General features: G+C 53.8%; 1 protein-coding gene across 4 annotated transcripts; it reads right to left on the reverse strand.

Annotated features, from left to right (window-relative positions):
- Nucleotides 1-7,383: 7,383 nt before the first annotated feature.
- Nucleotides 7,384-41,729, reverse strand: IL1R2 (interleukin 1 receptor type 2). Of its 4 annotated transcripts, none has more exons than XM_059658870.1 (9): nucleotides 41,471-41,729; nucleotides 26,655-26,782; nucleotides 23,578-23,839; nucleotides 18,431-18,611; nucleotides 15,549-15,723; nucleotides 12,753-12,815; nucleotides 10,978-11,113; nucleotides 9,624-9,766; nucleotides 7,384-7,807 (listed from the first exon to the last, which is right to left on the reverse strand). In XM_059658870.1, the coding sequence occupies exons 2-9, from the start codon at nucleotides 26,722-26,724 to the stop codon at nucleotides 7,659-7,661; spliced, it is 1,179 nt and encodes a 392-aa protein (XP_059514853.1). In that variant the 5' UTR covers nucleotides 26,725-26,782; nucleotides 41,471-41,729; the 3' UTR covers nucleotides 7,384-7,658. The 4 variants fall into 4 exon arrangements, with proteins under 4 accessions (XP_059514853.1, XP_059514852.1, XP_059514850.1 ...); XM_059658869.1 differs by lacking the exon at nucleotides 41,471-41,729 and adding an exon at nucleotides 33,549-34,072 and having other exon boundaries at nucleotides 18,524-18,611; XM_059658867.1 differs by lacking the exon at nucleotides 41,471-41,729 and adding an exon at nucleotides 33,549-34,053.
- Nucleotides 41,730-70,554: the final 28,825 nt, after the last annotated feature.

The raw sequence follows: 70,554 nt of genomic DNA on the forward strand, positions 1-70,554 counted from the left end.
CCAGGCTTCCTGATGGCAGGTCCTACCTTACCCCCTGTAGGCAGTCAAGGAGCACCGGGGAGTTTCACCCATTGGCCAAGATGGTGCAAGGGGAGGTTTTTATACCAAGCACACCAAAAGCTAGAAAGACGAGTGCACCGAGCCTCTGTACACTGAGCACTAGCAAGGTAATTGGGTATAAAAAAACCTTTCCCTCCCTATCCCCATAAAAACCACAACTCGAGCAGAAAGATGAGATGACCTTCGAGATAGGAGTCTGCCATCCTCCCTTTCCTATTGCACCACCCCTGCCTCATGAGTTTGGCTTTCATCGTGGCAGGCAGCTGAGCCCACATGCTGGTTCCAGAAGAGGCATTTGAATAGAACCCTAAAGTATAAGTAGGGTTTGAAGAGGAAGGAAAGCATGAGGAACGTCAGTTGCAGGAAAGTCAATCCCATCTTTTCAGTGCATAAGTCATTCATCCATTCGCTTACTGGTCACTTACTATGTCCCAGGGTGTAAGGACCTCCTCTTTTTGCATGGCTTTGAACAGCTGCTGGACAATTTGGCTTTTGTACAAATATCCTTGGCAGACAGTGAGACCAGATCACACCAGAAGCGAAGGCTTGGGCGGAGGCCTGTCCTGCTTTCTGGGTTTGGCCTCCGTGGAGACAGCCCAGTGATACTCAGACTTTGACCGGAGCCCCCTACCCACCTGTTCTCTATCCCAGGAATAAATTCTTGATGAAGAATGGGACAGTTACAGAAGTTGCAGGACAACTGCTACAAATAACCAGAAAGTGCTCATTTTTAAAAGGTACTTGTTTCCCTCTCCTGGCGTTTCCTTCTATTCAGATGCGTCTGAACCCTCACCCAGGGCGCCCTGGGGGTGCTGGTGCTGCAGGGCTGGGTCTGCACTCTGACATCCAGCAGCCTCTGCGGCCCCACCTCCCTCCGCCCCTGAGACTCTGCTGTGGCACTGCCAACCTTTGTGCAGGTTTTCGGGGCAACACTGGCCTGGCCAGTCGCTCCAGAGCCAGGGAATGGCGTGTGGCCCGGTTCGGAGCAGCGCTGTGAGCACCTGTATTAACACCTGGGACTTTTTAAAGGGGCGTGTGAGGGGCAGACCAGCCCCTCTCCTGACAGAAAGCCTCTCTCCGGGACTGAGCAGGAAGGAATTGTGGAGGAGAAAATTCAGACTTAACTTTAACATTTTGAGGGGTTTTTTTTTTTAATACTTGAACTTACAAGGGCAGAAAATTTAATCTTTAAACTTGAATGTTTCCTTAGAAACATTTCTGGTAATGGGAAGGAGTTTAAACCACTGCGGACTACAGAGTGTTCTTTCACATGTTTTGGATATTGCAGGGCTCAGGGCGCGAGGTAACTGCTTTCGCATTGACATGCAGCGCTAACCTCACTGCGGACGGAAGGACGGACGGACGGACGGACAGGCAGCTGTGTGGTGGCTGCTTGGCCACAGGGCAGTGCTTGATAAAGAGCATTTGAGATTCTCCTGGAAAAGTCGAGTAAGGCACATCCCTCCTCTGCTGGCCTTACTTTGGGCCGTTTACTTGCAGAACGAGGATGAGCTTATCAGGCAGGCTGGGCATGACTGCGTTCGCCAGGTGTTCCTGGCATTTTGGCACCGGGCCTTGCTGACTCTGGAGGGTCAGTGCCTAGAACAGCCGTGGGCAAACTACGGCCCGCGGGCCGGATCTGGCCCGTTTAAAATGAATAAAACTAAAAAAAAAAAAGACCGTACCCTTTTATGTAGTGATGTTTACTTTGAATTTATATTAGTTCACACAAACACTCCATCCATGCTTTGGTTCCGGCCCTCCGGTCCAGTTTAAGAACCCATTGTGGCCCTCAAGTCAAAAAGTTTGCCCACCCCTGGCTTAGAACAAGCTTCTCAAAGGCAAAGCCGATCCGAGCCCACCCTCAGCCACCTCCACCTGGGACCCCACACTCCCCGCCGCCCTCCACCTGCCCCTGTGCCCCAGCCTGTGAAATCATCCACACTCGCCCACCTGAGCCTCTTCCCTACCTGTCCCTTCCTGCCTGGAAACCACAATCAAGGTCACGCTCCCCACCCCCCTGCTCCTCCTCCCCTCGCCCCCCCCCACTGCCTCCCAGCCACCGGGGCTTCCCCAGGGGCAGCTTCTCCTGGGAACTGTGAGTGACAAACCATCTCTTCAGTGACAGTGGCCTCCTGACCTGTTGGCCTCACGCACCTGAGTAATAATAAGATTTACATCTTCAAACAGTCACGTGGGACAGGAAGTAGGGTGAATTTTCAACCCTGAGGACAGCATGGCTTTGCATCTCATTTAATTCCCACACTGGGTCCTCTGGGGGCTAATCCACACTGCCTGCCGCCAGACACGCATGTGTGTGTGCATGTGTGTGCATGCACGTGCACGTGTGTGTGCATGTGTGTGCGTGCGCGCGCGCGTGTGTGTGTGTGTGTGTGTGCGCGTGTTGGGGGGCGGGGCTGCCCCTCTCCATCTCTCCGCTGCTGCAGGCCAAGAGAACAAACGTGGGGAGTCCTGCAGGGGAGAGGAACGCCTGGGCCCCGTTTCCGTGCTTAGTCCCCTGCAGAGGCCCCATTAGAGCCCCTCTTGTGCTCTCACAGATTCCAGACCCCCCGGAGCTGGGCCTCAGCAGCCAGGCTGCACCACCCCAACCCCCCCCACCCCACCCCACAGCAGCCGTTGCTCTGCTCCCTCCCCTCCCCCTTCCAGGCCTCCTCCCAGCAGGACCAGCTGCTCTGCAGCGGGGTTCTGGGCCTGGCACTGGAGGGCCTGTGCTGTGCACATCGAAGCCACACTCCCCATGACGTGACGTTCCCACTGAGCGAGCCTCCGTTTCCTCATCTCAGGCATGTGGGTCACAGTATTCACCTGATGCATTTTTTTGAGGATTAAATTGAGTAAAACATCCAATTTTCCCATTGTAGATGCTTAAATGTTGGTTTCCTCCTCTTCACTCTCGCTTTTCCCTCCCACATGGAAGGCTTCCTCCCCGCTGGCCCGGCTGACTGGGGGCTCCTGAGCCTGAGGCCGCCTGCGGACGGACTGTGCAGGGCTGTCCCTGGCGGAGCAGCCGCCCCCACCCCCACAGGCTCCTGGGCAGAGGCTGCGTTCGCTTCACTTGGCTTCTCCTGAGGAACACGGGGAGGCGGTTCCTGCCGCTGGGCTGCACCCGTGCGTGTCTGCCTGACCTGTGGGCCACGGAGGAGGAGAGGTGCGTGTACAGGGAGGCTCCTAGCTCCACGGGGGACCCAGGCTGTAGCCCAGGGCGGCAGCTGGACTGTTTGTCCTCTGGACCCCCCAGGACAGTGCCCTCTGTGGGGGACAGTGCTCATTTGGTCTGGCGGCACTGCGCCTCTGCGTGGTGGGGAGGTGCTGTCTGATTGCTGGGTTTCCTGCCAGCCCTGCTGCAGCGAGACTGCCACCCACTGCCCACACCCCCCAGTCTGTGCCGTGTGAGCTCAGAGAGCTGGCCCAATGGCACCCACACCGAGCTGGGCGCGGCGGCGGGAGAAGCCGCCTGCCGGGAGCCGGTCCATCCTTGCTGTTTCAAAGGACCTGGCATATATGGCATACTGTTCTTAATATGTTTGCTCACCTTCTTGGCACTATGTGTTTTAACCAAGGTCTCCTCTCTGAGAAAGGTTGTTTCGCCAGGTAGGGATTTTCCCCTGAAGTTAGGGAGGGAATAAAACCCCTTTAACTACGAACAATCATGCTTAAGCTACATAATCTTTACTCCCTGGAATGGAGATAAGAAACGCCCTAACCTTTGGAATAGAGATTGATAGGATTGAATCAACTGGTATAAATACAGATGTAACAAGACAACAAGAGACAGAACCTACACACAGAACCTACACACAGAACCTAGACACAGAACCTACACAGAACCTAGAGACAGAACTTCGCTGGAGAGAACATGGCAAAAGATCCTGGACAGAAACTGGCCACAGAACCTAGAGACAGAACCTAGTGAGAGAACCTGGCTGAAGAACCTAGAGACAGAACCTGGCTACAGAACCTGGATAGAGCATGGCAAGAGAACCTGACTAGAACCTGGTGACTGAACCTGGTTGGAGAACCTGGACAGAACCTGGTTGGAGAACCTAGAGAGGGAACATGGCTACAGAACCTGGCTGGAGAACCTGGACAGAACCTGGCTGGAGAACCTAGCGAGGGAACATGGCTGGAGAACCTAGCAAGAGAAAATGGACACAGAACCTGGCTGGAGATCCTAACCAGAACTTCGCTAGAGATCCAGACCAGAACTTGGCTGGAGATCCTGGCTAGGCTGCTGATCAACTGAACGCTGTCTCTGTGTCATTCCTTCTTCGCCAACTCCGTCCACACCTTTGGGGGCCCCTGGACCTGCTGGGGTTGGACCCCAGCATGTCTGTCTGTGTGTTTGAGAGGACTCCAGTGTGCAGAATTTGATTCGTCAGAATTCTTGGTTCGAGACACGCACTTTTCATTGGTCCTTGCGTGGCCTGTTTCTTAATCTGTTTGATGATCAGCAATAATAAGCCACAGGCCAACCTGAGATCTAGACCTTGATGAAACTTGTATCTTCTTAACCCACACCATCCTGCCCCACCTGCCACTGGCTGCGCTCACTGCCTGAACCTGTGCTTCTCACTCTCCTGCTTTGTTGAAACATAGACAGTTTACACACTTCAAGTCATACATGTGACCTTTAAATATACACACACATCTATATAGAGTTAAGTGTAGTTTTATCATTTGTGCTCTTCGATAGACATATATAGTCACGTGTATGTATACAGTACATGTAAATCTGTGTATGTGTATATGTTATACATGTAAATGTGTGTGCATACTAGTATATATGTTGTACATGCATATGTGTGTATAAATGTACCTGCACACGTGTGTAGATGTTTTACATGTGCACACATGTGTATAGATGTACATGTGTGCATGTGCGTGTATATGTGTTATGCATGTGTGTGTTAAACATGTGTACATGCATAAAGGGAGTGAGAGAGTTTAGAGTCAGTTGTTTGTCACTTGATATAAAAGAGTGTCATGCTGTAAATAAATGTTCCGGGGCTTCCTGCCTATGTAGGAATATACCTCTAAGATCTGCCTGGTATTGCATGTGGCTTAGTCTGTTCATTCTCACCACTGGACCAGACTCCGCTGTGCTATTCCACCTCAGTTCACGTACCCCTTCTCTTGTCTGGTGGGTATTTGGTTTCTTTCTATGTTCGCGTTCCCCTGTGTATTATGGAACATTTTAAACATGTTCAAAAATAAAGAGGATGGCCCAGGGAGGCCTGCACTCATCATCAGTGTTGACACCTGGCCACCTTATTTCATCGACACTCCCGCCAGCACTGGATGATTCTGAAGTGAATCTCAGCCATCAGCCATAAATATTTCCACGTGCCTCTTAGAAAGAGAGCTCTGCTTTCCAAATGTAGCCACCCGACATCTCATGTGCCCCCGATACGATCACAGTTCCAATGTCCAGATTCCCCGGCGTCTCCACGCCGCCAAGCAGCATGACCTGCCCTTGCGAGCGGGGCGGCAGGAAACGCTAGGGGTGCAGTCAGGCGTCTAGGAAGCCACTGGCTGTTCTCGTCCGGCTGCATCAGCTTGTTTTCTGGGTCGTCGCTGAAGCTGACAAAATCTGAAGTTGGGGAACTCCGAAGAGCACTGGAGGAGGAGTCCAGGAAGGGAGAGGGGTAAAGCCACGAGGCCCCGACCTGAGCCAGCAGATCCAGGAAGGGCGGAAGCACCAGACCTACTGCCTGAATGTCCTCACCTATGGTTCCTTCTGGAGGTGTTTCCCCCTCCCGCCCAGTTTTAACTCCTAGTTCAACGCCAAAGGCCTCTCCATCCCTTCTATTCTCTCCTCCCTCCTTACGTGAGGGAGAGCTGACCTGTGCATTGGCCAGTTTCTACGGTGCGAGTACTCCCACCTTGGCCGATTTTACGCCTCCCACATCCTATCCCTGAACAGATTTGGGAGAAATGCCAGCCACACCGGCTCTTGCAAGAGGTGCAAGCTGGGCCCCGCACCCCATGGCGTGGCACAGATTGCCTTTTCACTCCCCAGGACCGAATGAGACGTGACCACAGGGGGTGAGAGTGACTGCGTGCGTGCTTCGCACCAGGGCTGCTTTCACCCACGGTCTGGTTACTGCCGAACAGGTCACATCCATGGCTCTTCCATGTGTGTTTCTCCTGCATGTTTCTTACTCGTGTTCTTTCGTTATTAGGATTATGATGCTTTTCTTTAAAGTGTGAATAACTCTATATGCTATAGTCTTAATTCCTTGAATTTGGCTGACAATTTTCTTTGCCTTTTGTTTTTATTATTTTGTCAACAGAAATTGTAGCACCATCAAGCCTGCCAGCCTTCACTCTGGCGATTCTTTTACTGGGGGTGAGCCCAAGAGGAGGTGTCCTGTCTTCATCGTCCTACAGCACGTGACAGGCATGACTCCAGGTGCTGGGGACACAGCCATGGCCCAAGCAGCACCTCTGCCCCTCATGGAGCCCTCATTCCGCTGGGGAGAGCAGACAGGAATTAAGCAAGCAAGCATATAATAAAAGGTCTGGTGAGGATAAGAGCTACGACATAGAGCAGAGTGAGGGGGAAGGGGGTGTAAAGAGGTGCCATTTAGAAGGGCCTCTGGGAAGGTCACCTCGGAACAGACTTGAACGAGTGAAGGCGTGAGTCATGCTAATTTTCCTGCAATTTGATTTTTAAAAATAATCTCACTGGCCCGGGACCGGTGGCTCAGTTGGTTGGAGTGCCATCCTGTACACCAAAAAGTTTCAGGTTCAATCCCTGATCAGGGCACATATGGGAGGCAGCCATCAAAGTTTCTCTCTCACACATCGATGCCTCTCTCTCTCTCTCTCTCTCTCACACACACACACACACACACACACACCCCAATAGGAATCTTTTCTTGTGTGAGGATTTAAAAAAAAAAGAAGACAATCTAATCGGAAATATTTTGGCATATGATATAAGAGGCTCTGATTATTTTTTCTACAATGTATGCACTTACCTCAAATCCCTTCCTTTCTCTTTATTTTTAGAACTCGGTTTAAGGTTGGGTCTACTTCTCAGTTCACTAATGTGTTTTAACATGTATTTTTCTGACAGTCTACTCTATTTTAATTGCTCTTTTTTGGATCATCCTTTTGAAAAAAAAAATGACCAATTTGTGTTGTAGCATGTCTAAGCTATCCTTCCCAGTCTCGAAATGAAGTTCCATCTTCCCAAATAGGCAAACTTGCTTAACTGTCTTTGTATGTGCGACATCTCCCAGAGAGCAGAGCCAAAGAGACTTCTAATAGATTTTTGTTAAATGATGTCTAAATGAATTTCAAACTCATTTTGACATTTTTAATGCTTTTCAGGTCTAAGGGTACCTCACTCTTTTAAGTGGGTCCCGCGTGACAGAGGCCTCACCTGACCCACACAGCTCCTGCATTCAGTTTCATGTAATAGACTTTACATGAACGCGGTCCTTTCTACAGCCCCGGGAGGCGCACCTACGGAAAGGCGCAAGGCCCTGCACACAGACAGAGCCGCTGCGTCAGTCAGACTTCCATTTGTATGTGAGTCATTGTACTGCCTTTATTTTACTTGAATAGGATTAAACATCTTGATGACCAGTCTTCAACGTCGTCAGGCCGTATGCTTTTCCAGTTCTGTGTCTGTGCCGTCTGCGCATCCATATTCCCCCCAAAACCAAGAAGACCAGCGAAAGGGGGGCCAGCGCAATCCCCCAGGAGAACGTGGCGGCTGCGGGAAGAAAGGTCAGGTCAGGGTCAAACGTTCTCACCAGATAGGACAGTGCGTGCGGGTCTGGGGGCAGAGAGCCACTGGGGGTGGGTCCTCCCATAAATGCGCACTGAGCTTCAGAGTGTGTGTCGGGCAACAGGACCAGGGGCGTTGGAGGGCAGCCTCTGTGGCATCATGGAAACCAGCAAAGGGAGCAGCACTTCATCCGGGAGAAGCGGCAGAGCGAGGGTCTGCCTCGGGCCCCCCACTGGGCAGTGCGCAGCGAGCTGTCGCGCGGGTGGGCCTCAGCTCGCAACCGAGACGAGGCCGGGTTAGCTCTGCCCTTTCCCAGTGAGCATGGATGTCATGAGGATTCAATACAGTCGCAGAGGAAAGGAAACAAGCTGCGAAAAAAGAAGTCTAGGGGTGGAGATCATTGCTTGGATGCAGCTCCCTGGCTTCCGTGTGTTATGAAAACATAGGAAGAGACTGTGAAGAAAAGTCAACGAGGAAACACAAGAACGTGAGTGCTGTCAGACACAGTGACGAAGAGGCCAGAATTCCACGTGTGTCTGTCATGCTGTCTACCATAGTCTGTCTAGGCATCCAGCAGCCAACACAATTTCAGACTATTTTCTCCAGGCGATTCTTAGGCCCTAAAACCCAACAAAGCTTTAAGTGAGTGAGGCTTCCATCTGCTGAGCGGCCATTCGAAGGCACCTGTGTGTCCCTGCGGTCAGGCATGGCCAGCCCAGCAAGAGGACACGGCTCTCATTACAGAATGGTTAGAGGTCCCACCATCGGGCTGGACAAGCACAGTTCCTTTGGGTCACGAATCTGAGCCCCGGCAGTGGGCTCCGCTCTCTGTGGGACCTCCATTTCCAAGTCTAAACAGCCCCCAGCCCCTGTGGACATGAGCTGGGCTTCAGCTTTTGCATACACCTCAGTATGAAGGGGCTGCGCAGGTGCCCCTCTCGGCCCTCCCCGGGGTGCCTGGGGAGCCCAGGGACCTGTATGTCACCAAGCGGCTCCGTGAGCAAGGCTGGTGGCTTTCCTTTTGGAAAGGGTTGTGTGGGGATGTCTTCTCGGCCCTGAGACCTGGCCCAGCCCTCAGCTTTCCCAGGACAGTCTGTCTGCACTGCCCTGGGCGGGGCCGGGAGCGGCTGTGTCCCCGCACATGCCCAGAGGTGTGGTGATGACCTCACAGCTCAGGCCAACTCTGGCCGGTCCCTCGTCATCTTCCAGGGCTGCCGACAGAGCCCCGGGCCGTCTCCTTCCTGCTCAGCTAAACTAAGAAGGCAGGGTTTCCTCTCTTCTTTTAGAATGTCCTTAAGCGGGCACTGGGTTGATTTGCCTTTCACTCTATTTCCTATTCACTGATGACTTTAACCCTAACGCGGCCTCGAGCCCCGGGATCTACCAGTCCTGGCCCTTGGGGTAAGGTTTCTCAGCTTGGGGGTGAAGAACGTACCCCCTCCTCAAGGGGTCACAAGGGACAGCTGGTCCTGCTGCGCCACGCAGATCCACAAGAGGACACAGGTTTCCTAGGGTTCATCACAGAACCATTTTATCTCTTTTCCAAAAATCTGCTTGCTATTTACATTTTTATTTGACTATAATCTCCTAAAGCCAGCCTCCGCCCTACAGAAGAAATTGTAAAATATTAGAGATTTGTTCTAATTCCTGGAAACTTCCTACCCTTGTTCCAATATTAGAGATTTGCTCAACTAACAGGAAGCCCAAGGGACTTGCTGAGTGATTCTGGAGAACTGGCAGCCTTGCCCAGCACCCAGAGGACATTCCACACGCTTCCTGTCCGGGCGCCCGGAACACGTACCTTCTTTGACTGTGGTATGCAGCATCTGGAAACTCAGTGTGTTGTGCACAACACATTTAAAATCCGTGGTCAGATCCTCTCTGATGACTGGATCAAAAATCAGGGGCACTTCAATGTAGTTCGCGTTGTTTTCTGAGTATTCCCTGCGTGAGAAGGTGTTTGCTCAGGTGGGCGGTCAGGTCAGGCTGGCCTTACACACAGACACCCAAACATGCCCAAGAAGGGCCCACGGTGCCTGCACTGATTTCAAGGTTAAGACAGTTAGGAGCACTGGCCATTCTACTAGTATTTGTTACTAATTTGGGAGGGTTTCTAAGTGGCTTCTGAAGGTAGGAGTGACACTGACGATGTGGCGATGCTGGTCACTGTGACAGGACACTGGTTACAAGGAGAGATCACGGGAGCCAGCTTATTTTGAATAATGGGAATTTCATCTTTTGTGGCCCTCCATGAACAAGGAGCTAGGAGTGGAGCTAGACATGTCTCATTTTGGGAAACTTGACTGTATCACCAACAACTCATTTGCATATTGAAGGGCAGGGAGTTTCCAGAAATCCAGTTTTCAGCAGTGTCCCCTCCTCTCGTCTCCACTGCCAGCTCTCACTCTGGAAACTCAAGGTCAGAGCGGAGGAATGTTAGTTTCGCAATGAGGACTTGCAAACAATTGTGCTAACCACACATTGTTTTATCCGCTCAATTGCACCCAGAAAGACCTTTTTGATAGGTCTTTTAAAAATTGGGCAATGGGAAGTTCAGGCTGCTTTCAGGGACTGACCCTATTGCTTTATAACTGGAACACCACATGGTCTCCCTCCCTCACATAAAGGTTCCTATTTACAAGATCTGATTGTTCTACTTTCAAAGGGAGAAACCCCTTTCCGAGGTGACTGCTTCTGAGAACAGAACTCTTTCTCACTTTGAATATTAGCCTCCCTTAGCCCTGGGACACAGGGCTCTCGGGTGCTGTGGCTAAGTTTCAGAATTTGTTAAGGGCTCGTGAAAATGTTTGACACTCAGGTTGCAGAATGGGGAATAGACATATATTAACTCCAAGTATTTTTAATTGTAAAAATCAAGAAACAAGCATTTGATTAAACAGCTAGAAAATGCAACCTCAGTGACAAGCAGTTGGCTGCAACTCAGCTCTTATGTAGAAAGTTTGCTTCTCAAGAACAGATGGTCATTCTGAGCAAACTCAATTTCTAAAATTCTAAAAATCCAACGGTTCATACTAGCAAAATTCTCTTTAGTATAGCATGTGTGCCCTGTTGAGAGGTTGGATATAGCATTGTCTCTTTGAAAATGAGAGAAGCTGATGGAGGGCTCACGAAGCTCGCTCGCCTCTCCCACTCACAGGCGCGGCCCCTCGCGCACGCGGCCGGCCTGGTAGGCGGCGTCGATGCCAGTGGCGTTGGCCATCCACCACAGCAGGGTGGTCGAGTGCGCGCCGCCTCCCAGGAACACCTTGCACGGGACCGTCAGCCTCGAGCCTGTGGACAGCGGACACGCAGACACGTGAGAAGCCCCCGGACGCAGGGTGAGCCCCGCTCCTCTCGCACCGCAGATCCGAGCGGGACCCTCCCGTGCCAACACCAGCCAACTCCTTTCTTAGAAGGAAACGCTCCCTGGAAGAGTCCCTTCACGGCACAGCGCCGGTGGTTACCCAGTGTCTCCGGTCCCTCCCCGGCCTCGCCGAGACACCCGAGGCAGGTGCTGCCCAAGGCCTCCGGCTCCTGCGAGCCGCCTTCGCTCCCGCCCACGCGGCTGGGCCCCGATCCAGTGGACACGGCCCTTCCCTGCCTCGCCGTCCCTCTCCCGCTTCCCGGGACCCCGTGCAGGAGGAACAGCCCCCCAGCCGTTACAGGAGGTGCCTGTGCGCTGGCCCTGCGCTCACTGGCCTGCCGCTCGCTGCCAGTCACGTTTCAGTTGCCAAAGGAGAGAACTGGGGACACGTCCTTCCCGTTTGCTTTTCCCTCGTGGGCGCTAGGCCCCCTCAGGCCTCACGCAGCCTTTCTCCCCCCTCCTCCCCAGGGGACCCAAGACTCCTCAGCCCAGAGCCCTTGAGACGCCCTCAGCCCTCCCAGAAGGGCAGGAAGCTTGGGGGGGGGGACCACAGCTCTCCCAGGCCCCCAGTAACCGTGTTAAATATAAGCCCAACCTACACAAGAAGTTGAGAGGGAGGGAGGGAGGGAGGGAGAGATTGAAAGAGAGAGAGAAGAGAAGAGGAGGGGAGAGGAGGGGAGGGGAGGGGAGGGGAGGAGAGGGGGGAGGGGAGGAGAGGGGGGAGGGGAGGGGAGGGGAGGGGAGGGGAGGGGAGGGGAGGGGAGGGGAGGGGAGGGGAGGGGAAGAGAGGAGAGGAGAGGAGAGGAGAGGAGAGGAGAGGAGAGGCCAGAGTTTAAAGAACGAGCATAGCCTACAAATGCTGTACAGAAACCAACACAGAACGGCCGGCCTCGGACACAGGCGGCCGAGCCCCAGCCTGGCCTTTCTCAAGCCACCGTGACCCCCACAGCTTTTCCTGCCGGAAATGGGAGAAATAAGCAGTAAGACCTCGTGGGAGCCCCACTGGACACACTGTTCTTCAATAAGGAAGTGAGGGCTGGCCCAGACGCTCTGTGCCAAAGGGGGTGCAAAAGGGACCATCCTGCCCATCATTGCCATCACCCCACCAGCTGGCCAGCAATTCTGGCCACAAGAAACGGTCCACGAGGGGGCGCAGGGGCCGGTCAGCCTCCTTGTACAGATGGGGCCCTAGGGGATGTGAGCAGAGCTGTCAGTGGCGTGACTGGTTTCGAGGGCAGGTCCTGGTCTGGGAGGGTGTCACCCCCCCCCACTACAACTGCTGCCCAAATGCCCCACGTGTTCAGTTTAGATCCTCTTACGTGCGGTTTTCATGAAGCACAGTCCGCCTGTTTTAAACAAGCCGTTTCTAATCACACTGGCACGAGAGTTGCCCTCACATTTGTTATTTCAGCCTCTCATCCTGGGTGCCAGACGCTCCCAGCACACACACACACACACACACACACACACACACACACACACCCCCGTGTGCTGCACACCAGGGGCAGGCGCAGGTGCGGCCGGGCCCAGAGCGGGGGCCGCAGGCGGCCGGGCCCCAGGCCTTACCCAGGGAGGCCGAGATGGTCTGGTGCGGGGACAGCATCACGGGCACCGTCTCCACTTCTTTCCCTGCGACGGACGCAGAAAGGTCAGTTAGGGCTTCGTCCAGCGGGTCAGGCCGTGGCCTAGCCAGGGGCCCGCTCTCCCAGTGTGGCCGTGTCTTTCCGAGAGAGAGGCGACTGGAGGGAGCCCCGCGCACATCCCCTCACAGCCTTCCTTCTGGGCAAACACTGGCCATTCCCCTCTCCGGCTTCCTGGACGAATCCTTTCTCTGAATAAACCCTGACAGCAACGCGCACACTGTCCCCAGGATAGGTCTGCCCAGAGTCCATTCGCCTAAATGTCTCCGGCCTGCACCGGCCCACCCGCTCCCGCGGAGCCCTGAAGCCCTCTGGGGAGGAAGAGGCAGGGCCGTGTGACGCTGAGCCGCGTGGGGAGCTCACGCTGCCCACGGGGGCTTCCTGAGGAGATAATGCCTTTGGGGGCAAAGGTGGTCTCCGATGAGTCAGAGCCCAGCTCCCCAAGAGGCAGGACTCCCGGCAGCTTGAGGAAAACTGGTCACCTGAACGGGGCGAAAAGGTCAGCTTGGGGTGGGCAACCGGCCCATCCCGCCCCACTCGCTCCATCCCGGCTTCTTCCCTGGAGAGCACCGGAAGGCCCGACCGCACCGTCCCCCCTGCACACACACACACACACACACACACACACACACACACACACACACACCGCAGGGCGCGGGGAGGCGGGGCGGGCAGACAGCTGGGGCCCTGATGCACCCTGCGTCTAACTTGGGTCGCACAGCATCTCCGGGGCGGGGCTGTGAAACACACTGCTCAGATCCCAGCCCACCCCCCCACCTCCGGATCCAGAGGCCGGGATGGGCCAGGTGTGGCCTGTCTGCCCTGTGCCCAGGGGGTGGCTGTGCCCTCCTCCCAGAGGCAGAGACCTCCCATGGGCTGCAGGTGAACAGGGGGTTGGCGCCCCCTGGTGTCCCTGCGCAGCACAGGAGCAGGGCGGCCCTGAGCATCCGCTTCCTGTCCCCAGGGACTGAGTGGAGATGCAGGCACCCTCACAGGACAGTAAAGACATAATCTAGTGACCTGTTTTCATGGGAGACAATGAAACTGTATCTCTGGGTTCTGTGGAAAAAGGTTAATCTTTTCCCCTCATAGGCCAATCATCCAACCTTAATATACCCCCAAGCTCCCTGAAATGCCCTCAAAAGGCTCCAGTTGAGCAGCTATTCTGCATGTAAAACAAAGGACGCAGCCTGTTTTCCAGGACGTGAGTGCCATGTACCCCAGCGCCATCCTGGGTGTCCAGCCTGGGGGGTTGGCTCACTGTTGAACAAATAGTAAACACTGACCAATCCTGCTCACAGCACTTCCCCAGCAGAGTTCATGTAAACCCACAGGAACACTCACTGTCTGAAATCCTGCTTTCACAGGCAGCTAGACCTGCCTCGGGGAGCACGCCAGGGGCAGTTCCCACTGGGTGTGCCACTGCCTGGCCTTCCAGCAGAAACACCCAATAAATCCTAGTAGCAACACCTACAGACAGTCCTACAGACAGCCCTACACACAGCCCTACAGACAGTCCTACAGACAGCCCTACACACAGCAAACAGACAGCCCTACAGACAGTCCTACAGACAGCCCTACACACAGCAAACAGACAGCCCTACAGACAGCCCTACACACAGCCCTACAGACAGTCCTACACACAGCAAACAGACAGCCCTACAGACAGCCCTACACACAGCCCTACAGACAGTCCTACAGACAGCCCTACACACAGCAAACAGACAGCCCTACAGACAGCCCTACAGACAGCCCTACAGACAGTCCTACAGACAGTCCTACACACAGCAAACAGACAGCCCTACAGACAGCCCTACAGACAGTCCTACAGACAGCCCTACACACAGCAAACAGACAGCCCTACAGACAGCCCTACACACAGCCCTACAGACAGTCCTACACACAGCAAACAGACAGCCCTACAGACAGCCCTACAGACAGTCCTACAGACAGTCCTACACACAGCAAACAGACAGCCCTACAGACAGCCCTACACACAGCAGACAGCCCTACAGACAGTCCTACAGACAGCCCTACACACAGCAAACAGACAGCCCTACAGACAGCCCTACAGACAGTCCTACAGACAGCCCTACACACAGCAAACAGACAGCCCTACAGACAGTCCTACACACAGCAAACAGACAGTCCTACAGACAGCCCTACACACAGCCCTACACACAGCCCTACACACAGCAAACAGACAGCCCTACAGACAGCCCTACAGACAGTCCTACAGACAGCCCTACACACAGCAAACAGACAGCCCTACAGACAGTCCTACACACAGCAAACAGACAGTCCTACAGACAGCCCTACACACAGCCCTACACACAGCCCTACACACAGCCCTACACACAGCAAACAGACAGCCCTACAGACAGCCCTACAGACAGTCCTACATGGAGTGTAGCAGCCGTGTTGGTGGCCGCCCAGGAGGCGCAAGCTTTCCCTATCTTCCCGGGAACCACTGCTGGGCCCCCCTCGTGGTCTTTTTAGTCTCAGACTTGGAGCCCAGGGCCTCACCTTCCTCAAAATAATCCCTGCTTTCTACCTTTCACAGTGCCTCACACCTCTGCTTAGCCTGGTGTTTTAAGAGAGTTGACGTATGTGTTTTCCTTTCACACCAAAGACATTCAAGGAAACCCAGGTGCGCCCTAATTTGTTCTTTGCACGCTTGTGGTCGAACCAGGCAGAGAGGTGCTCGATGGCCGGCACTTACTGTGGACACGGAGGCTGATATTCCTCGTGACGTTGTACCGCGTGCCCCGGTGGGCAAAGGCCAGGACACAGCTGTAACGGCCCGCGTCCTCCACAGACACATCGCGGATGAGTAAGCGCGTCGTTCCTCTCACACTTAGAAACCTCTCACTGTCTCGATCCAAGAGGACAGAATCCTTAGGGAAAATGTTTTCAAAAGTTACACTCTGTCCTAACTTTCTCTCAACAGCTATGAATGGGATCAGTGTGACCCATCCAAGTGGAATTTGCAACCCAAGACTGGCCTTGTTATTTACTTTGCAAATATTGTACTTTGGACATAATTTTACCTCTGGTTTTGAGAGAGGGAATTTGTTAACATAGAAAACAAAGTTGCTGAATCTGTTTAAACACCATGCTTAAGGCACGTTTGCTACAGCACTGCGAGGGGGTGGGAAGAAGCTCTCTTCTTCAACAGACTAAACCATTGAAAATACAAATATCAGTCTGGCCTGACAGCTGTCCTGGGCCTTGGGGGTCCCCAGGAAAGAGTCCTGCTCTATGATCACTGCGACTGGGAAAGCAGTGTTCAGAAGAGATGATGTTGCTGTAATTACTTTACAAATTAATTCAATATTAGGAGTCGGTAGAGAAGTGGAAAAAATAGTAAGAAAAACTAAATGTGAGAAACGAGGCCACACCTTTCATAGGGACAAAAGATAGTGTGGCTCCTGCGGAAGAGCAAGGCCGCCAACAACACAGAAGCGGCTGAACAGGAGCTGGGAGCTCGCTGATGAGCACAAACTGTCCTCAAGGGCGCACGTGCCAAGCCCGGAGCTTGAAATCGTGCTCTGCTCAAATGCGTCATTTCAGCTCCTTACCGAATGGGAACACAGACATAGCTGGAAGAGTTTGTTCCTCTCGATCTATTTAATTAAAAGGCGAGATTATTGTTCCTAACGTGAGGACAAATATGAACAAGCCCAGCACAGTTCTCCCACGGCTCCGACCACGGGGCTGCCCGCCAGCAGTGGGCGTGGAGCTCCTGGCTGAGGGTTTGGCTTCACCATCGCTCTGCTGTGTGCCCTTGGGCAAGTCTGACATTTGTGTATCTCTGTTCTCTAATCTGTAAAGTAGAGGAATTCATCGTTTCCGCTTTGTTGTTGCATGGCAACGAGTTTAGAACAGAACTGTGCATGGCACGTGCCCAGGAGCAGTCAGCATTGAGGAAGGGCAGGAAGATCACTGAGCACCCCAGGACATCCCGTCTGACCGCTGCTGGGCTCCATGCGTCTGTCAGCCCCACGCGAGGGCCTCATGCACGGTGCTCCACCTCGGGCTCGCGGCCGCTTCGCAGAGGGAGCAGGCGTCAGGGGAAATCAGCAGGCCACGGCTGCACAACAGCCAAATGGAAACACACAGGGCTCTAACCCAGAGCGGGGGACGCCGGCCCGTGCTCTTTCCTCCGCAGGCACGGCCTCTTACCTGTCCTGTTGACTCTTCCTAAACAGAAAAGAATCCAGTCCCTAATTGGGCGCCGATTTCATAGGGGCTGCTACTTCCTTCTACTTCCAGAACATCGTTTACGTGTGCAGCGTTCACTGATATAATATACATATATCTTGAAGTTGTAATACCAGTCAACTGGCTAACCCATTTTTTTCTAAAAAGCCACATTTTAATAATTATGACAAAATTATAGATATTGTTGATTGAGATTATACTATAAAATCAGGTTTTTATAGATTGAGGAGTAACACGTGTATTTCAAAAATGAAAGTCCCTAACTTCTTTTTCTCTTGCCCTCTGGAAATACCTTTAATGCCTTTGCAATTAGCAAAGCAGTAAAACATAAAAACATAATGTAACACTGACTTATAAAAATAGAAAGTGAATCCTTTATCCTCAAAACATCATTGTTGTTTCAATGTATATTCCTCCATATTTTTAAATATATTAAACCATATTTTTACATAACTAGGAAATATAACCTGTCATTTAAAGCCTTTAAACTATAGCAGTATTGTATTTTTTCTTCTATGTTTTGTAAATACGTATGATAGTCCACTGTTCCTATGCGATGAAATTAGTTTAACCAGTCCCTCATGGCGAGCATTTTCTTGTTTCCAGTATCTTCTTAGAAGCAGTGCTTCAGTAAACATGTGAGTACATCGTGTAATATATACTTGTCTCATTGCCACATACGTTTTTAAATGGACCTAATTCTTGATTAAAGGGCCAATTTCTGTCCACGATTAAACAAGTAACTGTACTTTCCAGTATCCGTCTACAGTCTGTATCAGCGCTGTTTCTGTGAGGGCCAGATCGTGTGTGAGGCCCACAGTGTGCATGGCCTTGGACCATACCCAGCTCTCCCGCTGCAAGGGGAAAGGTGGCTGGTCCCAGCACAGCGTTACCGACGCACGAGAGCCGGAGCCCTGTTACTCACATGTCATAAGAGAGTGCGATTCTTTTACATTTTTTAGCCGTTTAAACACGTGAGGACTAGCTTCTCTTGCAGAAACAGGCGGCGCCTCCGTGTGGCCTGCGGCTGCGTTGCCCGTGCCTGGCCCGCCTACCAGGAGCTGACGGCAATGTTTACTCGGCCAGGCAAGAGAAGGAGGTGTGTTTGTACTTACTCCTTTCACCAAAAGTTGTGCATGAGTTGTTAAATTAACCAACAATTGTTTTCTGAATTTTAACAGACAAATAGAGTGGAGAGCTGTCTTTTTCAGCTGTTATTTACACGGGATTCATTTCATATCCTCAAATCATCACTCAAGAATGAGCCACATAAGGATCAATAGAGCATATTGACCATGGTCCTTTCTAATTAAGGCCTTTTATCTCTTTCCCGTGGCAGGAAAGTGCACAGTAATTCAACACCACTTGTTGGAAAGGTACCTTGTACCACTGAATCTTCAGGTCAGTTTTGTTCTGGGTGAATTCACTCAGTTCAGGGCAGACTAAGGAGCCCGAGGCCGCAACGGTGAGCACCTGCGGGTAGGAGACGGCCGGCAGCGAAGCGTCTGTGTTCTCCAGCACCCTGAGGTCCAGGGCCATCTGGTCACAGTACGAGGCATTTCTGATTTAAAAGGGGAAAAGGTAATGAATGGCAAGGCAAAATAAACGTAAATCTAAATGAAATTAGGAACAAGTTCCCTAATCCCGTTACATTCTGCATTTTTTATTAGCATGGTGATACTTTGATCCCTGATCCTTTTGAATCCTTGGGGGACAAAGCAAGCGCCACATCATAAATGTTATTCAAAATGACGATATATTCTGAATTTTTCCCAGAAGGCCCTTCACCAGCCTGATCGCCACACCACCACGGCCTACACCCGCCAGGTTCTGGGCTCCTTGAGCCAATGCGCCTGCCTCCTGGGTCAGGGGACATGTCCTCACACAGGAAGTGCTCCTGCGGGCCACCGTCTCCTGTACAGAAAAGCCCTTTACTTCTCGGGGAGTCACTGTTACCTGAAGTCCAATTTCAGAAAACTGCTGAGAACTGAGTATAAAATCTAGAGATGTTTGCACGCTGCCTGGGGGACACTAACTCAGTGAGTCTGTTTGTTTGGATTTTAACTTTTTGTTGTTGTTGGGATAACTGTAATCTCAATATCGTAATCCTATCAACACCCTAGAACTGGGAAATGGCACAGGCAACTCGTGTCTAGAAACATGGAGGAGATGGCAGGTGACAGAGGATATGAACTACAACTAAGCTTTGTCGTTATCTCACTAGCTTTCTAGCTACCTAAGAGATGAACAAACATTTTATGCACAAAGAAATACAAAAAGTTAACTATCGCCTTGAAAAATGCACGTCAAGGAGACATGAGCCAGGACCAACCTCCAGGGCAGCCCGTGCCTCCCAGCGGCTCCCCGATGGCGGCGAGGAGGGCTGCTGGCCTGGCTGGGGCTGCAGGCATCCACACTCATGCTCCAGCACCGGGAGCCAGAAATTATTAGTATCTCATGTTAAGGTGGGGAAATTACATATATGGAAAGTAAGCAATTTCCTAAGGCCATACAGCTGCTAAGAGGTCAAAGCCAGGCTGAAACCCAGCAGGGCCCTGAGAAAACCCTTGAATTAGGACTATATCTCTGGAAACACGCTTACTAGACATACTGAGAGTCACAAACCTGTTCACATTATTGATAAAGTGATTCCCCTTGAGCAAGATACCCCATGAAAGTGCCCCAACAGAAAGAGGGGGAGTCATGCCATCGCCACTCTTATTCCCCATGGAGTGTGGTTTCCCCACAACAAAAGGGTGGGTGTCATTAGTGCTGTTCTCTACACACATCCATCCTCCCATCCTGCGCACATTCTGGCCCCACTGCGAGAGGGGCGGCCACTTGACTGTAGTCACTTCTACACCAGGGAGCCCCTCAGAGCATGCTTTGTCTTAGTACAGGGACCAACGTTCAGTCTGGGTCCCCGAGCATGTGCCCAGCCCTCCCGGCTTGCTGCCTGGGTGACAACCTTGCCCTGTTGTTTGAAACCCTGAGACTAGAGGGTCACGATTTGGCAGCTCGGCTCCCCCCGCCACCCCCCGGTTGACAGAAAGGCCCCGTGGGTGCTACACCTCAAGACTTTAGGGCAGGGCAATCTCATGCCCTCTGGCTGTAAATGCCAAAGGGGATTGTGGCAACTGCTGGTGATTCTAGGTCCTTTGGATCCCAATCTTGGATGGGAAGAGAGTTTTAGCAATCAGCTAGCCAGTGGCCGGCAAACTCATTAGTCAACAGAGCCAAATATCAACAGTACAGTGGGGCCTTGACTTACGAGTTTAATTCGTTCCGTGACGGAGCTCGTAACTCAAATTACTCGTATGTCAAATCAACAGTGAACGTGATGCTGGGCTGATGTGGCGTTCCCTGTGACGTTCGCTGCGCCAACTAGCGGTGGGGTATCTGAAGCTGGCTTGTAACCCAAATTTTAGCTCGCAACTCAAAGCAAAAAATCAGCCGAGAGACGGCTTGTATCTCAAAAAACTCATGAGTCGGGACTCTTGTAAGTCAAGGCCCCACTGTACAATGATTGAAATTTCTTTTGAGAGCCAAATTTTTTAAACTTAAACTATGTAGATAGGTACATTGTTATTAACTTAATTCGGGTACTCCTAAGGCTTAGGAAGAGCCACACTCAAGGGGCCAAAGAGCCGCATGTGGCTCTCGAGCCGCAGTTTGCCGACCATGGCGCTAGGCAGTACGTGCTCAAAAGCTTGACCCACGTACGGGTTTCCACTGCCCCTCAATTCCAGATCTCTACTCTTCTAGAAGAATGGGAAACAAAACAAGAATACTAGCTAGGATTTTTTAGTGAAGTGCAACAACCTTCTTTAAGACAAACACGACCCAGCCGTGTCCCCCTGACGGCTGCAGATTACCACTTCGGGGGCAGTAAGCATCGCCGCTGGGGAGTGCCTTCTCTGTGTCTGCTCTCGCCGCTGTGGCGCTCCCCGGGCTAGGCACTCCACAGGCTGCGAGTCAGACCCGCCCCGCACCTCCTGGGCACAGAACTGAGGCTGGAATTGCCAAGGAATCAGACCCAGATGGAAAATGGGAGGGTTCAGGTTCACATCCCTGTCATCCTAGCTCCACATTTTATTCTTGTTTTTAAACACACTTCTAGGTTTTCCTAGCAGTGCTCCTTAGGGGGGAAATGGGATTTTTGCACAAAAAGAAACAAAACTATGTATTTATAACTACTGTGCAGTCACACATACATCTTCTTCCCTGGTACAGAAATGAGCAATGCTTGGCTTGCTTCCTAGGCAGGGTTCATTGACAGAAGGACACACACACACACACACACACACACACACACACGCCCCATCTGGGAATCTGGGACTGGGGCTGATGTTGTCTGAAACCCTCCTGTTCACTAGCAATCCCTTTGTGCTAAGAGTGTCACTTCCTTTGGTTCTCTGTCTAAACGTCAATACTCATGAATATGGCTTCTCCGGAAATAAATGAGTTTCTGAAGCCTGAACGAGTTTCTAAGCTGCCCGGAGGCGTGGGCTCCACTTCCCAGCCAGGCCAGCAGGCGGCCCTAGTCCTTCAGAAAAACTAGGCCAGGGAGTTGCCAACATCTCCAGCAGGACACCTACGATCTCTTTTTCACAAAGCAGCAAGGGCCAAGGCCACTCACCAGAGAAAGGACAGTCTTTCCAACAGGAAAACAGAACAGCCACATGCGACAGAATGAAGCTGGGCCAGCACCTTAGCCATATGTAAAAGTTAACTCAAAATGGGTCAGAGACCTAAACAGGAGAGCTAAAACAATAGAAATTCTTAGAAGAAAACACAGGGGAAAGCTTTATGACATTAGCTATGGCAATGGTATCGCGGATGTGACATCAAAAGCACAGGCAACCCAAGAAAATACAGATAAATTGAGCTTTATCAAAATTAAAAACTTCTGTGCATTAAAAGAACATTATCCACAGAGTAAAATGGCAATCATAGAATGGTAGAAAATATGGCTAGCATATCCCTGACCCCTAAAACACACACACACACACACACACACACACACACACACACACACACAGAAAATAGTAAGTGTTGGTGAGGATGTGGAGAAATTGGAACCTTGTACATTGCTGGTGGGAATGCAAAACAAGGCAGCCACTGTGGCAAACAGCATGATGGCTCTTCCAAAAGCTGACATAGATCCACCATATGAACCACCAGTTCCACAGATATATATATACCCATGCTCATTAAGTATTATTCACAATAGCCAAAAAGCAGAACAAATGTATTGATAGATAACAGATAACCAAAAGGTGGTCTATACTTACAATGGAATATTGTCTTAAAAAGAAATGAAACCTGGTGCATTGCACAACGTGAATGAACCTTGAAAACATTATACCGAGTGAAGGAAGCCAGGCACCAGAGGCCAAGTGCTGCATGACTCCACTCGCATGTGGTCCCCAGAGGAGTCAAACCCACAGCAACAGAGGTAGGGTGGCTGTGCAGGGGCTGGGGGAGGGGAATGAGAAGTGGTGGCTGTTTAATGGGAACAGAGTTCCAGTTTGGGTGGTGAGAAGCTCTGAGCTGATGGTGGCGATGGCTGCACAGCAGTGCGAATGTGCTTAACACCACTGGGTTGTACAGTTTAATCCTAGATAATAAGAGAGGAATATGCTAGTTAGCCATTATGCCCTGAGGCGTAACAGCCAAGAGCGTCACCACCAGATCACGGATCAGCAGGAGGGTGGGCCAGCGAGGTACAAGTGGGCTGCGGGGAGCTACAGGAGGGGGCAGGGCAGCAAGCTATGGGGGGGGGGAGGTGGGAGGGGGGAGCTACAGGAGGGCAGCAGCGACCTACTGGCGCACGGATTTGTGTGCAGGGCTAGTAGTGGATTACAATGGTAAATGTTATGTTATGCATGTGCTACCATAATTAAAGGGCGAAAAGCAACAGGACAAAGAGGGAGAGGGACTAGCCCTGTGGTCTCAGCTCCACACCAACTCCTGGGAGAACCTCATGTGTGAGCTTCATCCCTCACATGTAGATAAGCAGTTCTAATGTCTCCTCAGGTTTCAGGTTCTATCCCCGTGTTCATGTGGACGGAGCAGGAAGCAGGTGACCGTGTCCCCTCCTGGAGCATACATTCTGAAGGGCAGACCCAGGGGCAGGCTGCCCTCCATGGCATTCGGGGGAGCCAATTAATGTCTGACCCACAGAGCAGGCTAACTTTTACGTTGGTAATTTTGTATGGCCATGAACGCTGTTATAGATAGCCAAATGCCCTCGGCAAGAAAAGGTTCCCCACCCCTGGGGTAGGCAAACATGAAGGACACACACACGTGGCAGAGGGAGGAAATCCTGGCCAATAAGCAGAGTGTGACAGGGTGGCTGAGAGGTGATGTCTGCGCGAGGACCTAAGTGGGGGCCAGGGAGCCATGAGAACATCTGAGGTGGCTCTCGCATGGAGGCATCTCAGACCAATGGAGAGGACAGCAGACTGTATGCAGGCCCCACCGGAGCATGTGCACGGAGCCCCACCGCCGTGTCCCGGGCCTACCTGACAGTGCAGAGGTAGGTGCCTGAGTCGCCCTGCTGGGCGGGCAGGATCCAGAGGTCACCATCCTGGACCCACACTCGCCCGTCTTCCCCGGGGGCCGGCCCGGCAGAGCCGCTCTTGCGCCAGGTCACGGTGCCGCGGGGGCTGGCAGTGGCCCCCAGCCAGTACCGCGCCTGGGGGCACCTCAGGACCACAGGCTCCCCCTCCACCTTGAGACTGGTTTTAAAATGCTTGCCGCGGTCCTGGCAGCTCCCTGCAGCCACTGGAGGAAGAGAGACCCGTCAGTCTTGGTGGCTATCCCCCAGTGGCTCACCCAAGGGCACAGCGCCCCCCTGACAGTGAGGCGCCCTCCAGGCCCTCTCACCCTCTTGTTATAATGGTTTCAAAGCTCTCAAACGGCAACTTCAGGTTTACTATTCATTCCGATTTTATGGGGAAAGTTAAATCAGGTTCACAAAAAATAATGGTGACAAAAAATAAAGATGAAAATGTTTGCCAGGCTTTTCACTTGGCCACTCCTTATTTTTAAAGTGGCTCTTCGCTGAGTTCAGACACAAAACCGAGCTTAGTCCCCACAGGGGTGTGGTTACAGCCCAAAAGCCCCGGATCTAGCAGGAATAAGGCTGCTCAGAGGAGCACCAAGATTGTCTTTGCATTGCATTTGTTTGTTTTTTATTCTATTTATCGAGGTAACATCTGTCTATGCTAATAAAAGAGTAATATGCTAATTAGACCGGGAGACCTTCTGGAGACCTTCCGGACGTCCTTCTGGACAAAGCCAGGGGCTTGGCCGGCCTGCAAACCACCCCCAGGCCCTCTCCCAGGCCACCCAAACCCCCAGTCCAGGCTGCCCCACCCCCAGCAGGGACCTCTACCCCAGTGGGTATGCATGGCCAGCCTGCAAACGGCCCTCAGTCCCTCTCTAAGGCTGGCCCCTCCCCCAGCAGAGACTCCCCCCACTCCAATGGGGGCATGGCCAGCCTGAAAACCGCCCCAACCCCTTGCTCAGGCTGGCACTGCCCCCAGTGGGGACCCCCACACCAACTGGTGTGTGGCCAGCCTACAAACCCCCAGCAACCCCTCGTCCAGGCCGTTCCCATCCCTCAGCAGGGACCCCCCCATCCCAACTGGGGTGTGGCCGGCCTGCAAACTGACCCAGGCCCCTTGCCCAAGCTGGCCCCACCCTCTGAGGGGACCCCCACCCTGATCTGGGACCCCTTTCAGGGCAGACCAGCTGGCCCCCACCCATGCACCTGGCATCTATCTATACTAATAAAAGAGTAATGTGCTAATTAGACCGGACATCCTTCCAGACTAAGCTGTGGTGGCAGGGCCAAGGCACAAGCAGTTAGGGGCGATCAGGCCAGCAGGGGAGAGCAGTTAGGGGGATCAGGCCGGCAGGCAGGTGAGCGGTTAGGAGCCAGTGGTCCCGGATTGTGAGAGGGATGCCCGACTGCTGGTTTAGGCAGTCGGACATCCCCCAAGGGGTCCCAAATTACAAAGGGTACAGGCCGGGCTGAGGGACACCTCAAGTGCACAAGTTTCGTGCACCGGGCCTCTAGTATATATATAAAAGCCCAGTGACTGAAACAACTGGTGGCTATGATGAGCACTGTGGCAGCTAACAGCCTGATCCAGCCCCCGATCAGTCGGCCAACCCACCAGTGGTCCTCCCCCAACCCTCCACCGGCCCTGCCCCAGATCTTCCCCCATCAGAGCGGGCCAGCTGGACCTCACCCATGCACAAATTCATGCACCAAGTCTCTAGTTTTACTAGATTTACTGAGGCAACATTGGCTAACAACATTATATACATTCCAGGTATATGACATTATAACTTGACTAGTGGCCCAGTGCACAAAAATTTGTGCACTCGCGGGGGGGGGCGGGGTCGCTCAGCCAGGCCTGTGCCCTCTCACAGTCTGGGATCCCTCAGGGATGTCCACCTGCTGGCTTAGTCCTGCTCCCTGGGGGATCAGGCCTAAGCTGGCAGTCAGACATCCCTCTGGCAGCCTGGGAGCTCTCAGGGGATGTCCACTTGCCAGCGGGGAGCAGGCCTAAGCTGCAGTCGGACATCCTTAGCACTGCTGAGGAGGCAGAAGAGGCTCCCGCCACCACCGCTGTGCTGGCAGCCTTCAGCCTGACTTGTGGCTGAGCAGAGCTCCCCCTGTGGGAGTGCACTGACCACCAGAGGGCAGCTCCTGCATTAAGCGTCTGCCCCCTGGTGGTCAGTGTGTGTCATAGTGACCAGTCATTCCCAGTCATTCTGCTGTTAGGGTCAATTTGTATATTACCCTTTTATTATATAGGATAGAGGCCTGGTGCATGGGTGGAGGCCAGCTGGTTTTCCCTGAAGGGTGTCCCAAATCAGGGTGGGAGTCCCACTGGGGTGCCTGGCCAGCCTGGATGAGGGACTGAGGGCCATTTTCAGGCTAGCCACACCCCCTTCAGGGTAGGGGTCCCCACTGGGGTGCCTGGCCAGCCTGGGTGAGGGACTGGTGGCTGTTTGCAGGCTGGCCACGCCCCCAGGCCACCCAAGCTCCCAGCCTCTTCTTTTCATCTTTTTTCTTTTTTTTTTTCAGTGCCTCCTTGAGCAGAGGCCAGGGTGGGCTGGGAGCAGGTATCTGGGATTTATTTATCTTCTGTAATTGAAACTTTGTAGCTTTGAGTGGAGCCCAGGGCCGGCTAGGGCAGGTGGGAAGCTTGGCTTCCTCCATCACTGGGGGCAACCCAAGACTCCTGCTTGCTCCAGCTCCGTGGCTGCTGCCATCTTAGTTGGGTTAATTTGCATACTTGCTCCTGATTGGTTTGTGGGCATGGCTTGAGTGTAGTGGAGGGATGGTTAATTTGCATGCTTCTCTTTTATTATATAGGATATCTGTGTGCTCATTTGCATGCTCACCACCCAAAATCTAGTTTCCTTCCCTAACTATGTATTTGGCCCCTTTGACCCACTTTGCCCTCCCCACATCTGCCCCTCTGGCAACCACACCTTGTTTTTTGCTAACAGCAAAGTCTCCCTAGATAAACACCTGCTCCCCCAGACAAGCCCTTCCCAGCTGAGAGTCCCTTCTTACCTGTGCGTTCCTCAGGCTGAATGGTGAAGGCAGAGACACCCATCATCAACAGGTACAAGGTGAGCATCATTTCCAGCAACGTCCAGAGGTCCCAGGGGCTGCGGCTCTGAGGCCCTGTACTTTGTAGCCTAGACGAGGAGACAGAGGGTCACCAGGGACCACAACACCCAAAGGGAGAAGGTGTGCCCTGGGCAGATGCTGGGAGCTTCACCCAGTAAGAGAAACCTAGACTTTTTAACAAGAAGACTCAAAATTTGGAGATTTGCTCCTCTGGATCTGTCCTCACTGAGCACACCTAATGTCGAATCCCACAGTGCTCCGAATGACCTTGGGCTGAACCTTCCATACCCTAGTGTCTCTCCCGGAGTCCCCTGCCCTCCCTGCCCACCCAAGATGCTCAGGGGCCTCTCCTCTTCCAGTCTTTGCTCAGATCTTGCCCCTGGTGGGGTCTTCCTGACCTCCCGTATGAATGGACACCACCTCCTGCCCCAACGCTGCATGCTGTGCTTCCTGCTCTGTTACTCTCTAGGGCACTCATGGTCCATCTCCCCTCTCTCAAAGGTAAGCTGTATGTGCACAAGGATCCTACTTTATCTTATTCACAGTTATATCCCTCCCATTTGTTGAATGTCTAAATGAGTGAATAGTGGTGAAGACGCGGGGGGGCGGGGCAGAGGGGCTAGAATGAGTCAGTGGGGGGACAAGGGGACATGTGTAATACTTTCAACAATAAAGATTTTTATAATATATATTTTTTTGATTTCAGAGAGGAAGGGAGAGGGAGAGAGAGATAGAAATATCAATGATGAGAGAGAATCATTGATTGGCTGCCTCCTGCTCACCCCCTACTGGGGATCGAGCTCACAACCCAGGCATGTGCCCTTGGCTGGAATTGAATCTGGGACTCTTCAGTCCGCAGGCCAATGCTTTATTCACTGAGCCAAACCAGCTAGGGCTAATGATTTTTTTTTTTTAATGAGTGAATAAATCACTACAAGTCAAAAGGTCCTCCTTTTACTTGTCAGAGAACGTTTTCTGTAGTCCTTATAGGATTCCTCCATATGGTTTAACTCTTATATTACATACCATCTGACAAGCGCTGAGGTAGTCTATTCATTGCTAAGTCTCTGATGTAGGGCATCCAGGGGAAAAGCAAAATGAGGCCCCAAAACTGAATAATGTACCAAGTTTGTGAAACCCTCCTCCTCCCCATGAACGTCTCCAAGATGATCAAATGCCTCTGTCATTCCCTGTAGCCCCTCCCACTCTGTATCACAAAGCCTGTTATTTCGGAGAGCCATTGCCACAACTCTGCTAACAAACCACCCAAAACTGAATGGCCTAAAGCAGCATAATTTATTCTTGCTCACAAGTCTGGGGTCCGATGGAGCTTGGCTGACCTAGTTTAGGCTAGGTTAGGTGCTGGGAACCATTCATTGTCTTCACTAGCTGAGTTTAGACAGAGACCCCCAAAAGCTAGTAACCTTTGAAGTCCTAGCAAAGGTCAGGACTGTGCACCACCCAGTTAATTTAGGTAATGGTAGTTGAAGCATCATCCCCACCTTAGTTCACTTAATTCCTTAGATACTTGTGTAGATCCTTGTTGATTATTGTTGATCAGATACTCTGCCTATTCCTGGAAATTGTCTACTGATGACCTAATCAGGTACTCTGTCTATTCCTGGAAATTGTCTGCTGATCTGTGTGTCATTGAAACCTCCTTACCCTGAGGGCTACTCCAGATCAATAAAAGATTGGAGCGGCCTGAGCATCGGTGGAAGTCCTTCGGGACTTGCCCGCCTGGTCCCCCAATATTGCAAAATTATCTCATGTCATCTCTCTCTCATTTGTGTGCGGCCCCTCTTTCAGATACTGAACCCTACTCCACGCAGAACATGGAGGGAGTCTTACACAACAGTTAGGCTTGGCGCCAGTGTCTCCTGGGAGATGATCTCATGTGATAGCAAAGCACAAGCAAAGTGAGCAAAAGCACTCACAGCTTTGCTCAGGACTAGCTCACTCTTGTCTGCCCACATTCCATTGGTCAAAGCAAGTCACATGGCCAAACCTGCCATCACAGGGGCGGGGAAATGGCCCCACCTCCAGTGGGAGGAGTTGCAAAGTTACACCAGGAGGAGAAAGAAATGGGAGCAGCCATGCCAACGGCCATCCCTGCTTCTTGTCCGGCCCCCCGTGGGTAGGGACAGCCTTGAGGACCGAGGCCCGGTCTCCATCACAGCTTCATGGCCTACACAATGCCCAGGCCCAGAAAGTGCCAGGCAACAGTGATGACTAAGAGTCGAATAGGAAGTTGGGAGTGATGAGTAAATCCAGAGCCAACCCCTACCACCACCCATCCCCCATTTCCCGGAAGGAGTTTGACTTGTTCTCCACCCCTGGAACAGATGGGATTCTCAGTGGCTCACAGCACACCCAGATGGCTCCTGGTGTCCAGGGCAGGGCTGACCCCTGCGGAGTGGCCCTGTGCTCCAGAAGCGTCCCTCAGCAGGGAGGCCCAGCAGAGGCACGGCCTCAGAGCTGCGGCTTGAACCCCACTCCGTGATGAGGAGCAAAAGGTGGCAGAGAGTCTCCCCTTAGCTGGGTGTCTGCCCGGGCTGTCTCCCCTAAGCTCTTCCTACGCTGCATAGGCCCGTCCTCCGCATGTTTCTGAAAGTTAATATTCCTTAACTTTGCCTCTATCCCACCCTCTGGCTCATCAGGCCACCTGGTTACCAGAAAGGTCCTATCAGCACTGACCAAGCTGCCTGTGCCTCAGGACACTCAGCGTGCTGTGTCCCCAGCTGCGCAGGCCTCAGCCCGGCTCACTGGGTCCCTGGGAAGGATATGAAAGGCGCAGGACTTCCACGCACCAGATGTAACCAGCACTACGCACCCTGACACTAGTAAGTGAGTGAAGCCCAAATGTTGATACAGGGACTGGTGTAACAGTGACAGCTATTGTGCTAAACACAGCGTTCCTTCTCCTGTTTACCCCATGCTGGGAACAGCATGCCAGTTTCACAGATCGTATAGGAGAAGAGGTTAGAGGTTCCGTGTCTTGGCCAACACCTGACAGCTAGTAAATAGGGATGGAGTTTAAACCCACAGCCCTCACACTTCAAAAAGAAGCTTCTGTGGCAGGTGCCATAGTTTCCTCCTCCATCTGTCCTCCCTGCTTCCCCAATAACAGCCGCCAGACTCTTAGCCAAACAAATCACCATCCCACACAAAGACTGCATTTCCCATCCTCCCTTGCAACGAGGAGTGGCAACATGACAAAATCAGGGTCAATGAAATGCAAGTGGACATGGATGGTCCACCTGGAAGTCTACTTGAAAGTCTCCACCACGCTTCCCTCCCGCGGCCTCGGCCAGGGGAGAACTGGCTTGCGGCACCACCTTGGGCCACAGCTGCGGGGGCCTTGTTGAGAGTGATGGGGTGCAGCAGAGGAGGGTGGCTTCGTGGAGGGTGCCTGCCTGCCTTTACATGCTCAGGTTTTCTGTCCTGCACAGCAAACCTAGCCCCTGTATGTTAGCCTCTCAGAGTTCAGGAAAAGGACCGGGGTAAGAAGTCCTGCGGGCGCGGATGCTCAGTGGTGTCTGATGATGGACAGGCAGGAGGAGCTGTGCAGCCGCCTCTTGGAGGAAAGCACCCCTCCCCCAAGTGCAGGTTCAGGCTTGGCTGGGACTATGTGAGGATTTGTGACCATGTTTAAATGCATTTTTCCACCAGAAAGTCAGGCTGCATCCATTCAGGGCAGCTGCTAGCTCAGGCCCCACAAAGCGACAGAGCTGGGAACCTGGGAGGTCTAGTTCTAGCCCTTTCTCAGGTGCGGGAAGTGAGTTGGCTGTTAACCCTCTTCTCACAATCACACATCTGGCCAGGGTTAGAAGTAGAGGTGTTTCAACAAGGACCCTGTCCCAATCAAACAACACTCTCCAATGCCCGCGGTGGCAGCCACTCCCCCTCTCTCCACCCAGACCCCCTCCACCCAGGCCCCCCTCCGCCCAGGCCCCCCTCTGCCCAGAGAATTGCCTTGGTTTCTCTCTGTGGACTTTGGCAAAATAGCAGCTTTCCTGTGACCTTTCCAGGAAGTGGCCTCAGACAATAACCACAAACAGGTGGCAGCGATTGTTTTCAATAATCAAAGCCCCCGAAAGGCTGCAGCCCAACCCCGTGTGGGAAGCCGTCAGCCTTCGCAGAGCCCGAGGAAAAAGAATTTGTTTGCAGAGGTTTGCACCAAACACTGTGTGCCTGGCCCACTGTCCTTAAATGTCTTTGAGTTACAGGCAATGCTACATTCCTGCTTGGATCCGATGAACCTTCTTACTGCAAGAAAGAAATGTTAGGGCAGCTCGTCCCAAGTGTTTGAGTTACAGTTTTATCCTCGTTCATGGTTGTTTTGTTTTTGCCAGATAACTGTGTTTCTCCACACTCGGTGTAAAACCACAGAGGAATAGGATGACGCAAGCAGGGCTGGGAATTTTTTAAAAATGACCCACAATGTGTGGCGAGCTGAAAGAAGGAGAGAAAAATGCAATAAGCGGAGAGCGATGGCGCAGCCCGCACCGGCGGGGACGCCCCAGGACATGGCACTTTGCTTTCTGTCTCCGCCTGGTTCTGAAGAGGTTGAGATGCGGCATAGAAAACTCTGAGTCAGGTGGCACCGCCGCCCGAACCAGGGGGCGGGCCCCCAACATTCACGAGGGCCAACAGCCCGGGCCTCGGGCACCGCACGCCACCGCCAGCTGGTGAAGTCCATTCCTAAAAACCAAACATGTTTCCGGCACGTGGTGCCAACCTGAACCCGGGGGGAATAATGCTTACAGCCAAACGAAGCTTGGAAACATGTTTAAATGCTAAGGTAAAGCAAAATATAAAGTGTTTCGAGCTAAGTCTCCGGACAGCACAGAGGGTGGGAGGTTGGGGGTAGGGAAGAGCCCCCGTCATTCACTTAATACAATTCACTTAATATGCATTCCTGCTGCTTTGAAAAAAGCTCCTGCGTTTATTGAGTTTAGAGTCCCATCTGTGGTTGGCTTGGCAGGGCCAGACCAAATGACTGCTGGGCCCTATATGGCCCGCGGGGCGGACATTCCCCACCCCTGCTCTAGAGAAAGACATGACCACTTTAGGGCAGCTTTTGTTGACAATTGTCCTGGCTCAAAGAAGAACTCCTAATGAGTCATCTATGAACTATTTTTGTTCTTTAAAAAGGACAGGAGCCAGTTCCCGCCCACCCCGGGCGAAGGGAGTGCGGAGCAGCACTGTGGGCCCTCTGGTTTGCGTGGCCGGTGCCGAATGGCAGCGTCCCGGGCCCTGACTCTGGTGGAGCTGAGGACACAGTGACTCAAAGGGAAAACCTGGGCAGGTTGAGACTGGCTCCCCCAAGGGCTACACTCTGTATATTTTACTTTCTGCCAACAGGTACCTTACTCCCTACAGCCATCCCTGTCAAATCTTCTGAACTCGACCGACTTCTTCCCTAAAACCACTGAGTAAGAGCTTCAAGAAACAGCTCATCTTCCAACTCCTTCACATCCTCTGCTCACACACTGGGTTCCCATGGAAGCGGAGTTATTCAGAGCCTCTGAGCTGGACCATCAAACAAAGACACTTTTTTACAAACTTTCTTCTCCATCAGCCTGCCCACAGGCTAAGCCCGACAAGACCCCCTCCTCACCCCCACCCCCTGGGCCCCCCGAGTGCTGAGGTGGGCACTCTTGGCACCCGGGAGGCCCTCGGCACCCACCACACACAGCCAGCAAGCTTCAGGTCCCCGGCCTGTATGCGTAAGAGGGATTCGCCGCTGAGCTCAGTGTCCAGTGAGCGCGCGCCCCGGTACAAACAGGAAGGCATGGAAATAGACTCAGGTACCTCCATTAACCTAGCCGAGCCACAGGGCTGATGGAGTGACAGCCAGAGGCAAGCCTGAGCCCTCACGGTCCTGCCTGGATGCTCATCCTCTGTTCTGCCATGAAGCTCAGCAGCTCACCCAGACAGTCTTCCCGAGCCCAGCGTCCTCCACAGCGGCCAAGCCACCCTCTTAAGATGGACTCTTCCAAGTCTCCAGGAGTACCCGTGGTCAGAAACTTCTCTGTCCTTTGGAAATACAAAATTTCCTTCATGTGAGCTCTACTTCTTGGTCAGCGTCCACCCCAGGCCGGCTCAGAAGGCTACATGTTGCGGAGCCCTGAGGCCTAGGGAGCCACACAGGGAGCGTTCTGGGAGGCAGGTGGACCGGCAAGTCTGGCGGAGTGGTCAGGAGGGCCCGCTGTCTGCGTGGCGGCCGACGGGTCAGTGCCAGCAGGCAGACTGTGCGGCCTCTGCGAGGCCCTGGCTGCTGACCCCTGAAGCGGCTGTGGCCTGGCGTGCATCAGAGGGAAGGTGGCATGTGATGAATAAAGGGGTGACCACCGAGTCGGCAGGAGAAAGCACTTGACGAGTGTTTGCCCTCAGCAGCATGTTCCAGAAGGGGCCCCAGAATGCAGGCGGGGTGACTTACTCAGAAGCACAGCTAGCAGACCCCAAGGAGGCATCAGAGCACCCAGCCTGCGTCGGACTAACTCCTGCGAGGGGCCGTCACACACCCAGAGCCCCCTGCGACAGCCAACCACTCAGCAAACACCAGGCACTACACTAGAAAGCGGGCAACTCTACCCAATGGAACCACAGCCGGTGTGAACATCCATGTTATAGAAGGACTAGGGGCCCGAGGCACGAAATTCGTGCAAGGCCTTGGCCCCCGCCACCACAGCTTTGTCCAGAAGGAAGGACGGAAGGAAGTCCGGAAGGATGTCCAGTCTAATTAGCATATTACGCTTTTATTACTATAGATGTTCAGCATGTAAACACACACACACACACACACACACACACACACACACAGCCTACCACGGAATGCGGATGCTTTCATTCAGACGGCGCAGAACAGGAGACCGCGGCTGGTGCCCTGCTTGCTGCGAGCTGGCTCTGAGCCGGGCAAGCCACAGAGGCATTTACCGATCTGGGTCACAGTTTCTTCATCTCTAACAGGCAGGGGTTGGGCTGCTGGAGTCACTGCACCTCCAGGTGCACAGCCCTCTGCTCCAGCCTGGACGTGAGCTCCGTCTGAGCCCTGAGCACCGCTGTCACTTCCAAAGCCTCGAATGGGGGCTTCATCGGGTAACCGCCAATGGGCCCCCCACTCACTCACATCCCCAGACAGCAAAGGCAGAGCAGGACTCCAGGCCCTGATTCCCCTGAGCGCCCGCCTTGCAGCTGCTTGGGCTGCTCACTGGGTGACACTGATTAGTCACTGGGCTGGGCGCTGGCAGGGACAGGGGGTGGGAACAGGTGACACCCACAGCCGAGATGCCTCAGCCCCTGCAATCGGAGTGGCAAACACCTCAGACATCCGAATTATCCATGAGCCACAGAACTTGCCCAGTGAACTGCCACAGTCAGAAGAGACAAGGACCAAGCTCTAAACCGCCGGCAAGAGCTAACCAGCAGGTCCAGGAGTGTGTGCTCCCCTCACCGGGCGCCCGAGGCCTCTCAGAGGCTCTTCCCCGTCCACGTGGGCGTGGCTCACCGGCTTCTACAGATGCCAGTCCCGGCCCACGTGGCCGCCGCCTGTGCCCGCACCCATCACCCACGGTCCCGCTCACTCCCTGAACTCGGGCCAGCCTGGGACCCGAGTCCCCCAGAGGGAGGCCGGTGAAGCCAGAGTGACATCGGAGCAGCCACGCAGCTCCGCCTGCCTTCCCTGGGACCCTTGCCCCAGGGAACCAGCCACTCGTGAAGGGAACCGGGGCATGCTGCGAGGGACTCCCCGCTCGCACACAGCCCCCAGGGCGCCCCCCAGAGGCACCAGCAGTGCCACCAGCAGACTGCCCGCCCAGAACCACTGTTTGAACTCAGCGGACCCCGTGGCACAGAAGGGTCGCCCAGCTGAGCCCCCGCAAATTCATGACACACAGAAAATGTGAGTTAGAATAAAGGTGTGTTTAAGCGACTCACTTGAGCAGCCATTGTTATGCGCGATGGGCGACCAGAAATGCTCAATCCAGAGCAGATTCGAGGCAGCAAATGGGAGCCGGGACAGGACTGGCGAAGAAACACAGAGAAGAGGCCGCCAATGGGCAGTAACAGGGAGACAGGAAAACTGCAAGGGCAGGTGCAAGAGCCGAAGGCCACGGGAGTTCAGGCCTCAGAGCAGACACAGAGGGCCCCTCCTCACGGTGCCCTCCGGGGGTTGGGGGTTAGGGCGCCGGCACAGACAGCTGGTGCGTAAGGAGCCCGAGCCATGAAGAGCAGGGAACTTCTGTCCAGAGCCTGCGCCTAGGAGGGGACAGTGTCGGCACTGGCCACGAGGTAATAATGTGACAGCACCTTCACTGCCTCCGCTGCTTCTGCCACCGCGGCCCCAGGAAGGGGAGCGCAGCCAGAAGGAGGAGGAAGTGGATGGACGTGGGGTCCATTCCCAGCAGGAAGGGAAGTCGAGGAGAAGGCTCTGGGCTCCAGGGTGAAGGAGGGAAGACGCGAGAGGACGCGGGCAGATGCTTCTCCCTCTTCTGGGCTCAGAAACTGCAAAAGTAGAAGAGGAGGCGCTGGCGGCAGAGGCGCTTTCTCCTGCTCTCGGTCTGCTCTCTCGGGATCCCGCTGCAGCAAACAGGAGCCATGGGCCAAGGCCACGAGGGAGGAGGGAGGGCGAGGCGGCATGGCGAGGGAGGGAGCAGGTCTGAGTCAGCCCCCGGCTAGCCTCGGGTCTTCGCCAACAAGGAGAGGGTCCAGCTGCTCCCCTGGGCCTCCCGTGCAGGAGACCGGCCTGGCGATGAGGAGCGAGATGCCCTGGAGCTGAGGCTGAGGGCACGCAGTCGGCAAGGAGCCGTGCGGCCGACTGGAACCGTGCTTACCGGCTGGTGAATAGCTACATAGGCCCCGACTCTCCACCCTCCGCCACCCCGGCGCCCTGCTCCCCGTGGTCCGCGTGGCCCCTGTGCTGACGGGCGACATTTCGCCTGCAGCTGGTAAACATTTTGAGTATCACTAGCACCGGTGGCCAGTCCATGAGGGAGAAATGATGGCACAGCCAAGATGTGGAGCCAGGAGGCACCGTGGGACCATGTGGCGTGGGCCACGTCATCGGCTCTGACTGGGCTGAAAGGCAGACGATGGGTTTTCCCAGGAGCAGATTCCAACACCCACGATGGCCAGGTCCAGGCGCCTCTCCGTGGGAGCCAGGGAAGACCCACAGGCCAGCAGGGGACTAGCCACCGACCGCCCCTCACGCCTGGGGACACAGCCTCCCCTGTGCTCAGGTGCCTTCCTGGCTGGAAGAGGGTGCGAGGTGAGAAACTGAAAGACCGAGCTTCTCCCCAGAAGGGACAGCAGTTCTGAGAGAGGCCCACTGAGCCCATCGAGAGGGGGCAGCGTGTACTGGTAGGTTTACCTCTTTTTCCTGATGAAAAGGGGCCTCAGGGGACTCTTATTAGAAGAGTTAGTCAAGGTAACTCTTGTGGCTTTGATCCGCAGTGAGAATAAATTCTGACCATACTACATACATCTCACTAACATTTCCTTCCAAAAGTGTTACAGCGCCAAGCAGATGGCATTTCTTTCTACACCAGCAGGTCGTCTTTACCCTCCGGGTGACGTGCCCACCGGAATGGCCTGGCCTCCGAGGGCCATTGAGGCAGCAGCAGCCCCTGTCCTGTGTCCGGCGTGGCCATGAGAGAGAAGTCAAGCTCACGCACAAAAATAAAAGGTAGAAGCCCCCTGAGTTGGATCTGTACTGGGTGGGGAGCCCCGTGCTGCAGGGCGGCCGTCTTTGGCCTGAAAGCCGCCCAGGCTTCCCGGGTTTCCACCGCCCCAGAAGCCCCGCCAAGAAAGCGTGCGCTCTACCCGGCCTGGGCAAGGCCGCATTCCCTCACTGGCCCGCGGGCTTCTCTCAGCTCGCCCACGCCAGCCAGCCTGCTCCCTGGTGGCAAGAACAGCTCCCTGGCACTGGCCATCTGAGAGCCAGGCTGCTCCCCTGCCCCTCAACCGACCTCCCGAGCCACGCGAAGCGATAGAGAATCATGTTCACCAATATCTGGAACTCTCCTGTTTGGGGGCACACACAGGAGCCCATTTCTCTGCACACGCGGCATGGCCGCATGACGGTGATCAGGCCGAGCCACTTCTCTCCTGGCGCCCTCCCCCAGCCCGTTCTGCGGCCACCGTGAGCCCTGAGCCTTGTTTGTCACACAGGGTGGCAGGCCGTGCTGCCAGGAGGCTGAGGTCCTCTCTATCCACGGCCCACGCACTGCTTCCTGCTGTCCGGGACAGCACACATGTCACAGCCGCCGAGGCCGGCAGAGCCCTGCAGGCTGTCTTCTGGCACCAGCCTCATAAGGCCCCAGCGCCATCAGCCTGACACGCTGACGCTGGCAACACGGAGCATGAGCCAGCCGCTGTGCTCTATTGAGCTACTGAGGTTATCACTGCAGAATAACGGACTGGCATGCACAGAGGTCAAAGGGCAGAGCTGGGCCTCTGTGCAGTCAACTGCCACGCACTCAGTGGCTTCACGCCACACCCACCGCTGAGCTCACATTGCTCAGCTTGGATGGGGGTTGGACTCAGACTGACATCAGCCTCAGGGTCCTTTTCCAAGTGCGCACGCTGCTGACAGAGCTCTGTGCTGTTGTCTACCTGGAGGTCGCCACTTCCTGCCCCAGGGCCTCCCCACGCGGCCAGCTGTCGCCTCCAGCTCAACAGGACACCAGATGCTGCTTCACATCTCGGGTCTCTGGACTCTGACCTCTAGGCCTCCATCTGTGGAGCCCACTGGCTGCTCACACACACCCAGTGGTCTTCCTTTTATTAATGTCAAGTCAACCGCCGGGGACCTAAATTACACCTGCAGAATTCCTTCCCCTTCCCCAGCAGGTGGCCTGGTCAAGCACGGGACAGCCATCCTCGTCATACACCCACCCTCGCTCCGGGGAGGGGCTTAGACAAGCCATGGGGTCAGCTTCAAATTCTGCCTCTTCCAGACATTGAGGGACATGCTCGGGGGAAGAGAAGCGCTAGGAAGTGCGGGGTCATCCACAGCTTTGCACTGACCTCTTCTTTGCTCCTAAACAAGAACACCTCGCCTGCAGCCTTGCAGCACGGCCATCACCGTGAGAAGTGCCAAGTCTCAGGCTCCACCGACCTGGCGAGTCAGAGCCATCTGCACGTCAACAAGACCTGGGTTCGAGGAGCACTGCCGCTAGGATTGGCTTAGTTATTTATTTTTGTTAATCCTCATGCAAGGATACTTTTCCATTGATTTTTAGGGAGGAGGAGCAACGGAGAGAGGGAAACATTGATGTGAGAGAGGCACATCGACTGGTTGCCTCCCGCACGTGCCCTGACCAGAGCCGGGGATGTGCCTGCAACCAAGGTATGTACCCTTGACCGGAATCAAACCTGGGACCCTTCAGTCCGCAGGCCGACGCTCTATGCTCTATCCACTGAGCCACCCCGCTAGGGCAGGATTGGCTTACTCTTAAGTAAAGCGGGCACGTGGAGTGAGCTGCGAGCGGCTTCTGAAAGAGCCTCAGGGTCCGACGCTGATGACGACCATGGTGCTGATGCTGTGAGGATGTTGAAGATGGGGATGACAGCTAACACTGACCTTCCACCAGAGAGCGGGCCAAGTTTGAGAATGTATTATTTCTTTTCATTCCCCCAGCATTTTGTGAACTACGTGCTGTTATTTTTGTTTTAAGAGCTGAGGACGGTGAGGCTTACAAATGTTAGAGAACTCCAAGCGCCGTGGTCCATGTCATTGGCTCTGGGGCGGGGTCCCGAGGCCCAGGGAGCACGAAGAGCAGCGGGGGGCCGGTTCGGGCCTCGTCCTGCAGCTGAGGGTTGTGCGACCAGGTGTTAAGCTAACCAACTGGGATTCGGGCCAATCCCGCCTGTAAATGTGGATCATTCAGCCGCAGCGTCGTGCTCCTTTCCACAGACCATCCCGTCCGAGGGCGGGCGAGTCGGCCGGCCACGGGCCCGGACCGCAGGCCTCCGGTGGACGCGCGTCTGCAGTCCCAGTGAAGTGCACGTATTCTTAAATTTCCTCTTGGCATGGCAGGCACATTTGGGTGTGACTACCTTCCAGAGATTCTTAAAAGTAGCTAAGAACCCTGCTCTCTAGCCCACCCTTCTCTTCTGATGAGTGAAACTAGCGCCCAGAAGCATAAAGTCAAGTTCCTAAGCCAAATAGCAAGGCAACAGCCACGCCTTAAACTGGCTCTTTGCCCCAAAGTCAGTGCCACAGCCATTTGCCTCTTGCGTTTAGGAAAGTATCATGCTCATTGTGAAACGGGCTCTTCACTAGAGCATGCGTCAGAAGCGCTTGCAGGGGCCTGATTACAGCTCCTCAGACTTCTCTCTCGATTGTGCTACTGGTGAGTCTAATGCCCATTTATTCCCTGAGAGCCATCACACAGACGACAGGACAGAGCACAGGTTTGGAAGGAGAATAGGTCTCAGGGAGGAGGGTGAGCGGTGGAGCAGGCAGTGGCTCGGCCTCGATGCACGGACGCCTGACTCCGACCCCAGCCCCCGACGTCCAGGGCCCTGGCACAGGTTTGTGAAAGCTCCCGGGCAGTTCTAATGCTCACAGGCCGAGAGCCACTGGCACAGGGTCTCTGAGGGGTGAGAGAACCCACATCTACCCGCCACTGTTCTCCTCCCGGCCCCCCGGGGACCGGCCCATCAGCCTGCCAGACTCCCACCCTTCCCACCCTCTGCCGTCCTCCTCCCTTAACCAGCGCCCTGTGGGCCGAGGACAGAACCGATGACGCTGAGGCCGAGTTTCAGACGCGCATGGGCTCAGCTGTGCCTGCTGAGTCTGCTTCTCCATCCGACACACAGAATAACCTGCTTCAGCCCCCTCTCCAGCACTCACGTCGGGCCGTGGACGCGCTCTGTGAGTTCTGTTTCCAAACGGCCTCCCAGGCTTTGGTCCTGGACGGGAGACCTCGTCTTATTCCCAAGGACGTGGTTCTCAAAGTGGCTCCCAGACCAGCATCTGCATCGCCTTGGGAGTTAGAGATGCAAGTCCCGGCCGCACGTGTGTGCGCACGTGTGTGCATACACACACAGGCATGCACACATGGGCACGCACACACGTGCACGCACACAGAGTCAGTACGTCTGACAGGGCCCAGACTGTGCTGTAGCAAGTCCTTCAGGTGATGCTACAGGTCAGGTTTCAGAATCGCTGGCCTAAGTGTCCCCAGATGTCCCATCAAGAGAGCAGGTCATGACCAAGGGTCCCTATAGAGAGAGCGGGGAGTGGCCACATAGAAAGACACCCCACATCTGTGCCCCTTGCACCACTCAGTCCTTCATCACCAGAGGCTGACTGCAATCCTGGGGCCGGGGAGGGCCCGGAGGGGGGAGGGGCCTGTGAATCCTCTGTGCCCCTCATCGTTTGTGGCCTCGCAGTTGGCCTTTGGAGGTCGGGTGGGAGTGGGGCTGCGGAGGGGAAGGCCTGCTTCAGGCCTGGAAGGCGCTCCCAGGCCACCCGGGAGCAAGCGGACAGAGGCCTCCTTCTGGCTTGTAGGACAGTCACAGGGGCCGAAAGGCACCTGAAGCGGACAAGACCGACCGCGGGCGGTGAAGCTCAAGGCAAGGGCTCCCTTTTATCCCTCACGGACCTGGTGGCAAGGAACCCTCTGTTCTCTTGGGAAGGCAGAGCCCAGAGAAGCAGGCCAGGGAGAGGGCAAGCGCAGTGGGCGGGATGCCTGGGGGGGGGGGGGCGAAGGGGGCGTAGCAGGCAGACCCCCGCTGGGGGCAGAGAGCCAGCCGCTGCACTGCCTCAGGCTATAGAAGGGGCCCTGCAGAGACGATGAGATGATGGCAGGCTGGGCGCCCCCCCCCCCCGCCCCGCCTCCCCCCCAGGGGAGTGGGCTCGCGGGGGGGCGGGGGGGGCGCGAAGGGGGAGAGGGGGGTGTCTCATGGTGAGTGCAAGTGCGTCTGCAGCACCTGCCTCGGGCCAGGGCCGCCCTCCTGCTTCCCGCGCCCTGAGGCCCTCCTCCTCCAGACCACTCTGAACAGATGGGGAAACTAAGGCACAGGGAGGGTAAAAGTAAATTGTGTCATTAATTTCATGATAATTGGGGGGTAAAAGTACTTTTAAAGAATCGTGCCCAGTTTTATTATTATCTCATGAGCATGAAGCAAGGTAAGCTTAACCCTCCTGGCTGCTCATTACTGGCAAGCCGCTGGCCTGGGCGGGTGACTCCTGCAATGACGCCCTGCACTGAGGTACAGCCTATTTCAGACAGTCCCTTTATGAACACAGACAGGACACCTACTGCTCATCAGAGGCAAAACCTCTGGCCTCAGGGCTCACATTCTCCCAAGACAACCCGTGAGCTGGTTTCAGCCAGCGGGCGTGCGGGTCAGAAAAGCTGTACTTACTTTAAAAAGAAGACAGGCCCCGCAGAAAACCCCACGACCCCGCCGAAGAGGGAAGTCTGAGTCCCGCGTAAGCCCGGCGGCAGGGCCTCCGCCGTGGGACCTGTCCCCACAGCTCCTTCCCTCTGACCGAACCCCAAGCGCTGGCCGGCAGCTTCTGGCAGCTACTCTCGCAGGAGGTGTCAGATGCCCCTGCGCCGGCCTGCCGGGGCAGAGAGAGCTGCCGGCCCAGAGCCATGGTCACCTGCACACAGCGAGGCAGGTCACCCAGGAGCACCTGGGTCCAGCGGCAGCGGGAAGCCGCCCGAGGTCCCTCCGCAGGCGGCACCCCGTGTCCTGCGCCCAGCGCTCCAGCCCGCTCACTCTCTCCCACTTACCTGCAGCTGCGTTTCCACCTGTGGCTTCTCGTCCGTCTGTCCGGGAAGGCTGCCAGGCCTGGCTTTCCCCTGGGTGAAGCTCCGCGCCGGGTCAGGATATATATCCTCGTCCTCCCGGGTTTCCTAATCGCCTGTGTCGCCCTCTGCCCGTGGCGGTGGCGGTGGCGGGGACACACCTTTTCCCTCCTGGCAGGGAGCTGCTCGTGCTGATGCGCCTCGCTCAGATGGGGAAGTGGCCAAGGAAGGCGAGTGCGTGAGCTTCCCTATTTTCTGTGACTCGCTGAGACTGTGTCCCTCCAGCCTCGAGGCGAGGTGGTGTTCTGCGGCTGTGCTTCCCCGGCCGGCCCTGTGAGAGGGAGAGGATGTTCAGGGCTCGCAGTGGGTGGTCAGGGTTCCCCTGGGGCCCTCCCGGGGTGAAGGAAGGTGATGGATCCCGGCGCCCTGTTCGCAGGATTTTCATTGCTAACTGAAGGAAGGGGGTGATTTTTAAATCTTTATTTCCATCTGGATTTGCCTGACTGAGAGCTTGTACTCTGAAAATGAGAGTTTGGTTCTAGGTCATGTCTGTACAGCTCATGTGTCTCCAGGCTTCCCTCAGAGCGGCTCTGACAGCTCCTGCTCCCCTTCCCCCCCCCCCCGCCATACCACCCCCCTCCCATGGAATTCGAAGGGCGGAGGGGCTTGTCCGGGGCGCCCCTCACGCGCTGAGGGAGGCCCTGCGCCCACCCTGATGCACTCGGTGCTGAGGCTCTGCCGGTGAAAAGCCGACGCAGGCGCTCTTTCCGAGGAAACGGAACTCAGACCCGAACTGCGGGCTGAAGCCAAGGACCCAGAGCCTCAGTTCACCTTCGGCAAACGAGGAAACGCAGCCCGAGAGAAGCAGTGCGGAATCTAGATGGAAACCCAGAGGCGGCCAAAGCCAGCACCGAGTCCGGAGAGAGCACGGAGGGGCCACGGGTGCGGGAGCGGTATGAGGGGTCTGTCACGTCGTGGCGGGGTACGACTGATGGATCTGTGAGTACCCCGAGATGGAGCGTTGAGCAGGGGTAAACGTCACATTGGATCCACGTGCGCTCCCCTTCCAAGGACGGGGGAACATTTGTATTGGTTCCATAACTGCGTTATGGTAAGGCTGAAGAAGAAGCCATAGCCTGGGGTCAAGCCAAGTTGGTTCAAAGGTGTGAATTCACCCCAGCAGGAAGTCTCACTAAATACGTCGTCATCCCAGGATGCAGGGCATGAGAATGGCCGAGGCCTCGCTGCCCTCAGAGGCGTCGGACCCTCCGTCCGCCTGGCCCGCCTCGGCTGGGGCCCTGCTCACTGAACAGCACAGGCCGCCCACAGCTCGGCGCGGCCAGCAGAGGAAGTGAAATCACGCAATCTGCCTCCGGCCGCACTGAGGCGTCACTGCTGGTCTTGTGATCCTGAAAGAGGAATTTACATAACTTCACCTCAGAGGCACCTCCTTTACCAACTCTCCCCTCCGCCACCAGGGACTGTGTGAACAGGCCCCTCAGGCCCCACCCCCAGCAGCCCCAGCGCCTGCCTCCCCCGGGAGCAGCGGCCACCTTCCCTGCTTTCCCCACCCGGGCCCTCCCTCAGCACATTTCCCCACCAGCTCCTGAGAAGGAGACCGGGACGGAATGTTCCGAAATATCTCGACATCCTCTGAGGGTTGAGTTGAAAGTCACCCAGGACGCTTGCTGCAAGGATTGAGGCAATGAGGCTGCGGTGTTTAGACCCAGGTCTTTCCCAAACCTGCTGTTGCTCAGAAGTCAGCGGAACCCTCAGAAAACCCTGTGGCCAGATTCCAGCCCTCCCCTCCGTGATGTGAGGCCAGAGGCGGGGCGGAGCAGGAGAGGGGAGGGCTGCGCTGGCCTGTCATGTGCTGTCCCAGGGACTGCTCGCCTCTGGCTGTAAGAGCCGCCTCTCATCTTGTCCCCACAAACTCACTCACTTGTATCAGACCAGAGAGAGCAAGGGAGTGGGGGGAGGGGGCCCGGGGAGGGGGCACCTGTCATGCTTCCAACAAGAAAGAGAAATTCAAAAAGAAAAGAAGGTGCAGTGTGAGGAGGCTGCTCCGGGCAGGGCCGCTGTCTGAGCCCCGGCAGCCCCGGGCCAGAGCGGAGGCTGCTGACCGCAGACCCCCCGGCGGTGGAGCCTCCCTGCTGTTGGTTCTGACGGGAACCTGCGCCCTCCCGCCTCCCTCTGCATGCTGGTTCCTGGCTGTCCTGGCCGACCTGGCCAGCGAGCGAAGCAGTTTCCGGTGCCTTGCGACACGCCTACGGGCACCTCGGCCTTCTCCTTCCTGCCCTGGACAGGCCTTTGGCACCTGCCAGGCAGCATGGGGACCCGTTTCGTCCGCAGCCACCCCACACGCACCTCATTTACCAAGCTTCCTTACGCAAATCTCCCAACTGGCATCGGAGTGGCCGCCTCCTCCCCACCTTCCAGCCCTCCCTGGCCTGCGAGGCAGTGTGCGCCCGCTAAGGCCATAAGGTCAGCTTGGCAATCAGACCTGTAGAATGGGAAGGTCCGCGGCCTGCCATGGTCAGCCGGCCGCCGCGGAGGCAGGTCTGCGTCCCAGAGCAGGAGGGAGAGCGGCGTCCCCCCCCATTAGTGAGCCAAGTACCCACGCCAGAGGGAAACCTGGGCGGCGAGGGCTCGTCGGTGTGCAGAGAAGGCCGTGAGCCGTTCTGCAGGGGGTCCCTCGTGCTGCTGCCACAAACCACGGCCAGCGCGGCTCACACAGCACCAACCCGCGCTCCCGCCCGGTGCGTCCGCAGCCAGGCTGGCGGCTCGGCACTGACCGGGCGTGGGCAGTGCTGGTCCTCCCGGAGGCTCCGGGCAGAACGCCTCCTACCTTTCCCAGCCGCACAGCGTGTCCTCCCCGCGACCACCCCGACCACCCGCCTGCACGCGGCTTTCCTCTCGCTCCCATCGCGGGGGGGCCTTCCTCGCCTGGCCCCTCTCCCAGGGCCCCGTGATGAACCCTGAAAATCCCTCATTTCACCACATCTGAGCCCCGTCTGCCACAGGGGTAATCACCGTGGGTGCCAGGGACGGAGGGGCGTGTTTAGGCCGGTCCTCAGCTTCCAGGGCTCCCCAGTCCTGCGGCCGCGCTGTGCGCAGCAGGCGGGGTTGGCATGGCCGGTCCTGCGGCCGCGCTGTGTGCCTCATGGCCTGCGCAGCAGGAAGGGTCGGCATGGCCGGTCCTGCGGCCGCGCTGTGTGCCTCATGGCCTGCGCAGCAGGCGGGGTTGGCATGGCCGGGCTGGGGGCACAGCACCCAGGGCTCGGGGCGCCTCCACGGGGCAGGCCGAGGGCACGTGGCGCTTCCGAGGTCCGCGGGAGAGGGTGCGTTTTGTGTCCAGTGCAGAGGAAATCCTAGCTGTGGTGGAGGCTTTCTTCCAGCCTTCCTTCCGCTCCCTCCTCCTCGCCCTGGCTGTCAGCGGGACCCTGGGCAGGGATGGGGGTGCCGAGGGCCCAGGACACCGAGGGCCGCCCGCTCCCACCAACCTCCCACAGAACCCGGAGCGGGTGGGAGGGCAGCGGGAAGCGGGTCCCCTTGTGCCACTCTGCCCCGGGGCGCCCAGCCCAGCCCACCCGCTCCTCCAGCTGCAAGCCTTCCCTCCCTGGGCCCACTGTCTCCCCTGAGGGGATGGGTGTCCTCCTCCTTCAGCCTTGCCCTTGCCCTTCACCTGGGACAGCCAGTGCTGGGGCGTGGCTGCGCTACAGGGCGGCAGCGTGCACTGTGCGGGCGGGAGGGTGGAGAACCCAGTCCTCAGGCTCAGAGGGGAGCCCGGTGCTCCCTGGGGCACTGTCCACCCCAGCGCTCTGCGCCCAGCTCCCGCTCAGGGCCCCAGGGGAGCGGGGGGACGTGGCTCGCGTTCCAGCCTGGGCCCAGCTGAGAGAGAAGAACCCAGATCATGGCGACCTCCACGCACTCCCGCTGCCTCAGTGCCCGTCTTCCTCCTGGCCCAGAGCTGGGGTGCCGCCCCACCGCGAGCCTCCCCACCTCCCTCGCCGAGCCGCTCCATCTCTGTGACAGGAGGTGGCAGAGACCCCTGGGCCATCCGCGCCCAGAGCCAGCCCTCAGCACCGCCCCTCGCGGAGGCCGCCCGCCTCGCAGAGACACGGACTCCCCTGCAGCGAGGTGCCCGCCACCCCATGAGCTGCCCCAGCGCCCCTGCTAGAAACAGCCACAGTAGCTGAGTTGTTAAATGGCCTTTGGACTCCTGAGAAAGGGGGCTTATTGAAAAGTGGTCCCTCACCCCCAGCCAGCCCCAGGCTGCGCGGGAGGATCGCCCCTGGCGCTGAGCCCAGGCCCCAGCGCTGCCCTGGGGGCTGGCAGTCGCCGCCGCTCCCTGGGGCTGAGTCTGGCTCCTGCGGGGAGAAAAGCAAGTGCTGGACGGACTCCCGGGCTGACACACTGAAGGCGTCAGACAGAGACAGCGGCGGCCCCTGCGGCCCAGGCCACGCGGGGCTCAGGCTCGGTTTCCTGCGCGCTCAGCGCGGCTGCAGCCACTCGTCACTGCCGGCACCTGAGAGCTCACCTTCCCCAGAGGGACAGGACAGCAACAAAGATGTGAATGACAGTGTGGATTCCTAACAGCCAGACGCTGGCTAAGCCTACCCAGCACGCAGGCTCCCCGCACGGGACAGCCTCTCACCCCCAGAGCCGTCCAAATGCCAGCTCCCGGGTGTGGTCCCAGCAGCCAGCACTCCCCACGCTGCCCGGAGAGTCTGCAGGGCATCAGCCCACTGCCCTGGGCGTCCCAGCCGCCACCTGGCTGCCCCACTCCAGGAAAGGCCGGCATCGATCATGCTGACGCCTGGGAACAGGACTCGGTGAGACGTGCCCTGACCCCGTATCGAACGGGCTGCTAAGTGAGAAACCCTTTCCTGCAGGTACCGTGGCGCACTACGAAAGGCAGGCGCACCCGCACCGTGAGGGTGCACTGACAACGAATGGCGATGGCTGGTTCCGGCGTCTCGGGTCAGAGCCTCTGGCGGCCTGGGCCCACTTCCAGGGCCCGCTGCACACCGCCCCCTCCTTTCAGTGTCTACATCCCAGCAACTCAGGCATCTGCTTCTCAGAGCCTGCGAGTCTGGCAGGTGGCAGATGGGCTCTACCCGACCCCGGTCCACGCCTCTCCCGCTCACCCACCCTAGCTCTGCCTCGGAGATGAGGACCCCGACGCCATCCTGGACACTCGTCAGTGACAAAGTGACTAAAAGTCACTGCTGGGCTCCCACAGGCAGGCGTGCCCAGCCGCCGTCTCCTCGCCTGTCCCCGAGGGGTCAGGCCTGGGAAGGGCACCGAGGAGCCCCAGTCCCAGCCTGTCCGTAGCCCTGCTGCGCTGGGGGGGGCGGGGTGCTGGCTTCTCTAGGATCCAGCCAGCGGGGTTGGCCCTCTGTGGGTCTGAGCCCCGAGCTGGGCTCCGGCTCCGCTGGGCAGGGAAGCAGAGGAGCCCGCCAAGCCCCGCCCCCCTGCCCCCCCCCCCTCCCCAAGCTGCTGGTCAAGCTTTGGGGGCATCTTTGGCCAAAGGCGAGTGGAGCTAAGAGAACGGTCACTGGCGCTCATGAGACCATCGTGTGCTTTGTTCTCGTGGCGGGTCACAGCTCCGCAGACCGTGGGCAGGACGGCCGCGACTGGCACTGGTCCCCGTGAGGAGCTGCCTGGGGTGCAGCCCCTCCTCCCACAGCACCCGCGCCCGCTGTGTGACAACAGTCCCGAAGAAGCAGATGGAGGAAAGCACTTCCGAACTCAGCAGGTGCCCCTGGGGCTGCCCGGTGCCCGCAGCTGTGCGGCCGGTGGTGCGGAGGGCTCGCCTCTCCGCGGAGCTGTCCTGGGCCCAGGCCCACGTGGGCTCCTAGCAGCTTCAGAGCCGCAGCGTGGATTCTGCCGCTGAGAGACGAGGCCGCGGTGCCGGCTGCTCTCCTCGCAGCCACTCACCGCCAGTCAGTGCCCGGCTCCATCATGCATTGGGCCCCCCGGGACTAAGCCCTCATCCCGGCCGCCCTGCGCCTTCAGTGCTGTATGTGCTGGCTGCCCCTTCTCAGCGAGGGACGCGGAGGTGAGCAGACATCCAGGAACCTGTCGAAGGAGCACAGGGCTCTCCGCGTGTCTCCTTCCCCGCAACCAAGAGCAGACAAGCTGGGCCCCACTGCTGCCTCACCATGTGCCCTGAGCTGGGCCTCAGGCCTTTGCAGGGAAGATCAGTTATAGTGAGGCCACTAGGGTGGGCCTGGTGCGATGTCCAGAGGAGAAATCTGGACCACGACAGCAGGAGGGGAGGCGCTGTGAGAGGAGAGGCTGCTGCAGCCCCGGCTCCGAGGGTGCTGGACACCCAGAGGCGGGAAGGCCGCGGGGTCCTGCGCTGGGGCGGTCCGGGGGGGCTGACCCCGCCATCGGGGACATCAGCCTCCAGCGCTGAGACACAATAAGCCACACAGAGAGTTGGGGTCAGAGCTAAGTCTCTGGTGAGCAGCCCGGGCTCCTCACCCCACTGCACAGGGTGGTGGGGGGACAGTGCAGCTCAGCGCCAGCACCCGGGCAGCTCGCGGTCCTGGGGGTAGAGGTGGTTAGCTGGGAACTCCACAAAGATGGAATAGGCTCCATTTACCAGCTCCTATTAAATATTCCGAGAATCCTGGCCGGTGTGGTCCAGTGGGTAGAGCATCATCCTGTGCACCAGGAGGCTGCCCATTCGATTCCTTGTCAGGGCACACGCCCGTGTCACAGGCTGGATCACTGGTAGGGGGCGGGCAGGAGGCAGCCAATCAATGATTCTCTCTCATCTTTGATGTTTCTATCCCTCTCTGCCTCTTCCTTCCTCTCTCTTTAAAACTCAATAAAAAATCTTTTAAAAAAATATTCTGAGAAGGTTAAAAGACACAAACACAATGCGATATACAGATGAAACCCATATAATTTTAATAAAACCTATATAATTTTATTAACCCTGTCAATCCAATAAATTTAATTTTAAAAAACACTATTGTTTTCCTACATAAAATAAATAAATAAAATACAACATACCAAGAAAAATGGCAAACATCCCCCACAGAGCGAAGCCATGCCTGAGGCCCCAGCGAGTAGCGACAGAGCAGGATGCCACACGCACACCCTCAGCGAGGGGACCGTGCTGCTGTTTTCTTTTTCTAACAACCTTTCACTCGGGGGCGCTGAGCCTATCGCACGCATTCCATCAAGAAGTGAATCACTTCGCTCTTCTTGCCAAGCAGAGGAAGGCTAGGGGCGAAATACCTTCCCAGGTGGCAGGTGAGAGGCCCTCCTCAAACCTGCCCCCCCGACCTGGCCACACCCAGGGTGGGCTCTGGGTCCCAGACCAGGCACAGTGTGACCCCAAGCCCTGCCCCAGGAGTAGACCCTGCCCCACTGATCCTAAACAGTCCCCCGAAAAACAGGCACTGGTGAACTGGGGATGGGGGCACACAGCAATGTCAGCTGCTCCTCGTGGAGCCTAACAAACAGGCACTGAGCACCTGCGGAGTGCAAAGGCGAATACATGACTCCCTACTAGCCGGTGGCCTGGGCTCAGCGACCCCCTGGCACTCTGGTCTGCTCCTCTGTGCCCTGCGGGCTCCAGGCCTCCGATGGAAGCAGCACCGAGCACAGTCCTGTGCACAACGTAGAACACCAGTCGGGTCAGCCCCACACACGGCCATCAGCCGCTGTGCAGCTCGTGACACTGAGCGTGCGAACAGCCAGCATGAAGGCTGTGGGTGAGCAACGCCCGGACAAAGCTCTCCGTTCCTCCCAAAGCCAGGCGCTTGCTGCCCTGCGCCAGCCTCGCTGCAGGCCCTTTGCCCGCACCCCTGTGCACAGCCGCCCTGCGTGCTGGGACCAGCCTATCTCAGTCAGAGGGAGCTTAGGGCCCCAGGCTATTGGCTCAGCCACGCTCGGCCTCCCCGCCCCGTCAGGCTGGGGCCTGCAGGAGCAGCTCCTGGCAGGTTCCCAGGCCGAAGGGGGAGGGGGAGGTCAGAGGCCAGGTGCTGGAGGTGGTGGCATCCACAGAGGTGAGGGGTCGGTGCAGAGCAGGTGGGTGGGAACAGGAGGGAATCTGAGGTGGTGACATGGCCCATTCCACAGACATCCTGGCTTACCTGCCTGACCCGGCCTGTGGGCAGAGCCCTGAGGCAGCAGGCTGTCCCCACAGACCCCTGGTTCTGGTGACCAAGCCCTCGCCTTCTTCCTCTGCCCAGCTCCACCGGGCACCCCAGTTCCATAAAAGGAGACAGGGGACTGATGAACTCCTTTCTATGCTCTTGGCCCTGGGCTTAATATACAACACGGCCTTTCCATGTAAAGTCCCAAGCCACCAAGCGCCGAGCGCCACCGCACTGAGGGGCAGCGAGCCTGCGTCCCGCGGCGAGAGGAAGAGCCGGACTCCACCCGGAGGGCCTCAGCCCGAGCCCTGCTCCTGCTCTCGAAGCCTCCTGCCAGGCTCACCCCGGCCCCACGCCCGCGCCCCGCGCTCTGCACCCCGCGCCCCAGGCCCTGGCCTGGATGGAATGGACGCAAGTGGCCTGGCCTCTGTCGTCTGCTTCTAGAACCTCCCCCACTTGTCCAGGGACTTGAGGCCTGTCCCTGAGTGACACCTCTCCCCCCTGGTCAGTCTTCATCCCACGGAGCCCTGGTCCTCACGACGTCTTTCAGAACTAGGTGCTCAGCCCGGCCGGCGTGGCTCAGTGGTTGAGCCTCGACCTATGAACCAAGAGGTCGCGGTTCAATTCCCAGCCAGGGCGCATGCCCAGATTGTGGGCTTGGTCCCTAGTGGGGGGCATGTAGGAGGCAGGGGATCAATGACTCTCTCTTATCATTGATGTTTCTAGCTCTCTCTGTCTCCCTTCCTCTCTGAGATCAGTACATATATATATTTTAAATTTGTGGGTTTTTTAAGAAAAAAGAAGTGGATGCTCAGATTGGGCTGCAGAGCCGGGAGGCCTGAGTGAGGGCCCTGGGAACTCCCGGTTCAAAGTGCAGCGGGCGGGGCACCCAGCACGCGGAGTCTCCGCTCCGGACGTGGTCGGGGACTGAGTGGCCGCCTCCTGAGAGGACGATGCTTTTCATCTTCAGAGAAGGTCTTGGCCACAGAAAGCCACTTAAATGCTGTTACCAGCCAGCGCAGTGACCAGTCACACCACGGTCCGTGGCGGCCTCACTACTGGACAAAGCCTGGACATGGCCTTGCAGCTACGGGACCCGGGCCTGGCCCAGGCCTGTCACGCTCCACCCTCAGCTGCGGCTTCAGCCATCCTGTCCACGGGCCCCAGGCCCAGAGGCCCGTCCCAGACACCACCTTCCCAGCCAGCACAGGCCCTGCAGTGCCAGGCAGGACTGTCCCCAGGGTACCACGCTCAGCAGCCCCAGCCTCTGCGAGTCACAGTTGAGTTTTGTCCCTGCGACACCAAGGCCACACACAGTGGGCACAGGAGCCGGGGCTGACCCAGGCCGGCGGCTTCCTCCCAACAGCAGAGCCACTGCACTCCGTTCCCGCAGGTCCTCCGACCGCCCCGGGGAAGGAAGGTCTGAGCAGCCCTTCCTTGGAGCAGAGCTGCCCCCAGGGAGGGGCAGAGCATGGACAAGGCCTTGACCTCCCAGAGAGTGCGGAGACCCTTCGACACGGCCCCCCACGGGAGCGCCTCCCTCCCAGACAGGCAGCAAGCCATCTGCCCTGCAGGCAGGGAGCGAGGACTACATGTGACCAGCACTGGGGCCCATCCCACATCTCCAGCCAGGCCTTTGTCCAGCTATCTGTCCTCCATTGCTCACACCTGGCTCTCTCCATGAGGTTGAGAGGAGGGAAGGAGGCACCCAAAGTGATGGGCGGTGGGGTGGCATCCATGGCACCACCGGCTTCCTAGCCTGCCCTGCAGCCACCCAGACGGAGACATGCCATCTATCCACGGTGCCCTGTGGCCTGCTCTCCACGGCGGCAGAAGGTGTCCGAACTGTCTGGTCTCCTGTGGACCTCAGCCCAGGCCCCTCCTGACGCTGCCCTGGGCCCCGTCTGCAGACGCTGCCGTGGTGGGTCTGCGTGTGGCGCGGGCAGGGTTCTCAGGTGCCAGGGGACCACCAGCGTTTGCTGCGTGGAGGCGCCGCCGCCGTGTGCTCTGAGCGGGACCTGCCCTGGCACAGCTACGGGATGTGTTTGTAGGACACACCCAACTTTCCCGTCGCGTCGCAGTCACAGAGGGCTGCGGGCTTCCACGCGCGCAGTGACGTGGGAGGGAGGTGCCCTCGCTGCACACCCAGGTGGACAGCACCTGCTGGGGAAGAAGTCGCGGAGGGAGGCGGCGACCACAGCCTTCCGCCAGGCCGCAGGGAGAGCACGCCTGAGGCCGCCTCTGCCTCGTGCACATAGACATTTAAACTGAACTCACCTCCTGCCCAGCAAGGACACAAACGCCCTGCCCTGGGGTGGGCTCAGGCACACCTCGCCCTCCGTTCTCGGAGGCACTCCGGCGACCACCTGGCGGGACTATTCAGTGCAGACAGAAGCCAGGCCAGCGTTCGGCCACCAGAATCCCCGGGACCGGGCTGGACACAGGGTGGCCCCGGGCGGCTCTCAGGTCGTGTCTGTGCAGGAACGGGGTGCTCTGAGGTACTCGGGCCCCGCCTTTAGGGTGCCTTTAGCCTCAGCAGTAAGAGCCCGTACCTGAACCATCGCGCATGATTATAGTCACTGTTTTCACCAACAAAGAAACCGCTCTGACCTTCAGGTGGCTGTCGATTTGAGACAGACGAGGTGACAGGGCACCTGCTCCCGGCGGGGCTGACGTCTGCAGCAGCGGGCTAGTCTCCATCTCCCCAGTGGCAGGTGGAGCCACAGGGAGGCTTCCAGGACCCTGAGGCGCAGGGAAGGCTCACCTGCCCTCCCCAGGGGCCTGCAGGGGCACAGACAGGAGCGCGGAGCCTCCTGCTGCTGCTGTCACATGACAAAGGAAGGCCGCGTCATACGGTAAAGGAAGACATGCGGCAAAGGAAGACCACAGCCCGTTCAGAGCGCAGGAGAGATCACAGAAGCACGACAACCAACGCAGTAGGTCACCTGGGTTCTTTCCGCCTGACGGCATCACTGGGGCAGTGGGCACACCTGTGCAAGGTCTGCGCATCAGAGAAGGACACCGTGCGGCTGCCCTGGCTGCAGCCACCATGCTGCGGTTCCACAGAGGCCTGTCTTTGGGGATGCAGTAACCTACTCAGGAATGAGGGGCATGCCTACAACTTACGCTTCAGTGGTTCAGAAAAAAAAAAGTGAGCACACACCTGGGGAATCTAGGTGAATGATGTGAAAATTCTTTTTGCCATTCTTATAAGTTTCCTATAAATGTAAAATTATGTCAAAATAATGTTTAAGTTAAAAACGCAGCCCCTAATGCCACCCACAGCTGGCTGGCTTCCTCATCAGCTCACAGGCCTGGGTCCCTCCCCCAGCCCCAGGCCTTTCACACCCCTGGGCACCCACGGAGAGCAACCACACAGGCCCGCTGCCAGGTCCGGGGACCCCTGGACTCGGCAGCTGCTTTCAGGGGGACTCACTCTCTGAAATTCCCGGGCGCTTAAAGCAGCAGGCAGGGCCCTTCCTCTTGGCTCCCTGCCAGCAGCACCTGGGAAGGAGCCACTAAGCTCGCCCCCAGCCTTGCCCACCTCGTCTACTCCCAAGGATAGGGGGACAGGGGGGAGAACTGAGTCAGGAGCCCTGGGAGCTGCTGCCCCCTTCGTGTCGGGCTTCCTGGTGGGGGGAGCCGTGCTTTTGTGGAGGTGAGCCACGAGCACGCGGATGAGAGCCTGCACAGACGCCGCGCTCAGAGCTGGCTGCAGCGAGTCAGCCACCGTCACCCAGTCTTGGCAAAAACTCGGGGGCAGGAGGTGCGGGGAAGGTCTCATGGTAGAGAGAAGGAAGGCGCTGGGGTGCCTTGGATGGGGACATTTGTGCTTGGTTGGCTTTCTCTAGCTGGTCCTCACTTGGGAGCTGGAGCAAAAATTAGGGGAGATGCCAGTTACTTGTCAAACCCTGGGCCTCTGCGGCTGACAGTCACCGTCAGGGGTTGCTGCTCGGCTGTCCGGCCTGGCTGGCCCCTGCAGGGCAGGTGGGTCACTGCGGAGGTTGGCAGCGTCCTGCTCTCAGGGATGCTCTTGCCATTGCCCATCTGTATTCAGTCTCTCAGCTTCTAAGACCAAAGACCTGCCAGTACCCACCGATCTCAAGTCCCAAGCTTCACCCCATCCTGAAAGGCCTGTGCGGAGCGAGGAGGACCAGCTCTCGGCGGGTGCCCGCAGGTGTGTTCCGACCTGTTTTTGAGCCTTCTGTTCTCAGGCCATAGTCACGGGGGGTGTGCATGGGGCCCTGGGCATTTCCTCAGCAGCAGCCTTTCTCGGCCTCCGGAGCTGCCACTGCCCCAGCAGCTCGGCCCAGCCCAGGCTGCAGCCTCTGCCCAGGCCTCCCAATGGCATATGCTCTCTAAAACGCGCCCCGGTACTGGTGGCTCACTGTTTTCACCAGCCAGCGCTGCAGCCCTGCCCCCTGCCGACACACTGGCCCGTCCTCAGGGGGCAGGCCCCGGCTTGGCTGGGAAGGCACCGCCGCCTGCTGCAGCGAGGGGAGCGGAGATACGGAGTACAGAAGTGGAGTCACTGTAACCCAGCTCTTAAATTATTAACATTATGAAGACTGAGGCGTGAGCAAATGATTCTGTTCCTGTGCAAACTGGCCTGGAACTTAAGCTTTTGAACACTCTAATAGTGTGTCAATGCCTGGCCACACGCCAGGCTTCCCGATAGCCCTCGGGTTGCCCCAGAGGCCTCAGACCACCTGACATCCGCTATCCAGACCTGGGAGGTGACCAGAGCCCCTGGACCCATCGTCCAGACCACCAGACATCTAACTGATAACCATCCTGGACAACCTAGGACTCAGGATACAGGCCTGACCACTCTGAGGAATGGGCTTTTTCCTATAAGAGCGTGTAACTAACTTTTCTGGGCTTGGACCTAGCTGTATTCCCAGTTTGCAAACTCTAAGGGCCTTGAATGAATAATCTTTGTCATTATTTCTAGTACAGCTTGCAGGCCGTTTCTGCATTCTTGCAACACCAGGAAGGTTTTCTGGAGAGCAGAGTTTGGGGAAGTTTCTGTGCTGTGGTTGTTGTGGCTGCTGCTTTAGTCATTCAGAGTTTGAAATAGGATCCTCAGAATCACCTTCCATGCCCTCCCTTTCCCAGCAGTAAACTGCGCCCCACTTCTCCCAAGCCCGCCCACGCTCCGGCGGCAGGGGTAGGGAGTGCATCTGTGGAGCGGACGCACACGGCAACCCAGACCAACCTCCAGGGTTGAGCAGCCATGGCATTTGCTCCATCAATCCTACATGCGAGAAACTTCACATTTCCTAATGTTTCCACACCAAGTTGAATCTGTGCCTTCCTAGAGCTGATGACAAACTCCATCTCAGTCAAGTCTTTTCTTCACTCCGCCCAGAAGCCTCATGAAAAACCCTCTCCACAGATAAGCCCCAAAGACACTGGTTATTCCCAAGACCACCCTTCTCCTCTGAGCCGCCAGGAGGCCTCATCCCCAACACTTTGGCAGGTGGCTCTGAAAAAAGCCTTCCTCTGAAGCTTTCCTTACAAACTTGGGGAAGGGGAAGGAGCAGAGGCAGGCAGGGATGGAGACTAGAGAAAACAGGAAGGCAGGAGGTGAAATCCTTACCACCCCCCAGAGTAATCAGGAAAGTAAATTAATTATATTCTCACTAGAGGCTCAGTGCACAAAAATTTGTGCACTCGGGGGGGGGGGGGGTTCCCCTCAGCCTGGCCTGTGCCCTATCACATCCCTCAGGGGATGTCCACCTGCTGGCTTAGGCCTGCTCCCTGGGGAATCTGGCCTAAGCTGGCAGTCGGATATCCCTCTGGCAGCCAGGAGCCCTTAGGGGATGTCCAACTGACAGCTGCAGTCAGACATCCTTAGCGCTGCTGAGGAGGTGGGAGAGGCTCCTGCCACCACCACTGTACTCACAGCCGTCAGCCCAGCTTGTGACTAAGTGGAACTCCTCCCGTGGGAGCGCACTGACCACCAGGGGGCAGCTCCTGCATCGAGCATCATTCCTGGTCATTTAGCCGTTAGGGTCAATTTGCATATTACCCTTTTATTATATAGGATGTGTATAAGTTCCCATTTACTAATGACATAGATATTATGTTGTTGATCCATAAAACAAAATTTTATCAAAAGTATTGGTGAATTCATTGTAGTTCTTTATATTTGTGTATTTTACCAATTAATAAATGTGCTAAACACCATCACTGTCATCAAGTAGGAGACTAGAGCACTTCAACTGACTTGTCATTGCTACTAGTTTCTGAGCCCTTAACCCAAGACCTGAAGATGGCAGGTCCAACAGAGCCTGTCCCATAACCCCTGCAAGTGCCCCTCTGGGCTCTGGCATGTTTACTGAGACAGGAGTGAGCAGTCTTCTGTCCAGGCTCAACCCTGTCACTTCCTAGGCTATAGTACTTGAGCAAGTCACAGTTTACTCAAGAAAAACACAGCAATACCTCTTCTGACCAACTCAGTAGGCTGATGCGGGAATCTGGTCACATGGGTTTTGCAAATGTTCCTTGAAAATGATTTACAAAATAAACCCCAAATCCTATATAATAAAGAGGTAATATGCAAATTAACCCTCACGCCCTCAAAAGATGGCTGCCTATGACCAGGCCAGCAGGGGGGTTAGTGAGGGACAACCAAACAACTGAACAAGCAGGCTGTGTGGGGCGACCGGGCAAGCAGGGGTGGGGGGGCATGATGGGTGACCAGACTGGCAGAGGGGCAGTTGGGAGCAACCAGGCCAGGAGGGAGGCATTTAGGGGCAACCAGGCCAGCAGAGGGGGTCAGTTGGGGGCAACCTGGCTGGCAGTGGGGGGCAGTTAGGGGCAACCAAGCCAGCAGGGGGGGGCAGTGAGGGGCGATCAGGCTGGCAAGGGGGGCAGTTAGTGGTGACCAGACAGGCAGGCAGGTGAGCGATTAGGAGCCAGCAGTCCAGGATTGTGAGAGGGATGTCCGACTGCCAGTTTAGGCTCAATCCCAGGGATCAGGCCTAAACTGGCAGTCAGACACCCCCCGAGGGGTCCCAGATTGAAGAGGGTGCAGGCTGGGCTGAGGGGGCCCCCTCCCCCCATGCACGAATTTCATGCACCAGGCCTCTAGTAAATAAATAAACAAAGCAACAAAAGCCATGCACATAGAAGACACTATTTCCTACAAAATGCCTCCTTCTGTCTTACTATAATTTTCTGGACAAGTTTGGGAGTGAAGGTAGCAGGCATTACTACAGTATTTGCATTTTATAAAGAGTTATTTATTAGTTCATGGGAAAAAGAATTAGGGGAAAATACTAACTTGGGTTTGATCCCAGCCCCATTACCAATAGTTGTGTGACTTTGGGCATTTGATTTAGCTTCTTTTGTTACGAGAGTCACCTGAGTCAGAGGGGGCTCTCCTCTCCTTGGCTCTTGTCATGCGCATGATAAAGAATTCAGTGACAGAAAGCAGTGTTGAAGCAAAGCAAGTGAATTTATGTAAAAAGCAAAGCAAGTGAATTAATTAAGAATACACCTCTCAGAAAGCACAAGCAGGCAACTCAGCTAGTCTGAGCACACCACCTGGTGGAAGATCAAAGGTTTTATACTTTTCCCATATAAGTTTCAAGGTTACCCTGGCAGATATCTTGGGCAACAGACTAGATTTCAAGGTCCCCCTTTACAAGGTTGTGGCTTTTCTGAGAATTTACGAGAACATATGGCAATTTTATCTTGGCAAGTTCCAGGACTGCTGACTTGTTCAGTGGATGAGATAAACTCCCCTCTTGCCCCTTTCCTCTCCTCTTGCCCTAGCACCTACGAGTTTCCATCTCCTCATCAGTAGATTAAGAGGTGATAGTGCCTATTTATAAATTGTTAAGAGGATTAAAGGAGATAATTCATGGATTAGCCACTTAGGTTTTGTGTCTGACTAGTGTAATAATTTATAATAATGCTTAAATAACTGCTATTATTTAAAAATTCATTTTATTAGACCCACACAGGGCCAGATCTGAGAAAATCAGGGCACCCAAAATTCTTCAATTCAACAAGAATTCACTGAGCGTCAATTTTGCATTGTACCAGGCATTACACAGAAATGAGAGTATTTAGCCGAGCCGATTGCCTTGACAAGTCTAGAGCCCCACTGGGGAGATCAGCACATCCTTGAAGAGAGAACCCATGCATATCTGGTTGTGTACTTTACTTCCTAGTTCCTCCTGTAGTGTAAGTTACTGTTGACTGAGCAAAAATGAACCAGGAGACTTTGGCAGGAAATAAATGACAAAGATTTATTCTAGGGTCTCAGGGTTTGCAAATCTAAAACACTACCAGGTAACACCAGAGCATTTCAAAAGAAAAAGAAAAAGGTTTTATAGTAGAAAGCACACATTTGAGAAAAATCAGCCCTGAATTCTTCGCCCACTGATTGTAACCTGCCTGATGTCCTGTGGACTGGATAATAAAGCATTCTTCCTTAAGCATGACAAGTGGTTATCTGTAAGAGATATATACACCTCCAGCACACGAAAATTCTTTCTTCACTCCTTCAGAGGTTTGGGAATGGAAATTAGGTACATCCAGGCACTGACGCACAGCAAAAAACTCAAAAGTTTAAGTTCCCCCGTTAGCTAAAGCAAGAATAGAGTCATTTCTTCATGCCTGAGCTACTTGATTTTAATAGTTTCATCATTTTAATGGCTTGGCCATAGTTACTCCATTTTACTTCTTCGCTCCTCTTTGTGTTGCTTGTTCGGACATTAAATGAGCAGTTATGCCCGAGGAGCTCCAGCACTAAGACCTTCCCAGAACCGGGAGCAGACACAACTCCCTCCTACCTGGACAGCGTGCAGATGAAGTCACAGTCAGCGGGTAGCACAGGGTCCAAGCAGGAGAAGACTGGGCTGGGGTGGGAGGCGGGCTCATGCGCTTCTCCAGCAGAGCTGGTTGGCCTACAATTCCCTTTGGAGTCTCCTCTGGGCATCCTTAAAAGTGAGACCTGGCAGTGGACTCAGCCAGCCGGACAAAAGAGCCTGATGCTTTAGAGGACTCAGTAGTTCCAAACATGAGGATACCTGAAGGCCCAGAAAATTCCCACATGGGAACAGTGCCTACTGCTTCTGTGGTCAGCCCTTTGCAATTTCACAACCCTTTATGTTCACGTTTTTGTTAGGTCTGACCAAATAATCAGATAGACACCCCTGGGAAACCGGCCTTAGATCATTTCACAACCAACATTTCCCTTCGCTTAGACCACATTCCATTTGCTAAGAACAGTAACTTTCCCTTCCAGATTCGCCCAGAGGGTGCCCGCCGAGAAAACCTGCCTGGAGTCCTTTAAAATCTGTCCCTGGGCACCGGTGCCATTTTGGGGCTCAGCCCATCTGGTTTCCAGATGACCTAATACATTTATAATTCTTTACCATTTTTGGCAACCCTAACATTTGGTGCCAAAACCCAGAGGGTTCTACGGAGAAGGGGAGCCATCACCCCAGCTTTGGTCACCCCAAGTTTGTTGCTTGGAGAGCAGTAGGCAACAGCAACTCATCCTGGGCTTACCTCCAAATCCTACGCAGGTGACTCAATTGCCAGGCTCCATTAGGCTCCCATACAGGCCCTTCCGAACCAGCCAAGGAGGACGCCGGATCAGGAACCTCTCCTCCTCCATTGCTGGCCCTCCGTCCCACACCAGCCACTATTCTCTAGGTGAGTGACATGACGTTCCACAATTTCCCTCGTCTCGAGTCTTCTGCCCACTCACTCTCACTGACTTCTCAAAAGTCCTCTCTTCTCGAAAGTCCTAGCACTAGGCCAGGAGAGGCCTCGGCCATTCGGCCTCGGGTCCTTCTGGACTGGAGGTGCCTAGTCCAGGGGGTCACCCCTTATTTCTTGTGCTGATTTGTTTAGCAATGGGGTCGCCTGCCCTAAACAGTCACCTCTGGACTTGCGGTCTGTCATTCACCCTTCCTCTCTCGGGGGCCACACTTATTCTCCTTATCATGGGGAACACTCCCTCTGTGCCCCCAAAGCAACCCTCTCTTAGCCACCTCCTTAAAAAGCTTGGCCACCTTAGATTCATGGGGAGATCACGCCCCAGCACCTCACATTATTCTGTAACACTGCTTGGCCACAATATAAACTAGATCATGAGTCTCAATGGCCTGAAAACGGCACTTTCGATTTTAACACATCGCACGATTTAGATAATTACATCACTACAATGGAAAATGGTCAGATACCCTACGTTCAGGCCTTTTTCACCCTCTAGTCTCGACCCTCTCTCTGTCAGTCCTGCTCTACCCATCAGATCCTTCTCCTTTATGCAAAACATCACCCCCTAACACTTCCGATTCTGAATCTACTTTTGACCCAGCAGACCACCGACCTCCGCCCCCTTATGTGCCCCCTCCCTCACCTGCAGAAGATTCCCCAGGCCCTCCTAACCAGCAACCACCTTCTCCCTGGCCCCTGAGAGCCCAACTCCCAAGAACAGGAGCTCCAAAACAGCCCTTTCCCACCTAACACTCACTGCCAGGCCACCCACCCAAACACTGCCTTCCTCAAGAGGAAGTTCCACCCGCAGTGTTCCACCCCTGAGGGAGGGAGCAGGAACTGAGGGCAGAGTCTGAGTCCACATCCCATTCTCTGTGTCCGACCCTTTCCAGATTGATAAAAGACTAGGGTCTTTTTCCACCGACCCGACCACCCTTACCGAGGAATTCGAGTACTGAGTACTTGACCAGTCCTATGACCTGACCGGCATGGCATCTATGTCACCCTGTCCTCCTCTCTCAGCCCAGAGGAGAAGGAGCGTGTCTGGCTAGCAGCTCAGGGCCATGCTGTGCCCTCCATAGACGGGAGGCCATGGCCAATCTGGCTGGCGCTGATGCAGCCCCCGAACTGACCCGAAATGGGACTACCATGTTACTCTCCAGGGCGCCGGCTCCGTAGCCATGTGATCATCTGTCTCATTGCCAGACTCAGAAAGGCTGCCCACAAGGCAGGCAACTATGACAAACTTAATGAAATGATGAAAACCCAGCTCTTTTCCGCTCCTGCCTTACGGAGGCATTGCAGAAACGTTCCGCCTTAGACCCGTCCTCCCCTTCTTCTAAACACCCTTTATATCCCAGTCAGCCCCCAACATACACCATAAACTTCAAAAAATAGACACATGTCCACAAACCCCCCTCGTTAACGTGGCCTTTACGGTCCTTAATAATAGAGAGCAGGAGACCCAAATCCAAAAACAAAGACAAGATCAGGCCAGGGCTGAGGCCCAGAGGAGCCTTCCAGCTCCGCGCCACGGCCTCATGAACCCAAACGAAGTGCTGGTCCTCCAACCAAGAGTGAGTCAGGCGCTAAGCCTCCTCCGGGCGCTGCTTCAGATGCAACAAGGAAGACACTGAGCCAAGTCCTGCCCAAACCCGAGACCCCCGCCTGGGTCCTGCCCAAGGTGCGGGAGGGAAGGCCACTGGAACTCAGGCTGCAGTCTGGCCCCTCCGGGTCGGACCTCAGCACGGCCGCCCTCTGGATCCGGTTTGGGGCTCCCACACCTCCTGGGACTGGAGCGCCCAGGCCCTGACAGGGCCCCACAGACTCACACCACCAGGACAGAGCCTCAGGGAACGCTTGTGGTGGCAGGTAAGCCCATCTCCTTTTTAATGGACACTGGGGCCACTCATTCTGCCCTCCCCGAATTCCCTGGGACCCTGTCCCCTCCTCAGTCTCTATTATGGGGTTGGCAGATTAGTCTCACAGCCATGAGCCACCTCACCTCTACACTGCACCCCTCTATCCACTCTTTTCTCACTCTGCCCGGCCGGGGCCCCCGTACACCCCTCATAAAGCCCAGTCTCCTGAACCACAGGCACCTGCCTCGGTTTCACTCACACCCCACAGAGCCGAGCCATGACTTTAACGTAAACACCTTATCTCCTCCATGACTGTCCCCCCTCTAAACAAGAACGGTCTCCTTTCTCGGGCTCGCTGAATACTCTTGCCTCTGGTTCCCAACTTCCGTCTCCTCGCAAAGCTCCTCTGTGACTCCGCCAGGCACCCCTCACGGAGCTTTAGATTCCAGGGCCGCATTCTCACCCCTTAATGCCCAAGAGCTGCTCTCACCTCAGCGCCACCCCTTCCCAAAGAACAGCTCTCTTAACTGCAACACTGCAAACGCGCACTCACAGCCCTGCTACTATCAGGACGGACGCATTGCCACCAAACCGCAGCAGGCCACCGCTGAGGGACACGTGGCGGTTCTCAACCCAAGCGCCTGGAGCCTGGGAACTGCAGTCCCAGAACAGGCTCCGGGGCCGCCCCGCCCCCTCTTCTCCAGCCCCGTAGGCCTGCACATCATCTTCCAAAGTCTTTGGTAACTTCAAAGCTTTGGAGCGTTGCTGGGCTAAGTGATAAACACCTAAATATTTCAACAAGTTCTAAGTCCACCTGACTTTAGCTTTTGTCACAGAAAATCTATAAAGTAAATTTAGAACTGCTGATGTAATGTCTGGAGCTGTGTTGAAGGTGTGTTTCTTGAAAGTGAGAGTGTTCATAAATGTCAATCTAAGAAACGCTGGGTGTTTGCTTTGGGTTATCACTGGCTGGGAGTTGCTGAAACTGAGTTATTCTAATGGTTATTTCTGTGTGGGTAGAAAGGGTTGTGAAAGTTGTAGAAAAGTTTGTCCAGTTAGACGGGAGCTGATGACCCCCACGTCCGAGGGGCCCCTTCTCTCCTGGTAAGCGAGCTAAGGCAGCAGGGCAGCCCTGCCGGAGGCTTCCGTCCCCAGGTCAGAGCCTAGACTCTGTTTCCACCGCTCATTCCCAGCCCTGGACTCCATCACTGAGAGTCTCAACAGGTCTTCCTGTTTGGTATTTAGGAACTTTTCTCCCCTTTCCAACCTTCTTAAAGTCATCAAAAGCAAAGGAAAATTTTATAAATTAAATTGTGTGTATAGTCTTCATGTATTTGTCTGTATGTTATACATGTTTTCGGCCTCCAAATGGCACCACTAGGGTATAATGTTTTAAAATAATATTCTCAAAAATTTCAGTCTGCTCTAGGAAGGGACTTGCAAAGATTCAGAGCCAAGTTCAAGCAGGAAATTCCCAGGAGTGTCTTGTCAATAGGCAGCTTGTCAGTGACACTGGACAGCCTAGAGTAATGGTTCCCTAGGGGAGGCATCTGGCGGCAGCACTCCAGGTTTGTGATCCGCACATGGGGGTTTGTGAACTGCTCCCAGTGCTCAATGAGCTATATGCAATGTTTTAAAATCTTGCATATTTTTGATATATTGAACCTAAAAATATAAACTTTATAATATTTCGCTACAACTCTCCAAACCAGCGGTCACCAACCAGTGGTCCGCAGGCCACCAGTGATCCGCGAGAGCATTTTGGTGGTCCGTAGAAAAACCTGGACATTATTTGCACTTTTTATGTTTTAGTAATCCTAATAAATAATAATAAAACAAAATAAATATTCTAAGAAATTCTTATATTCTGACTGAGTGACAATTTTCACCTTTACAATTCCCCTTTCTCGTAACTGGAGAGGGGGAAACAAGAGAGGTGCAAGCAGCTTCAGTCTTGTTTCAGCCATTACAGGAGTCACCCGCTCTGCGGTTAGCGATTCTCATTTGACTGTTTTGTTTTATTTGTGTATTGTATGTAACTGTGTATTTTCTTTAACTGTTATATTTAATGACATCAAATAATTTGACTTTAATAACTATCATTTCTTGTTTGGTTTTAAATTCAAATGAAATAAACCCATAATGAGTGAAAAAAAGCAAAGGGATATTTTGCATTTCTTTAGTAATACAGAAGATAATGTAAGTAATGATAATAGTAACAATAGTAATAAGTGTACTTCACTTAACCATGAGCTGATCAATGAATCAGAGCCTCCACAGTCCTCGTCAGGCACCATTAGGAAGAACACTCGAACTGGAGGCGGAGAGAAGAAAAAACCCAAAGTATCAAGAAAATATGATTCAAACTACTTGACATTTAGATTTATTCAAGAGCCTGGTCGTGCGCTGGATCCATGGCCGCTGTGTGTTGTGTGTTCTGAGAGTTTATCCAACGATGCCATGAAGCCTTTGAAATGCGAAAGACACTGGCAATCAAAACACCCGGATTTAGCTTAAAAACCACTTGAAAATTTTCAAAGAATGTGTGAAAATATGCAAAAGCAAGTAATTGCTCTAACAAAAATGACTGTTGGAGCTAAATCCTTATTAAAGGCTTCTCATCTGATAGCACTTCAGATAGAGAAAAATAAAAAGCCCTATATGATTGGAGAAGAATTCATTAAGCCTTGCATGTTACAAGCCTGGGAAGAGGTTTTGGGAAGGCAGGCTGTCCAGAAACTGCAAGCAATTCCTATGCCCGCTAACACTGTCCAACACAGAATTGAAGACATGGCTGAAGATATTGAAAATCAAGTTATAAAAATGGGGAAAATTCACCATTTTATTCAATTCAACTTGATGAATCAACTGCCGTAGGTAACCAGGCCCTTTTCCTTCGTTTTGTGCGGAGAGCTGCAGGAAGAACTGCTTTGTTGGCTCAGCTTGCTGGTGGGACAACTAGCTCTTGGATTTTCGAAGCACTTCATAGTTATTTCCTGGAACACGGGATTGAGTGGGAAATATGTATTGGGATGTGTACAGATGGTGCCGCAAACATGACTGACATCTTTCAGGAATTGTTGCAAAGGTGAAAAATGTTGGTCACCCAGACATTTTGTCTACACACTGCATTATACATCCTGAGCAACTTGCAGCGAAAAAAATGTCCCCAGAACTACACGAAGTATTATCAGATGTTATTAAAATTATAAATGCAATTCAACACAAAGCACCAATTCTCAAATATTTGAGGCGCTTTGCGAAGAAATGGGTTCCCAGTATACTCACCTTCTTCTGCACACTGAGGCGAGGCGGCTGTCGAGGGGCAAGACACTAACCCGACTGTCCGTCCTGCACGAAGACGTAAAAATATTTTTCCAGCGGCCAAATAATCCGAAATTACAAGAACTCTTCTCCGACGATGAGTGGGTAGCCAAGCTTGCATACCTGCAGATATTTTTTCACTATTAAATGAATTAAACATATCCTTGCAAGGACAACTTAAGGACGTGTTCACACTACGAGGTAAAATGGATATGTTTCAAAAGAAAATATTACAAACTTTGATGACTATATGAGAGAGAAGGATGTCAACCAGCAGGTGGTAACCATTGTTCAACAGCACCTACAATCACTCACAGAATCGTTGGTTGTTATTACCCAAAGAAAGACATGGCAATACGTGGATAATAGGCCCATCTGCAGCAAACATTGAAGACAGCAATCCTACATAATAAAAGGCTAATGGGCAAACCGACAGAACAGCGGAACAAGTGGTCGCTATGACATGCACTGACCACCAGGGGGCAGACGCTCAACACAGGAGCTGCCCCCTGGTTGTCAGTGTGCTCCCACAGGGGGAGCGGCATTCAACCAGAAGCCAGGCTCATGGCTGGTGAGCACAGCGGCGGTGGCAGGAGCCTCTCCTGCCTCCATGGCATTGCTGTGGCTGTTCAACTGGGAGCGAGCCTATGCCATCATCGCACAGCCCCCGAGTGCTCCTGGACTGTGAGAGGGCACAGGCCGGGCTGAGGGACCCCCCACAGGTGCACACATTTCATGCACCGGGCCTCTAGTTTAAGCACAAGGAAAAGAAAGCCTCATCGATCTATCCTCTGACAACAGCCTCAAAGCTAAATTCCAGTCCCTTACCAAGACCTCATTTTTGGGTCTCCATTAAAAGTGAATACCCATTGCTGAGTGAAAAAGCAATGAAAATTTTTTTTTTTTTATTGCTTAAAGTATTACAAAGGGTATTACATATGTATCCATTTTATCCCCCCGCCCTAGACAGTCCCCTAGCCTCCCCTATCACCCCGTGTCTTATGTCCATTGGTTATGCTTATATGCATGCATACAAGTCCTTTAGTTGATCTCTTACCCCCCTACCTCCTGCCCCCCAACCCTCCCCGGCCTTCCCGCTGCAGTTTGACAATCTGTTTGAGGCAGCTCTGCCTCTGTATCTATTATTGTTCAAAAGTTTATAATGGTCTCTATTGTCCACGAATGAGTGAGATCATGTGGTATTTTTCCTTTATTGACTGGCTTATTTCACTTAGCATAATGCTCTCCAGTTCCATCCATGACGTTGCAAATGGTAAGAGTTCCTTCCTTTTTACAGCAGCATAGTATTCCATCGTGTAGATGTACCACAGTTTTCTAATCCATTCATCTACTGATGGGCACTTAGGCTGTTTCCAGATCTTAGCTATGGTGAATTGTGCTGCTATGAACATAGGGGTGCATATATCCTTTCTGATTGGTGTTTCTGGTTTCTTGGGATATATTCCTAGAAGTGGGATCACAGGGTCAAATGGGAGTTCCATTTTCAGTTTTTTAAGGAAACTCCATACTGTCTTCCATAGTGGCTGCACCAGTCTGCATTCCCACCAGCAGTGCACAAGTGTTCCTTTTTCTCCACATCCTCTCCAGCACTTGTCGTTTGTTGCTTTGTTGATGGTAGCCAGTCTGACAGGTGTGAGATGGTACCTCATTGCTGTTTTGATTTGCATCTCTCGGATGATTAGTGACTTTGAGCATGTTTTCATATGTCTCTTGGCTTTCTGGATGTCCTCTTTTGAAAGGTGTCTATTTAGGTCCTTTGCCCATTTTTTGATTGGATTGTTTATCTTTCTTTTGTTAAGTTGTATGAGTTCCCTATAAATTTTGGAGATTAGGCCCTTATCAGATATGTCATTGGCAAATATGTTTTCCCACAGAGTGGGTTTTCTCGTTGTTTTGTTGATGGTTTCTTTTGCTGTGCAGAAGCTTTTTATTTTGATGTAGTCCCATTTGTTCATTTTTTCTTTAGTTTCAAGTGCCCTAGGAGCTGTATCAGTGAAGAAATTGCTTCGGCATATGTCTGAGATTTTGTTGCCTTTGGATTCTTCTAGAATTTTTATGGTTTCCCGTCGTACATTTAAGTCCTGTATCCATTTTGAGTTTATTTTTGTGTATGGTGTAAGTTGGTGGTCTAGTTTCATTTTCTTGCATATATCTGTCCAATTTTCCCAGCACCATTTATTGAAGAGACTATCTTGGCTCCATTGTATGTTCTTGCCTCCTTTGTCAAATATTAATTGAGCATATTGGTTCGGGACGATTTCTGGGCTCTCTATTCTATTCCATTGATCTATATGCCTATTCTTGTGCCAGTACCAGGCAGTTTTGAGAACAGTGGCTTTGTAATACAACTTGATATCTGGTATTGAGATCCCACCTACTTTGTTCTTTTTCAGGATTGCTGCAGCTATTCGGGGTCTTTTTTTATTCCAGATGAATTTTTGGAGAGTTCGTTCTAGATCTCTGAAGTATGCCATTGGTATTTTAATGGGAAGTGCGTTGAATTTATAGATTGCTTTGGGTAGTATGGACATTTTAATGATGTTGTTTCTACCAATCCATGAACACGGTATGTTCTTCCATCTGTTTATGTCTTCCTCTATATCTTTTTTCAACGTCCTGTAGTTTTCTGAGTAGAGGTCTTTTACCTCTTTAGTTAAGTTTATTCCTAGGTAGCTTAATTTTTTTGGTGCAATGGTAAACGGGATTGTTTTTATAATCTCTCTGTCTGAAAGCTCACTATTGGTGTATAGAAATGCCTCAGATTTCTTGGGGTTAATTTTGTATCCTGCTACATTGCCAAATTCATGTATTAAGTCTAGTAGCTTTTTGATGGAATCTCTAGGGTTTTGTATGTATAATATCATGTCGTCTGCAAATAAGGACAGTTTTACTTCCTCTTTTCCAATTTGGATGCCTTTTATTTCTTCTTCTTGCCGAATTGCAATGGCTAACACTTCCAGTACTATGTTGAACAGGAGTGGTGAGAGGGGGCATCCCTGTCTTGTTCCTGTTCTTAGGGGAAATGGTGTTAGTTTTTGTCCATTGAGTATGATGTTGGCTGTGGGCCTGTCATATATGGCTTTTATTATGTTGAGGTATGATCCTTCTACTCCCACCTTGCTGAGAGTTTTTATCAAAAATGGGTGTTGAATTTTGTCAAATGCTTTTTCTGCATCAATTGATATGACCATGTGGTTTTTTTCTTTCAATTTGTTTATGTGATGTATCACGTTTATTGATTTGCGGATATTGTACCATCCTTGCATCCCTGGGATAAATCCTACTTGGTCGTGGTGTATGATCTTTCTGATGTACTGCTGGATCCGATTTGCTAAGATTTTGTTGAGGATTTTGGCATCTATGTTCATGAGGGATATTGGCCTGTAATTCTCTTTCATTGTGTTGTCTTTACCTGGTTTTGGTATTAGGGTGATGCTGGCTTCATAGAATGAGCTTGGAAGTGTTCCTTCCTCTTGAATTTTTTGTAGTAGTCTGAGGAGGATAGGTTTTAGTTCTTCCTTGAATGTTTGGTAAAACTCCCCTGTGAAGCCGTCTGGTCCTGGGCTTTTGTTTGATGGAAACTTTTTGATGACTGCTTCAATTTCTTCCATAGTTATTGGCCTGTTGAGATTTTTAGATTCTTCCTGATTGAGTTTTGGAATGTTGTATTTTTCTAGGAATTTGTCCATTTCCTCCAGGTTGTCTAGTTTGTTGGAGTAAAGCTGTCCATAGTATTTTTTAACAATCATTTGTATTTCTGTGGGGTCTGTTGTTATTTCGCCTCTATCGTTTCTGATTTTATTTATTTGGGTCCTCTCTCTCTGCTTCTTGGTGAGTCTGGCTAGAGGTTTGTCAATCTTGTTTATCCTTTCAAAGAACCAGCTCTTGGTTTCATTGATTTTCTGTATTGTTTTTTTGGTCTCTATGTCATTTATTTCTGCTCTAATCTTTATTATCTCCTTCCTTCTGCTCACTCTGGGGTTTTCTTGTTGCTCTCTTTCTAATTCTTTGAGTTGTAGAGTTAGATGATTTACTACCATTTTTTCTTGTTTTTTGAGATAGGCCTGTAGAGCTATAAACTTCCCTCTCAGGATTGCTTTCATTGTGTCCCATAGGTTTTGGATTGTTGTGTTTTCATTGTCATTCGTTTCCAGGATGTTTTTAATTTCTTCTTTGATCTCATTGGTAACCCAATGAATATTTAATAACATGCTATTCAGCTTCCAGGTGTTTGAGTATTTTGGGTTGTTTTTATTGTAGTTAATTTCTAGTATTATGCCATCGTGGTCTGCGAAGATGCTTTTTATGATTTCAATCTTCTTGAATTTGGGGATACTTTGCTTGTGACCCAATATGTGGTCTATTTTTGAAGATGTACCATGAGCACCTGAGAAGAACGTATATTCCCTGGCTTTGGGGTGAAGTGTTCTGAAGATGTCTATTAAGTCCATCTGATCTAGTGAGTCATTTAGGATTGCTGTATCTTTGCTGATTGTTTGTCTATAGGACTTATCCAGTGCTGTCAATGGTGTATTAAAGTCCCCTACTATGATTGTATTGTTGTCGATCTCTCCTTTGATATCTTCCAGGAGTTTTTTTATGAGTTTGGGTGCTCCTACATTGGGTGCATATATGTTTACCAGGGTTATATCTTCTTGTTGTATTGATCCCTTTAGTATTATGAAGTGGCCTTCCTTATCTCTTGTTAAGGCCTTCACTTTGAGGTCTATTTTGTCCGATATAAGTATTGCTACCCCAGCTTTCTTTTCCTTTCCATTTGCCTGAAAGATATTTTTCCATCCTTTCACTTTCAGTCTGTGTGAGTCCCTTCTAATGAGGTGGGTTTCTTGTAGACAGCAGATGTATGGGTCATGTTTTTTTATCCATTCAGCCACTCGATGTCTTTTGGTTGGAGCATTTAGTCCGTTTACATTTAAAGTTATTATTGAAAGGTACTTGTTTGTAGCCATTTCTTTTTGTGTGTGTGTGTGGCTGTTTTCTTTCTGAGCTTTTTATTTCTTCTTTTTATACCAGTCCCTTTAGCATTCCTTGCATTGCTGGCTTGGTGGTGACAAACTCCCTTAGCCTTTTTTTGTCTGTGAAGCTTCTTATTTCCCCTTCAAGTTTGAATGAAAGCCTTGCTGGATAGAGTATTCTTGGATTCAGTCCTTTGCTTTGCATCACTTTGTAAATTTCAGTCCATTCTTTTCTGGCCTGATGTGTTTCTGTTGAGAAATCATTTGACAGTCTAATGGGAGATCCCTTGTATGTAACTTTCCGTCTCTCTCTTGCAGCCTGTAAGATTCTCTCTTTGTCCTGAACATTTGCCATGGTGATTATGATGTGTCTTGGTGTGGGTCTTTTCGGGTTCACCTTGTTTGGGACTCTCTGGGCTTGTGTGACTTTTTTCTTCCCCACCTCAGGAAAGTTTTCTGATATTATTTCTTCAAGTAGGTTTTCTAATCCTTGTTCATCCTTCTGTTGTTCTGGTACTCCTATTATTCGTATGTTGTTTCGTTTCATGTTGTCCCAAAGCTCCCTTAGGCTCTCCTCCTGTCTTTTAATTTTTTTCTCTAATTGCAGTACATTTTGGGTGTGTTTTGCTTCCTTGTCTTCTAATTCACTAATTCGGTCCTCCGCTTCTCCTAGTCTACTGTTGATACTTTCAATGGAGTTTTTCATTGCAGCTATATCACTCTTCATTTCTTCTTGGGTCTTACTTAAGTTGTTGATTTTTTCATCTGTTTCTTCTAGCTTCTTCCATATGTTATCGATTTTTTCATCTGTTTCTTCTAGCTTCTTCCATATGTTATCGATTTTTTCATCTGTTTCTTCTAGCTTCTTCCATATGTTATCGATTTTTTCATCTGTTTCTTCTTGCTTCTTGAAGAGGTTGTCGATTTTTTCCTCCATCCGGTTTATGCACTCTAGGACCCTTATTCTGAATTCTTTATCTGTCATGTTGCATGCCTCTGTATTACTTAGCTGCTTTTCTGGA

The sequence above is a fragment of the Myotis daubentonii genome, chromosome 12 (assembly GCF_963259705.1).
Source record: "Myotis daubentonii chromosome 12, mMyoDau2.1, whole genome shotgun sequence".
NCBI lineage: Eukaryota > Metazoa > Chordata > Mammalia > Chiroptera > Vespertilionidae > Myotis > Myotis daubentonii.

Excerpts from the sequence above, each read along its gene's own strand:
- IL1R2 (XM_059658867.1), bottom strand. The coding sequence starts at position 33,652 with ATGCCTCTGTGGCTTGCCCGGCTCAGAGCCAGCTCGCAGCAAGCAGGG. Across the intron at positions 26,783-33,548 it reads GAAAGCATCCGCATTCCGTG|GCTACAAAGTACAGGGCCTC; the intron begins GTAGGCTGTGTG and ends CTCCTCGTCTAG. Across the intron at positions 9,767-10,977 it reads GTGCGCGAGGGGCCGCGCCT|GGAATACTCAGAAAACAACG; the intron begins GTGAGTGGGAGA and ends CTTCTCACGCAG.